The sequence below is a fragment of the Cynara cardunculus genome, unplaced genomic scaffold, assembly GCF_001531365.2.
Source record: "Cynara cardunculus var. scolymus isolate 2C unplaced genomic scaffold, CcrdV1 Un_Scaffold_1381, whole genome shotgun sequence".
NCBI lineage: Eukaryota > Viridiplantae > Streptophyta > Magnoliopsida > Asterales > Asteraceae > Cynara > Cynara cardunculus.
In genome coordinates, this window is record NW_020200752.1 from 27366 (window position 1) to 99454 (window position 72089).

The 72089-nt window shown below is 36.4% G+C and overlaps 1 protein-coding gene across 5 annotated transcripts; it reads left to right on the top strand.

Moving 5' to 3' along the window:
• Positions 1-31398: 31398 nt before the first annotated feature.
• LOC112502422 (DExH-box ATP-dependent RNA helicase DExH3) lies at positions 31399-57511 on the top strand. Of its 5 annotated transcripts, XM_025106316.1 has the most exons (20): positions 31399-31705; positions 31999-32153; positions 32266-32353; positions 32728-32764; positions 32876-32958; positions 35758-35853; positions 39505-39693; positions 39849-40008; positions 40271-40401; positions 41418-41588; positions 41702-41974; positions 44431-44625; positions 46552-46755; positions 49192-49261; positions 49422-49570; positions 50855-51163; positions 51274-51333; positions 53787-53939; positions 54017-54127; positions 56266-57511. In XM_025106316.1, the coding sequence occupies exons 1-20, from the start codon at positions 31439-31441 to the stop codon at positions 56743-56745; spliced, it is 3381 nt and encodes a 1126-aa protein (XP_024962084.1). In that variant the 5' UTR covers positions 31399-31438; the 3' UTR covers positions 56746-57511. The 5 variants fall into 5 exon arrangements, with proteins under 5 accessions (XP_024962084.1, XP_024962083.1, XP_024962085.1 ...); XM_025106315.1 differs by having other exon boundaries at positions 32728-32958; XM_025106317.1 differs by lacking the exon at positions 44431-44625 and having other exon boundaries at positions 32728-32958.
• Positions 57512-72089: the final 14578 nt, after the last annotated feature.

Consider the following 72089-nt stretch of genomic DNA (forward strand, 5'->3'; position numbering starts at 1 on the left):
TGTTATCGTTGTGGGGAGACAGAACATTTATCAAGGGACTGCACTACACCCAAAAGGTGTTTTCAGTGCAATTCACCTAACCACATCCGACCAAATTGTCCTCAATTGAGAACTCCTCGTTTGACAATGGGATAAATGCTCCCAGTAGTCGTGGAAGGCCTAGTGCACCAAGGAGAGGCCAGAATGGAGCCAGAGGTAGATCATTTCAAATGACCAAGAATGAAGCAGAAAGCAACCTCAGATGTGGTAACACGTACCTTCCTTCTGAATTCTATACGTACTAAGGTGTTGTTTGATTCTGGTGCAAATTTTTCATTTGTATCACTATCATTTGCTTAATCTGCATGTTTGAATTATGTGCTCCTTGATGACGAATTAGTAGTTGATACTGCTAATAGTCAGGAATCTGTTACTAGAGTATTCAATAATTGTGTTATTATTATTGAGGGGTGTGAGTTACCGATTCGACTGTTTCCTATGCCAATGAAAGAGTTTGATATAGTGGTGGGTATGGATTGATTGGCAGAGCATCAGGCCAGTATTATTTATAATAAAAAGATGATCAAAATCACTTTACCAGATCAATGAACAGTTATTATTTATGGTGATCGTCAGGATCATCATACTAGTTTACTATATGTGATAAAAGCCCGAAAGTCTATTCGGAAGGGATGTCAGGGGTGTTTAGGATATGTTTTGATGCAAAGAAAGAAAAAGGAAAGCATGAATTGATTCCAATCGTTAATGAATACCCAGAAGTCTTTCCAGAAGATTTGTCTGGGTTACCGCCAGATCGAGTCATTGAATTTCGGATTGATCTTATACCTGGGGCAGCACCAGTGGCCAAGGTACCGTATAGATTGGCTCCCTCAAAATTGAAAGAGTTGGTTACTCAATTGAAGGATCTGACTGATAAAGGATTCATCAGACCCAGCACTTCACCTTGGGGTGCTCCGGTCTTATTTGTCACAAAGAACGATGGATCTATGCGAATGTGTATAGACTATCGAGAATTAAATAAATTGACCATTAAGAACAAGTAATATCTGCCAAGAATTGATTACTTGTTTGATCAACTGGTAGGAGCAAGTTATTTCTCCAAAATCAATTTAAGGTCCGGGTATCATCAGCTTAAAGTCAGGGAAGAAGACGTGGCCACAACAGCTTTTAAGACTAGATACAGGCATCATGAATTTTTAGTTATGCCATCGGCTTAACTAATGCGCTCGCAGTTTTCATGGATTTGATGAATAGGGTATGTAAGAAATATCTTGATAAATTCTTTATCGTATTTATTGATGATATACTTATATACTTTAAGACTGAAGAAAAACACGCGGAACATCTTCGCCTGATACTGGAATTGTTGAAAAGAGAAAAAATGTATGCCAAGTTGTCTAAGTGTGAGTTCTGGTTAAGGGAAGTTCAATTCTTGGGTCACGTTATCTCAGAAGCAGTGGTAAAAGTAGATCCAGCAAAAATAGAAGCAGTTGAAAAATGGGAAGCTCCAAAGACTCCTTCTGAAGTTCGAAGCTTTTTGGGACTGGCAGGCTACTACCGTAAGTTCATTCAGGACTTTTCTAAGATAGTCGTGCCATTGACCAAATTGACTCGGAAAAATATAAAGTTTCAGTGGGAAAGAGAACAGCAAGAAGCTTTCCAACTATTAAAGGATCATCTTTGTAGTGCGCCGATGTTAACCCTGCCTGATGGATCCGAAAATTTTGTGGTATACAGTGATGCTTCAAAGTTAGGATTGGGATGTGTTCTAATGCAAAGGGGAAAGGTAATTTCTTATGCATCAAGACAATTAAAAGATCATGAGAAGCAGTATCCGACTCATGATATGGAATTAGCTATAGTAGTGTTTGCTCTAAAAATATGGAGGCATTATCTTTTGGGGACAAACTGCCAGATTTATACAGATCACAAGAGTCTACAGCATCTGTTCAACCAGAAAGATTTAAATATGTGACAGCGTCGATGGATTGAACTTGTTAATGATTATGATTGTGAAATCATTTACCACCCAGGAAAAGCCAACATGGTAGCTAACGCTTTAAGTAGAAAAGAAAGGAGCGGGACTATTAAAACTGTAGCAATGAGAATAAGTTTAGTCCCTGATATCCATAAAGAAATTCTGAGGTATCAGAAGGAAGTTATAAAAGAAGATCTTATCAAAACAGAAAGGTTGGGTAAGATGATTTCAACCTTGGAACCAAACGCAAAGGGATTATGTGTTTTCAAGGGCGAATTTTTGGAGATATTCGGAAAGTAATTTTGAATGAAAGCCATAAGTCCCGATACTCTATTCATCTAGGTACCAATAAGATGTATCGAGATCTAAAAAAATTTTATTGGTGGCCCGGATTGAAGAAAGATATAGCTTGATATGTGGAACAGTGTTTAACGTGTCTACAAGTTAAGATCGAGCATCAGAAACCATATGGAAGTCTTCAATCTTTAGAGATTCCTGTATGGAAATGGGATCACAATATGATGGATTTCATCATGAAGTTACCTCGAACTCCAAAGGGATATGACGCGATCTGGGTAATTGTTGATCGCCTATCTAAGTCAGCACATTTTCTAACTATAAGAGAAAATTATTCTTTAGAAAAGCTGGCTCAGGTTTATATCAGAGAAATTATCACTAGGCACGGTGTTCCACTGTCTATTGTTTCTGATAGAGATAGTCGTTTCACCTCAAAGTTCTGGGAAAGTTTGCAGAAAGCTCTGGGGTCTGAAATTCGATTAAGTACAGCCTATCATCCGCAAACAGACGGGTAAAGTGAGAGAACTATCCAGACACTCGAAGATATGTTGAGAAGCTGTATCATTGATTTCGGGGGATCGTGGGAAGATCATTTGCCACTAATAGAGTTTGCATATAACAACAGTTATCATTCCATCATCCAAGCGGCACCATATAAAGTATTGTATGGACGTAAATGTAGAACGTCGTTGTGTTGGAATGAAGTAGGTGAGAGGCAGTTAACGGATCCTGAAATTGTTCAAGAAACTTCAGACAAGATTGAACAGATCCGAGAAAGAATCAGAATAGCACAAGATCGCTAGAAAAGTTATGCTGATAATCGTCGAAAGCCGATTGAATTTTGTGTAGGTGATTTTGTGATGTTGAAAGTTTCGCCATGGAAGGGTGTCATCAGATTTGGGAAGAAAGGTAAGCTCAGTCTGAGGTATGTTGGGCCATTTAGAATAAGTAAACGAATCGGGCCAGTGGCATATCAGTTAGAGCTACCAGAAGAGCTAAGTATGATTCACAACACTTTGCATGTATCAAATTTGCGGAAGTGTTTAGCTGATCCGAGTCTCACTGTACCATTACCAGAGGTATTTATTATATAAGTTAATTGTTTATGTGAATACGTGCTTACATGGGATATATATATATATATGTGTGTGTGTGTGTGTGTGTGTGTGTGTGCATGATATAATTATACATGTGCATAAGTATGCATGAATTGTATATATATATATATATATATATATGCATGATTTTTATATTCATGCATGTGGGGGGTGGTGAGAAGTGACCGACTTTCCACTTTTGGAAAGTATAAATAGAGGGTTTTGAGAATTTAGTAAGTTTATGGCTTCATTTTAAGAATTTTGGGAGAATTAAAGTGAAGGTTGTCCGGATAAGCATTTTGGCTTGCATTCTTCTTCTACTTCAAAATCTGAGTTCATACTTAAAGGTGGGTGATTCTAAGAATACTCTTTTAAAAGCTTTGATAATTACTGTATAAAGAACTGCATATTATTCTTAAAACTGGTTTTGTGCGATTTGGGTTTAATCGGATAAGGGTTGATTGGACTAGGTATAAACCGGACAAAGCTTGTCCAGATTACTCTTAAACCGGATAAGATGTGTCCGATTAATTTATAAATCACTTAAGTGTTGTGCGATTTAGGGTGTTAGTGAGAATTTTTTAAATATGTAAATCGGACAAAGGTTTTGAACGGAGAAGTATGAATACGACCAAGCATGGTGCGATTTAGCCTTAAATCGCTTAAGGGTCGTGCGGATTAGTTATAAACCAATCACGTATTGAACGGTTTAGCCTTAATCCGATCATGTGTTGTCCGGATTTCCTTAAATCGGACATAAGTCATACGGTTTAGCCTTAATTCAATCATCGGTTGTCCGGATTAGTAAATCGGACAAAAGGGACAAGTGTTGTCCGGCTTGTGTCTGCGGATAATTGTCCAGATAACTTTTATTTGAAAAAATTTAAGTGTTAATTATTCTAGACATTTATATAGTTTAAAATGTCTATTATTTGGTTTAATTGTGGATTTATAAAAGGGGTATTTTATATCTTTTTAAATAAAAAGATATGTTCCTACCAAGCGTGGTGACGTAAGTTTGTTTTGGTATGGAACTAGATTTTTGGGAAATGTTTCTACCAAGCGTGGTGACGTAAGTCTGTTTTGGTATGAAACTATATTTTGGGAAACCTTCCTACCAAGCGTGGTGACGTATGTCTGTTTTGTTATGAAATTGGATCTTTGCAAACTGTTTCTACCAAACGTGGTGACATAAGTCTGTTTTGGTATGAAACTTATTTTAAGAGGTAGTTCCCCCAGACGTGGTGACTTTTGTTTGTTCTGGTTTGGAACTGGGAGTGGGTACTTTCAGACGTGGTGACTTTTGTCTGTTCTGATAAGTAGCCGTGTTTTAATGGAGGAATAAATGTGACATATCAAGAAGAGGTGTACTTGGAATAAGGGAGGCATTGTCATATGTGGATATTATTATAACTCTTATTATTATTACTAATTGGATTTAATAACTTTGAATCATCATTTCTTTGTGACCTGATGAATTAGAGATATTATTCYTATTAGAAATATTAATTTAGATGTTATTGAGAAGAGGAAAATGGTTTGTCATAAAGGGCAAGTATTGTCTTAAACCTTTCCGTTAATATTTATAAAGGAATGGACTAATGATTTAGAGAAGCTTTGGTTACAATATTTGTTTCATATGGGAAACGTTGGATCTTTAAGCAGATGTATTTTATCAATAGAACTGAGGTTCTTGAATTTATCTTTTTTTTTACATGTCATTAAGAACTGCATTATTTAAGGGTATTGTAAATATTTCTGGGCAAAGTTACTTTATTATATGTTGGTATTCATTACCCTACATTCGTGAAGAAGGGATTCACTCACTAGACCCTTCTGGTCTTACCCTCATTTTTTGTTTTAAAATATAAAATGCAGGAATGGCGGGGTCCGGGAATAATAAGGGGAAAGGGAAAATGTGATTATTTTCCTAACATATTATCTGCTTTTGAAGATCTGCTTTTGATGGCTTATTTTGAAGATACATGTTGTATTACATGTGWTAGTACAGGATTTATTTTGGAATTTTGCGTATGTAGATTTTGTTCATATAAGAATCCTTGTACTAGTGAGACTTTGTAATGTAAACTATATTTCTATGTAATGAAATATGTGTTATAAGCAAATGTGGTGTTTGGGAGTGTTACATCGTTCCTTAGGAATGGTCTATCATTAGGATCAGAGAGCTTGAGTTTCTTCTTCCCACCTTTCTTCAGGGATGGCTTGTCAGGGAACGCGACATACCTGAACATCCTTTTGATCAGCTCGTTGATGGTGTCCTCGATAATCGTCTTATGTCTTGACTTGGATCACTGAATGGCTTGCCTGATCTCCATCCATTCGTTGTATCCATATCGGCCAGGGTAGAAAGGGTACTCGGTGATGGCATCGAGATTGTCTATGGTGATAAGCATTGAGACCAATGTTCTACCGTCTTTAGAACGTCCGCTGATGCTGACGTTGATAATCGGGCAAGGACTGATTTTCTTCTTCATCTTTGCTTCGCTCCACCGCTTGTCTTTTTCCACCAGCTTCAGGTTCTTCTCATGCTCAGCTTCTACAATAGTAAGAAGTTTAGCCTAGGCTTGGACAGCGTTCACCTTTTTCTTGGACTTTCTCTTGGAGAGGACCTTCGCAACTAGTGACTTGGCTAGCCTTAAGCTGTGTTCAGTCTGCTTCTTCTGAAGCACTAGCTCTTCTTCAGCCTGCAATGCCTCGAGTCTTTCAGCTTTAGAAAGGAAGTCAAACTCACCACCACTAGAGGTACGAAGAGGAATTTTTACTCTAGTCTGGTCGAGTGACTCCTTAAGCTGAGTCATCTGCTGGTCTGTAGGAGCACTGGAGACAGGGTAATCAGGGACCCACTCCAGTCGACCACAGGTGGTTGATGGAATTTGAAATTGATACTTTGAAGTGATTACCACCTGAGAGGTAGAATCTTAAAAAATGGTTGTTGAGGGATATTGAACAATACCTTCAAGTTTTCTTCTTCAGCGACCGCCTTGCCGTTAGACTTGGGGTCTTGGTTCCCTGATGGAGCATATTCACTTTCCCTTTGCTCCCCCTGGGATGCAGAATCCCAGAGGGTGACTCTCTTGGTGGCGGTTGATGGCTTATAGTACTTGATGGTAAATTCATCTTCATCATCATCATCGTCGTCACCATCTAGATCACTTCTGGGGTCTGGAATCGTAGGTTCATCATCTTCATCGTCATCATCTTCATCATCATCATCTTCATCTTCATCATCATCATCATCACTACCAGCAGTGATGGAAGGAGCGTCATCCCTAGGGATGGCATCGACAACCTCAGCTGGAACAGCTTCGGTGGTCGGGATTAAAGAAGCAGCAACCACTTCAGATCTAGGAGCCTTAGCTTCAGTTTCAACTGTAGCTGATACTGGACCAACAGCCGCAGAAGGAGCAGGAGCAGCATCAGATGATCCACCAGCGTTGGACCTCATTTCCCCCTCTCTGGCTAATACTTAAGAGAATTGGCCAGAGAGTTCGTCCAAGCGATGACGCTGGAGAACCATTACCTCCTCTAGCCTTGTTAGATAGAGTTGTCGTTGCCTCACGCGTTTCATAGAGTTGCGCGCGATCATCGGTAGAGAAATAAGGTGGGATCACTGGAGCTGGTTAATAGACAACATCAAGGATCTGCTGAAGAAGTCCAGTCTGCTGAACGACGATAGCCTGAGCATCGTCAGCCCGGCTGGAGAGAGCAGCAATGACGTCGGTATTGGCTTGAACAACTTCTTGGAGATTCAAGAGGTGACTCTGAACTTCTTGAACATTCGCCTGGATAACGAGGAAGCTCACATCAAGGTCACCTTGACGGGGCATCTCCTGGTGGACTTCGGTTATCCTGCAGAGAACGGAATCAACAACGGGGAAGAGAAGTTTGATATCAGATGCCATATCATAGTCATCATCAATCTCTTCATCCCCTCCATCTTCTTTCTCGCCCCCGTCCTCTTCCTCTCCCTCAACATCAGGCTGATGCGTAGAAGAAGGACTTGCAAGAGAGAAAGTGTGAGCATACGGCTCAAGGTTAGTAGAAATGAATGGGTAGGAAAATGGAGTACCTGACGGGCCATCAATGAAATCTAAAGGATTGTCACTGGTGTGAGCAAAGATGTCGTCGAGAGGATGGACATCTGTATATTGAGGAGCATCAAGAGAAGCAACCTCAAGTCCAGTGGTGTATGTCTCAATATCAGAGAGGACAGTCGTTGATACATCATCGACATGTGTACAGACCAAAGAAGGAGGAGAAGAGAAAATGGTTGAGAAAAGACGTGGGTGTTCAGCGGTGGCGGTGCTGATATTCACACCTTCAGTGATTTGGGTCACTGAGGTGGTTGGGGTAGGTACCACTGATACGATAGTGATGGGAGAAATCAATGAAGAGCTGGGAGGGTTAGCTAAAGATGCCTCGGGTTTAAGGCTAGTTTCAATAGCTGAAACCTTTAGATAGGCTTCAGCCAGAGACATGGCTGTCCCTTTTTTAGACTTCTTGGCTCTCTGAGGAGAACCAAGAGTTGGTTGAGAGGGTCGTTTTGAAGGGGTTTTGGTGGCTTGGCTGGACTCGGGGGGGTTTTCCCTTGCCCTTGCCCTGGCCACCTGAGGAGAAGAGGTAGTGATGGACACAATAGAAGTTAACGCCACATCACTGTCCCTCAGCTTATGATCCAGAATCCTGGATCCAAGCTTGGAAACCTGGAGGTTTCCTTTCGTAGAGTAATGATCTTTAAAGATCTTTGAAAACACCGTCAAAAGGAACCTAGTGTAAGGCACCACCTCTTGTTCAGCTTGAGCACCAGGTCATCGAAAATGACTGCAGCATAATTTATATTGCAATGCTGAATCGCAGGTACGCCTATGGTTAAGGCGATCCTAGAGGCATGGTCCTGACCTCCAGTTTTTCCACCCATGCACTGGATGAAATGAGAGAACAGGTATTGCTAGATAGCTGACATCCTGTTCTTCTCAATCTTGGACAAGGACTTCATGGGAGCATTTGAGTCCTTCTTCATTTGGCATTGATAGTCAATGGCGTTGAGACACTCGATGATCTCGGCCGTTGTGGGTTCGCTGTCGTTGGGGCCTTTGGGAAGGCGAAGAGCCGTCCTCAAAGTGTTGACGCCAAACTTCACTTCCATGCGGTTGAATGTGAAGTTGATCTGCTCCACTTAGCGTCCAGGCTTGACCTCGACATCGATGACTTCAACAGTGAACCAGAACTGCTGAAGAAGTTCTTTCACCATGATAGGCTCATGGTTGAGTGCGAAGCCCAGTGACGACTGCTTGAGAAAATCAGCCGCTTCTTGGTAGTCCACCTTGGATGAGGGGATATCCAACAAGGCAATATGATTGTTGGCCTTGAAGGAGAGCTCATCGAGAGAGAGGTTGACATTCTTGGCGGCCATCTGTTTGTAATAATAAGAATAAGATAGACAGATTGTTAGTATAAACCAAGATTGTTTGGGACAAGAATATATATAAAAAAAAATTGAAACAATAAAAACTTCTTTTGAAAAATCCTTAAGGAAGATTTAGGGTTTTTCAAGTGGAATGTGTATACAGAAACAAGATTATAACCAAGAAAGAGTTGATTAAATAATCTTTGTTGTTTAATGTATTAAGAGAACAAGGTTCTTAAAACAGATTAAACGCTTCTTATAACCGAATATAAAGAAGAATAAGAAGATGTTGACCTTAGTAGTTTGGAGAGAAAAGGTCAAAAAGAGTTTGAAGATTGAGAGAGTTCTTGCTGTGGAGAAATTTTAGCAGAGGTTCGTCTAAGAATTTTGAAAGTGTAAAGAGAAAAGTGGAGAAGAAGTCTCATATATATATAGGTAGGAGAAGAGAGAAGGAATATGAGAGGGTAAAAAGACGACGATTCGGGAAAGTGATCATGATGAAAAATACCACGTTCTCATCCATGATTGGAGGGCATTAAATGAGGTAACGTAATGACAGAACCTTTTGCACGTCTCAAAGCGTTGTGCATAGTAAATAGAGAATGTCGTCATTAAGACGATTCATTAACTATTTTCTTTTAAAAACAAAGAGTTTCTAAGAAAACGAATAGTCATACATTGTTTAATTAAACACTGATAAGATCGTTTAAAACATTTTATCACTGAAGATGAAAGATTCAGTGAGGGTTTTAAGGCATCAGTGTCAGTGATAAGAGAATCACTTAAACTGGCATTTAAAAACAAACTTTTTTAATCACTGATAGAGAAAGGTTCAGTGATCATTTTTTATTTTTAAGAGAAGTATAAAGATATACTTATAGATATGCTCAGTGATAAGAGAATCACTGAAACCATCTTTTAAAACTTTAGTCACTGAAGAAGAAAAGCTTCAGTGAGGGTTTTAAGTCGAAGAAAAGAGAAGAGTAATCATACCTGAGAGAGAATAGATATATTTACTCAAAAGTTCAGTGTTAGAGATAGAGCACTGAATCATTTCACTTACTGAGTGATGCTTAATAGCTGAAGATTAATCTTCAGTGTTTAAGATCCCCAATTCACTGATCAAGATGTTAAATCTTGTCTCATCAAGAGGCTTGGTGAAAAGGTCAGCGAGTTGATACTCAGTTGGAACGAAGTGAAGTTCAATATCACCATTCATAACATGATCTCAATATGTTTGGTCTTGGAGTGAAGTACAGGGTTGTTTGCAATTTCAATAGCACTACTGCTATCGCAATAGATAGGAACCTTTGAAAACTGAAGGTCGTAGTCTAGCAGCTGCTTTTTCATCCAAAGAATTTGGCAACAGCAACAGCGAGCGGCTACGTATTCAGCTTCAGCTGTTGATGTGGACACTGAATTTTGCTTTTTGCTTGTCCAGCTCACCAACTTTCCACCTAGAAGCTGACACCCTCCAGTGGTGCTTTTCCTATCAATTTTGCAACCTGCAAAATCACTATCTGAATAACCGATTAGGTCAAAACCTGAACCTCAAGGGTACCAAAGACCCATATTAAGAGTTCCCATAAGATATCTGAATATGCGTTTGACAGCGATTAGATGGGATTCCTTTGGTTCAGCTTGATATCTTGCACATAAGCAAATGGAGTACATGATATCGGGTTGGCTAGCTATTAGATATAGCAGGGAGCCGATCATTCCTGTGTAAACGGTAACATTTACAGGCTTTCCATTTGGATCCTTGTTGAGAGAAAGTGGAGGAGCCATTGGAGTCTTCATAGATGAACTGTTGGATAGATCAAACTTCTTCAGCATGTCTCGAACATACTTACTTTGGTTGATAAAGATACCTTTATCTGATTGTTTGATCTAGAGACCTAAAAAAATGTTAGTTATCCCATCATGTTCATCTGATATTCTTTCTTCATGCATTCAGCGAAATGAAAACATAAAGAGAGATTAGTGGAACCAAAAATAATATCATCGACATAAATTTGGATGAGAATGATGTGACCCTTAACTTTCCTAAGAAATAAGGTCTGGTCAATCTTTCCACGAGAGAATTTCTCAGAGATGAGAAAAGATGAAAGGGTATCATACCAGGCACGAGGAGCCTGTTTTAACCCATAAAGAGCTTTATCCAACCTATACACATGTTTTGGATACTTAGGGTCAAGTAACCATGGAGGTTGTTCAATATAAACTTCCTCTTGAAGTTTCCCATTAAGGAAAGCGCTCTTTACATCCCTTTGAAAGACTTTGAAGTCTCTATGGGCAGCAAAGCCTAGAAAGAGTCGATTTGCTTTGAGTCTAGCAACTGGTGCGAAGGTCTCGTCATAGTCGATCCCTTCTTCTTGTCTATAACCCTGAGCAACAAGTCGACCCTTGTTACGGGTTACCACACCATCTTCATCCAACTTATTGCGTTAAACCCATTTGGTGCCTATCACTGATTTGTCATATGAACGTGGGACAAGGTACCAGACTTTGTTCCTATCAAACTCAATGAGCTCCTCTTGCATGGCAAGGACCCAACTAGGGTCAGAGATAGCATCATTGATTTTCTTGGGTTCAACTAAAGAAAGGAAGTTGACAAAGAGACAGATATTACCTAGACCACGATGTGTCTTGATACCTGCATCTGGATCATCAAGAATTTGATGAATTGGATGGTTTTTTGTCCATCGCTGAGCCGGTAAAGGAATTTCATCTGAATAAGCGAGTTCAGGAACAGAAGATGAGGCTTCAGCTGCAATATCTTCAGCAATAGGGACTATCTCCAAAGGAGCCTAAGATTTAGCGACTGAAACAGGTTTAGAAACTGAAAGCATTTCATTCATTGAATGATCAGTGTTTGAAGTAGAAGAAAGAACACAGCTAATGGGCACAGCAGCGATCTCTGAAGAAGATGCGTTGGAGTGACTAGCTGTAACTGGAATGATGAGTGGATCATCTTCAGCTTCAGGAGATTCAGTGTTGAGAGAAGCACTGTAGGAAGCTTCAGGTTGTCCATAGTGAGAGAACATCCAGTTTTCTAATTCATCCTCATCATTTAAGATGGGTTTTGAATTAGTTAATTGAGATTCGTCAAAGGTGACATAAATAGATTCCTCTATCGCCTGTCTTCGTTTGTTGAATACTCTGAAGGCTTTGGATACAGAAGAATATCCAAAAAAGATTCTTCATCGGCTTTGGGATCGAACTTTTCAAGTTGGTCGCGATTCTTGAGAATGTAACAAGTACAACCAAATATATGAAAAAAAAAACTTATAAAAGGTTTTCGTCCATGGAAGAGTTCATAGGCCGTCTTCTTGAACCTCTTTACGATCAGCGATCGATTTTGAGTGAAACAAGCGGTGTTGACAACTTCAGCCCAGAATTGAGTAGGGAGATAGGATTCACTGAGCATTGATCGAACAGCTTCATTGATTGTTTGATTTCATCTTTCAGCGAACCCATTATGCTGAGGAGTTCTCACTGAAGAGAAGTTGTGAGAGATTCCTTTGTCCTCAAAGAAGTTATCTATAGTACTGTTTTTGAATTCAGTGCCATGGTCACTTCTAATAGATCGTACTTTAACATTGTTGAGTACTTCTATTTTCTTGATGAACGAAATGATTTCTTCAGGTACTTCATCTTTGGATCTGAGAAAGAAGACCCATGTGTACCTGGCATACTCATCAACAATGACGAGTGTGAACTTCTTTCCAGCTAAGGATTGCACGTTTACTGGACCAAAGAGATCCATATGCAATAGCTGAAGAGGTGCAGTCACTGAAGAGATTTGTTTAGACTTGAAGCTAGCTCTTGTGTGTTTTCCTTTTTCACATGCTGAGCAAAGAGATTCATTTGCAAAAGAATGTTGAGGAAGACCAGTGACAAGATCATTTCTTGACAGCTCACTGAGTGTCTTGAAGTTGAGATGAGAAAGCCAATTGTGCCATAGTCAGTTAATATCTGACGAAGCTTGAGAGAAGAAACAGCCATTCTCAGTGAGGGAGAAATTCATATTGATGACATATACTTTCTCTAGACAAGAACCGGTTATGGCAACCTTATCATCTTTGTCAAGAACGTGACATGAAATCTTCGAGAATTTAACTGTATAATCTTTATCACACAGTTGACTGATGCTAAGAAGATTGTGCTTCAGTCCTTCAACATACGCAACGCGTTTGAAAGTTGTTGCCCCATTGGTTAATATACCAAAACCTTTGGTATATCCTTTTCTGTTACCACCAAAGGTTACGGAAGGTCCTCTTTCTTCCTTGAAATAAGTTAGCAGGGATTTATCTCCAGTCATATGTCTTGAACATCTGCTATCAAGATACCATATACCTTTGACGTCCTGCACAAGGAAACAAATTAAGAATGCTATTGGTACCCAATTATTCAGGTCCAGCTTTATTAGAGGCTTCATCCACTAGAATTGAAGAATCAGTATCAGTAGATGGCATCACTAAACCTGGAGAGGTTTGAGTGGAGAGAGGAACAACCTCTGACACTACTAAAGTAGTTTCAGTGGAAGTCTTCACTGAGCCTGATGAAAAGGCTTCAGTGGTAGGAACTACAACGTCTGATGCTGAAGACTTTTTAGCAGGAGTTGTCTTTGATGAGCCTGAAGAAGAGGCTCCAGCGGTTTTCTTCACCTTGGTTGCTTTTGCAGCCTTTGTGGATGATTTTACCTTGGTTGATTTCTCAGCCTTGGCTACTTTCTTGCCCTTAGCTGGTGAACCAGCCGTAGCGGCAGAATGACACTTGCTAGCAATATGTGTTTTCTCACCACAATGTTTACACTTTCTAAAGCTTGGGGTAGCTTTAGGGCCAGGAAGTATCAGATTTGAAACGGGACCAGCTCCAAGGATTCCCTTCTGTTGTCCCAATATGTTGATCAATCTTCAATAAAGCCCAAGAATCCATAACAGATCTGTATTTATTCTTCAAGAACATGAGATGGAGAAGAGAGAAAAAGTCAAGTCTTCAAATATGGTCAAACTCTCTATTACGTATTCTGGATTTTACAATTGAGCATCCACTTACAATAATTACACTAAAGCAAACTATATATAGGGTCAAACTTGAGCCCTATAATCAAAGTCAAACTTTACACACAAAGTCAAACACGGTATCTATTTTAATTATAGACAATTTTATCTTTCAAGACGAACATTGAAATTCAGTCCTAACATTCTCCCCCTTTGTATTCAGACTTGAAAGAATTTACGCAATGTTGAATCTCGTTTCAACTTTGTCTCTTTAAACACTCTATGACTTCTTCAAAATAATCTTCAATTTGAAATCTTCAGACGATCGTTAGTTGAGAAAATCTTCTAACATTCTCCTTCTCGAATGTAGAACCACGATGATCTTCTCTTTTGACAATGTAGATCATAAACAATAACAATCTTCAGAAATGATCTTCAGAAAATTTTCTCTTCAAAGGTAGTCTTCATCAGCAAATTATTGTAAAATGGATCTTCACATTCAACATCTCTCAGTCATTTTAGCATAGGAATAATCTTTTGTGATCATCTCCAGTCGCACTCCTTTTGAGTTTTTTGCCATCTTTAAAGTTACTCCTACGATCAGTTTCCCTTTATAATGTTCGGAATTGGACATTTCATTCATTATTACATACTCCCTCTTATGATGAAATGAGAATCATTATATCATACACAAGAATGAATGAAATCCTCCGCGTAAGCAATCAATTCATAAAATTATAAGTAGATCTTTGCAAATCCACTTATTTAATCTTTTCAGATTAAGGGAATGGGAAGGTAACAACCAATTTCAACGAATGAAATTGTTTTCAATCTTATAAAAAAGATTGGCATGTGAGTATAACAGATATACTTAGTACAACGAATGTACTGTATATATGAGACTTTTTATGCTTATCTCACCAGGTCTTCCATTCAATCATCGATAGCTTATAAATAGCATATCTATGAATGTTTGGCAAATTAACAAATAAAATGCAAAATCTGTGTAGTGTAGAAAGATAAAGCAACATATGCTTCTATTTAGGCTCAAAAAGATAAACCGTGTGGACTACACAAATTTATCAGACTCAATTAGTGATCAAAAAGACTTGAAGGGGGGGACATATATCCTTCTGATTCAATATCAACTTTCTCCGAATGAGAAATTGATAGATGATGAGCTGCGTGCCCCAAGTGTTACTGAAACACCTATCTATTGAGAGATAAATGAGTAGCTGGTGGGGTTGTGACAAGAATTGGCCTGGCTTTGCCTTTTTCAATATTAGTCTCGAAAGAATTGAGAACTAATAGATTGTGTGGTAAGCCCGGATTTTATAAGTTTGGAACAGGATTTTCGTATTCTTTTAATCCTGACACAACTCTCATCAATTTTTTTGGCTCACAACAACTACCCCTCTCATTTTCATTTTAGTCTCAGCACACAAACCCTTTTGTATATAAAGCTCACTCAAATATGGTTGTCCTCTTGGGTAGGTCTGTCGATTTTGACATTTCATAGAGGTATTTCTAATAAGCACTCAGTCCCTCCTAAAATACTGTAAGCTTAGTTGATCACAATGATTGATCAGAATTATTATTGCAAATAAGCATAATGATCAGATAAAAATTGATCAAGAAATTTGACTTTAAGCACAATCAATAAGGAATGATGCATCAAAAATCAGATTATTCGGTATATGAGAGAAATGAATGAAGATCTGTAAGAATGAGTTTACAGATTCTGATTAAAAAAAAATGAAGTATATATCAGTCAAGGTAAAAAAAATCAGAAAAATCAACCTTTGAATACAAACGAGTGTATTATCACCGAAATTGACTTTCTTATAAGAGACGTGATAATAACAGTTTGAAGAATAGCTGAAACAAGTATTGGAGTTATGTACGATGAGAAATTACGCAAGTAAAATCTCAGGAAATACTTGTTCAAAAAGTGTACTCGTTTCCCAAAAAAAATATTATTCACTTTCCAAAAACATTTACTTAAAACTTCTAGAGACTCCCCCTGGAAAGTTGATTTTAGTAATGTTTCAGTTTTGCTCAAAGATTATAAAAAATGAAAACATTTTAAGCACGGGCTCTAAACTGAGTGTTTAGAAACCACACTCGATAAAGCATGGGTCCTGAACTGAAATGTTCAGAAGTCTCTTGGAACAAATTACAACTCCCCCTGCATTGGTGTATCACTGATATGATATTTTGATCAGCACAAAATTGACACACCTGCAAAACCAGATTAAGTAGATTTTGGTACTCAAATGAATTTGGGTCCTATTTTGTTAGTATCGGGTTGGGGTATGTTGTAACTTCCAAACCATCTACTCCTATTAGATATATTCTTTTTAGCACTTTGAACAGGATGATCAGAAATAGAATATGACCCATACAAGTTATTGTGATCATACATGTTCTTACCTTTCCAACTGTTCTGATAGTTGTTATCTCCATGCAACCTGTTGAACCTTTTGTTATTGACAAAATCATTGGTTCTGCATGTTGAGCACATAATTCTTTTCTTGCTAAGACTGATCAGATCATTAGTGGATCTCACAATGCAAGGAAGAACAGAATTAGTAACAACAGGTGTATGAGATGAAACAAAATCAGCTTTATTAATCCAAACTTGTTTAACTTTTGAAAATTTATTGGGTGATCCAATGACATACCCTTGATAAAACTGATTAGAAGAACGAGAATAGTGCTTAGAAACAGTAGATTTAGGGCTGCTTGAATAACTGTTCGATTTGGAACAATCATAAAAGCTAGTTTTACACTGTGATGGAGAACTAACTGACTTTCTGTAAAAGCTGGTCTCTTTCAGCAGTAACTAAATCAAACTTAATTTTAGGTTCAGTTCTCATCTTCAGCTCAGTCTCAAGGTCTATCTTCAGATCAGACAATTTGCTTGTAGTGTCAAGGAGTTTACCTTCTAACTCCTTCTGAAGCATTTCAAACTTTCTCTTCTGATTTGTTAACTCTCTTTTCTCTTCATCTGAGCTGCTCTTATCATTCTCCGAAGCGATGTCAAGCCACTTTTTCTTATTAGCAAGCTCTTTAGCAATWGWTGTATAMTTCTTTGAAGTATTTYTCTTCTCAAGAGCAAATTGCTTCTTTTCTTCATCTAAAGCTTTCTGCTTTAGAGCAATGCTTTCAGATAATTTATGTATTTGGCTCTGACAATCTTCTAAGATGTCTTTCTTTTCTTTATCATTCTTGGCCCGTTCCAAGATGATTAGCTGCTCAAAATCAGATATTTGCTATAACAGCATTTTTGCATTCAACTCGAGAGAGTTAATCTTATTCTCATATGATATGCGTTCAGCTCCAAACTTTTCCTCTAAATCATATATTCTCTTTTTCTCTCTTTCAAACTTATTTCTCTCAACATCCATATTATTCTCAACTTTTATAAACTTTTATTTCTCTTCATTCAGTAATTTCCTTAATTCTACTAGATCACTCTCAGACTTATGAAAATTTTCAGTTAAATCCATTTTCTCTGTATTAACATTCTCAGAATAACTCTTTTCTTTTTGCAAATCTTGAAGTTTGTTAAATAACTTCTTATTCGCATCAACCCAAATCTTCAATTCTACATCACATTATGTTCTTACTTTATTCAACATTTTCTCAAATTCACATGTCTTATTAGATAAAATCTTTTCAGAATTTTCTCTCAAGATCTTATTCTCACTTTGTAGCTCTTTGATAAATTCTTTATCAGCACAATTTTTATCGAACATATTAAAATATTTCTCTTTATGATTCTCAATGTTCTTTTCCAGCTTTGAAATTCTTTCTTTCAGCTCTCTATTCTCCTTCTCTAGAATATTTGCCATTAAGAAAAATTAAGATTGATTTAGGATCAAATGTGTTGAAATCAGTTAAAAGAAATCAAAGATACATTTAAGCTCAAAAAAATAGAAAACACACAAAAATTGTTGAGAAAAACATAAAAATGATGAAAAACTGTATAAAATCAGTAAAAATAGTCAAAATTGTTGAAAACAGTTAAAACCTGTTAAAAATAGTCAAAAATAGTTAAAAATGATAAGAAACAGTTTATACGACGTAAAACAGTTCAAAAATTTCTCAAACAGTTAAAACAAAGACCAAAACAGATAAACGATGATCCAAAAATTAAAATCTAAACAAAAATAAAACTCAAAATCCAAAACCACAACAATTATAAGCCCAAGATGAAACAAGCCCAACATAACTGTCCAAGACCAAATCAACAGTAATATATACAATTACAGAACAGACAAAATACGATACAATATAGCTTCACTTTTATGAACTATCTTCACTGTATGCAAGGATTTGACCAAAATTGCCTGCACAAGGAACTTCTTGCAGCTTGATCACTCCACAATAGGTTTACTAATCTTCATAACCTGTTTGCATTCCCTTCACAAAGCACCTGTGCAATTTAGAATGACAAAATGACAGTTAACAAATTTCAAACAAATCAAAATAAAAAACAGAGTTCAAATAGGCTCATTGTCTGATTTATACACTTAAGCATCAAGTGACAGTAACCATTTAGTTTAAGACATGTGTCTTTATGTTCATGAAAAGGCTAAGTAATGAGTCAATTAGGCCTTCCACAACAATTCCAAGGATCTTATCAAGCAAGCAAACACGCATGGTCCTGCACCCTTTTACTGCTGGTGCTCCTCCCCATTAATCATCTTCAAACTCCCAGAGAAGTGTTCCTAGATCAGACTGCAGCCTGCTTTTTATCAGCAGTTCTGTGCAAGCACAGACTTCAATGATTCAACGGACTACTCGAGGCTCTTAATATTTATTCACTTCCTATCCAAAATCAAACTAAACATGTCTGCCTAAAATGAAATCCACCTTCTGTTTGGCGACAGGTATTTTGGCTTTAACACAGCCTAAGCACTGCAAAGTGGCTTGTTTTGATGGATGTACACTACAGATAGCAACTTTTTTATCACTTTGTATGCGATACCACTTATATCTCAAGAAATGCTTTATACAGAAGCCAATCTGATTTGTTTGCAGCTCTTACTTTCTTCAATTGGGTTAGAAATTGCTACAAGCTTTGTCCCAACTATTCGTAACTACTTTCTGATGTTACATATACTAGCTTTGTCTCACAACCTTCCACAAACGGTGAAACTTTAAATCTGTAGAAGATAGATGAAATATGCATAAAATCTTGAATATAACTAAGTCTTAACCAGCCTGTGTCTTTGTGTGATAAAGAACAAAATCAAAACCAGCTATCGTATGTGATAAAGATGAAATGATCAATCAAACAGGTCTGAGCAAATAACTCCTAAATCGCCTAAAACCTTGATCGATTTAGGGTAAAATCGGACAGGTCTGTGATCGATTTAGGATCACAATGGTGAGCGATATATAATCCACAAAATTAACCAAGTCCTAATCCGATCACAACTACAGGCGATGAACAAAAGTCCAATCAAGCTACTTGAGCGAATTAGACAAATCCGGTCATAGTGTTCATCGATTTAGTCAAGCTCGCTCACCATACTTAGCGATTTAGCAGAAAAAACCGGTCACTGACAATCAATTTAATCAAAACTGGTCACTGCTTTAAAAAGCCTGATTTACACATCTGATTGAGCGATTTACACACTCTGCGTGCGATTTAGCTTAAATAGATCACAAATGATGGTGAGTTGAGCGATGAATCGAGCAATTTAGATATCTGATTGAAGACTGAACGAAGAACAATCCGATTAAGCCTCAATCGATTTACCAACTTGTGCGATTTACAGCCTGAGGTTGAGCGATTTATGAATCCGGACAGAATTCTTTGTGCGATTTACTAAACCGAATGGAAGCTGCTGAGCGATGAACTAAATCAGATGAAGCTGTGATGATTCTTTGAGCGATTTAGAGTTGATGAAGTGTGAAACTTGAACCCTCTTGATTCTGTTTGATCGATGAAGATGAAGACTGTAATGAGAATGAAACCAGATGCACTGCTAAGCTATTAAAACTGAGATAGGCCTGAAGGATAATGGTCCTTGAGTGATTTAACACAAATTCAGTCAACCCAAAATTCAGAAACAGATCAAAATATATCAAAAACACAAAAACAGTAAAGTTTTAACAAGAAAATGGATCAAAAACACAGATTAAAAAAAAAACTTTAAGGACATGAAAAAAAATTAAAAACACACAAATTTTCACCTAAAACACGAAAAACAATGATCAAAATGTAAATATTTGTGTATAACAAAGATTCGCAATGAGATTACGCACAGATTGATCACAAATTTAACACAAAAACACACAATTTGAAAAAAAATTGGATCAAAATCAAAGAAAAATGAAAAACAAGATGAACACAATTAAGAACACAGAAAATTTTAAAAAAAATTCATCAGATTTGTTGATTTCTTCTGTTGATTTCGGGCACACACTGCTTTGATACCAATTGTTGTCCCAATATGTTGATCAATCTTCAATAAAGCTCAAGAATCATGGCAGATCTGTATTTATTCTTCAAGAACATGAGATGGAGAAGAGAGAAAAAGTCAAGTCTTCAAATATGGTCAAACTCTTTATTACGTATTCTGGATTTTACAATTGAGCATCCTCTTACAAGAATTACACTAAAGCAAACTATATATAGGGTCAAACTTGAGCCCTATAGTTAAAGTCAAACTTTACACACAAAGTCAAACACGATATCTATTTTAATAATAGACAATTTTATATTTCAAGACGAATACAATTTTACACTGAAATTCAGTCATAACACCTTCTCATTGGTTCTAGGAGGAACCTTTGAGGAATTGGATTACTTAGAAGAAAAGTTCACCTTGAACTGAGACTTGGATTTCTGAGAGGGTTCAGATTTCCTTGTCCCTGAAGAAGAAGAAGCTTTACAAGCTGAAGAAATAGACCTTGATATATTAAACTTGTTAGACTTCTTAGGAAGGGGTACTGTGACAATAGATTTACCTTTGTCTTTGCAACCAGAACTCGAAGGAGTTCCTTCAAGATGACTCTCAGTAAGAGAAGACTGAGAGGAAAAAGTGTTAGGAATAGAAGATGATTCATCTGAAGATCCTTCATCTGCATCTATGGCCATCAAGCAGATATGGGCTGTATCCTCTTCATCTGAAGATTATTCATCGGATGATTCAGCCCAGTCATGCTCTTCAGCGACAAGACCCTTAGCCTTTCGTTGGTTGTTCTTCATCTTTTTGTACTTCTCTTTCAGTTTTAAGTACTTTTCATCTTTAGTCCTGAAGGAGGAAGGAGCTTTGGAGGATGGCGTTGCAGCTTTCTTTGATCTGCATTCACCTGCAAAATGTCCTGGCCGGTGACAGTTGTAGCAGACAGCTGAAGCCTTATCTATTCTTTCAGACTTTGGCTTTTCCCTGAGGGACAGCTGAGGAGATCTACAGAAGTTGCTTTTCCTGGCGAATCTCCTGAAAGACTTAGTCAGGAGGGCCAGGGATTCATCAAAATCTGTTAAATCAGATTTTGAAATATCCTCAGAGATAGAATAGTCTATCTCTGTAATAACAACAGGAGGAAGAGAAGAGATAAAAGGGGTAGAAGGAGTTTCAGCTAAAGAAGCTTCAGAGATCAAAGCTAAAGGAGAGCTTTTCATTTCCCAGGAATCTTTTACAAGATTCCTCTTTAGTTGATGAGATTTCTCATGGTTAAGCAGAATCCCGTATAAAGTAGAAAGAGAAAGAGTGGACATATCATTTGACTTCTTGAGACATATGAAAAAGCTGTCCCAAGACTCAGGAAGGCATTCCAGAAACTTAGTTAAAGTTTCAGAGTTGGAATATTCCCTGCCGATAGCCCTAAGATCAATAAGGAGACAATTAAAACGTTGATGTACTTCGGACAGCGTTTCAGACTTTCCACCGAGAAAGCTTTCGTACAGTCTTACAAAATTGATCTTTCTGGTTTCTTGAACCTAAGTGGTTCCTTCATATTGAACACAAAGTGTGTCCCACATGGATTTAGAAGATTTGAGCTTCATCACGGAATGATAAATCTCATCAGGAACAGACATAGTTATTATAGACCAAGCACGCGTGTCTATAGCTATCTTCTTCTTGTCTTCATCGCTCCACTAATAAGGGAGCTTTGGAATCTGCCGTTCAGGAATCGCGGCAGTCGTAGCTGTTGTTGGAACAGCCGAAACAATAGCAAATGGAATATATGGTCCATTTTTCTATATAATGTGGAATTTCAGGATCCACACCTTCAAGAAAAAGGGACATCCGGTTCTTCCAGAGACTAAAGTTGTCACGGACAAACCAGGGAGGTTTGGCAAGAGAGTCATTGTCTTGTTTGTGTGTGTTTGTAATTTGTTAAGCCATTTGAAAGCAGTAAAGTTATCTAAAGAAAAGATAAACTAATACAGAAAAACAGCTAAACAGATTAGAGAAGAGAGAATACTGCTCTGATACCACTTGTTGGTCCTTTGAGGGTCTACAAGATAAGTAAAACAGTTTGTAGAAGAGGGGGGATGAATACAAACACAATACCTTCAAATTTAAATGTATATTGATAAAGAAGATCAATACAAATTTTACAAGATTGTTTGCGGAAAGATAAGGTAAGAAAACCTATCTAAACAATCTTTGATTACACACAGATTCTTAGCAAATGAGAAAAGAAATGTTGTAAGAAAAGTTCCTTTACTTAAGCTAGAAAATGCACAAAGTAAGAATTAGGTTTTAGAGAGTGAGTTGCGCGCACTCTGCATGGAGAAAAACATTTTTATTTATACCTAGTGCATTAAATGTTCATTTAATGCAAAATGGTAGGGTTAGAGTGTGTGTCAAGCCTTAAGAGGAAGACTTGTCCTTTGCTACAGTGAATAGTACAAAAAGCACTATTCATGAGCAGACATCCTTACCTAAAGTTGGTTGGCAATAGAGTCAACTTGTCGGCTCCGTACCGTACCAACGTTTAGAAGGGTATGGGTTTGTCCTTTGTGTGTATAAGGACAAGACAACAACAATCGTGCTAAGCAAGCTTCCTTTGATCGCTGAATGCTGGAATAATCTGGAGGTCTCTTCAGCATTCGCTGAGGCTTGAACAGTCTTCACACATATGTAGACAGGCTTGTAATCACTGAGTACCGCTTCAAATCACATACTCGCCAGTCCCTAATCTTCAGTTTCAGTCTTCGACATTAGCTGAAGGTTCTTTGGTGTGAGTGTTGTCTTCTTGAAGTATCGTTGTCTCTGATTGAATTACAATACAAGTTCTTCAGCGATCACTGAACAGGCTTAGTGAATCGTTGGAACTGAAAAGACAGAAACATAAATACAACGTAAGTGAAAAGGGATTATCATCAAATCGTTGAGAGAGAGGATCAACAGTTTTACAGCAATCAGATAGGATTCCTTAGGTTCAGATTGATATCATGCACATAAGCAGGTAGAGTACATGATATCTGGTCGACTAGCTGTTAGATACAGCAAGGAGCCGATCATTCCTCTATAAACAGTTACGTTTACAGGCTTTTCATTTGGATCCTTGTTAAGAGAGAGTGGAGTAGCCATTGGAGTCTTCATAGATGAACTGTTTGATAAATCAAACTTCTTCAGCATGTCACGAACATACTTACTTTTACTGATAAAGATACATTTATCTGATTGTTTGATCTGGAGACCTAAAAAGAAGGTTAGTTCTCCCATCATGCTCATHTGATATTCTTTCTTCATGCGATCAGCGAACCGAAAACACAAAGAGGGATTAGTGGAACCAAATATAACATCATCGACATAAATTAGGATTAGAATGATGTGACCCTTAACATTCCTAAGAAAYAAGGTCTGGTCAATCTTTCCACGAACAAATTTCTCAGAGATGAGAAATGAGGAAAGGGTATCATACCAGACACGATGAGCCTGTTTTAACCCATAAAGAGCTTTATCCAAACGATAAACATGGTTTGGATACTTAGGGTCAAGAAACCCTAGAGGTTGTTCAACATAAACTTCCTCTTGAAGTTTTCCATTTAGGAAAGCGCTCTTTACATCCATTTGGTAGACTTTAAAGTCTATGGGCAGCAAAGGCTAGAAAGAGTCGAATAGCTTCGAGTCTAGCCACTGGTGCGAAGGTTTCATCATAGTCGATCCCTTCTTCTTGTCTATAACCCTGAGCAATGAGTCGAGCCTTGTTGCGGGTTACCATACCTTCCTCATCCAACTTGTTGCGATAGACCCATTTGGTGCCTATCACTGTTTTGTCAGAAGGACGTGGGACAAGGTACCAGAATTTGTTCCTATCAAACTCAATGAGCTCCTCTTGCATGGCAAGGACCCAACTAGGGTATGAGATAGCATCATTGATTTTCTTGGGTTCAACTAAAGAAAGAAAGTTGATAAAGAGACAGATATTACTTAGACCATGACGAGTCTTGATACCTGCATCTGGATCCTCAAGAATTTGATGAATTAGATGGTCTTTAGTCCATCGTTGAGTCGGTAGAGGAATATCATCTGAGTAAGTAAGTTCAGGAACAGAAGATGAGGCTTCAGCTGCATTGTCTTCAGCAATAGGAACTATTGCTAAAGGAGCCTCAGCTTCCGCGATTGAAATAGGTTCAAATGTTGAAGGCATTTTATTCACTGATTGATTAGTGTTTGAAGTAGAAGGAGGAATACAGCTAATAGGCACGGCAGCGATCTTTGAAGAAGATACATTGGAGTGACTAGCTGTAACTGGAATAATAAGAGAATTGTCTTCAGCTTCAGGAGTTTCAGTATTGAGAGGAGCACTGTAGGAAGCTTCAGGTTGTCCATAGTGAGAGAACATTCAGGTTTCTAATTCATCATCATCAATTAAGATGGGTTTTGAATTAGCTGATTGAGATTCGTCAAATGTGACATGGATAGTGTCTTCTACCGTTTGTCTTTGTTTGTTGAATACTTTGAAGGCTTTGGATACTAAAGAATATCCAAGAAAGATTCCTTTATTATCTTTGGGATCGAACTTTCCAAGTTGGTCACGATTGTTAAGAATGTAACAAGTACAACAAAAAATATGTAGAAAGCTTATATAAGGCTTTCTTCCATGAAAAAGTTCATAAGTTGTCTTCTTAAACCTCTTTACGATCAGCGGCCGATTTTGAGTGAAACAAGCGGTGTTGACAACTTCAGCCCAGAATTGAGTAGGGATATGGGATTCGCTGAGCATTGATCGAGCAACCTCTATAATTGTTCGATTTCTCCTTTCAACGGCCCCATTTTGCTGAGGAGTTCTCACTGAAGAAAAGTTGTGAGAAATTCCCTTGTTCTCAAAGAAGTTATCCATAGTATTGTTTTTGAATTCAGTACCATGGTCACTTCTAATATATCGTACCTTGATGTTGTTAAGTACTTCTATTTTCTTGATGAATGAAATGATATCTTCATGAGCTTCATCGTTGGATCTGAGAAAGAAGACCCAAGTGTACCTGGAGTATTCATCAACTATGACGAGTGTAAACTTCTTTCCAGCAATGGATTACACGTTGACTGGACCAAAAAGATCCATGTGTAGTAGTTGAAGAGGCGCAGTCACTAAAGAGATTTGCTTTGACTTAAAGCTAGCTCTTGTGTGTTTTCCAATTACACATGTTGAGCAAAGAGATTCCTTTGCAAAGGATTGTTGAGGAAGACAAGTGACAAGATCATTTCTTGATAGCTCACTGAGTGTCTTGAAGTTAAGATGAGAGAGCCATTTGTGCCATAGCCAGTTGTTGTTTGACGAGGCTTTTGAGAAAAAAACACTTATTCTCAGTGGTAGTAGAATTCATATTGATGATATATACATTCTCTAGGCGAAAATCGGTCAAGGCAACCTTATCATCTTTGTCAAAGACGCAACATGAGTTCTTTGAGAATTTTACTGTGTAGTCTTTGTCACACAGTTGACTAATGCTCAGTCCTTCAACATATGCAACTCGCTTAAACGTGGTTGCACCATTGGTTAATATATCGAAACCTCTGGTATATCCTTTTCCATTTCCTCCAAAGGTCACGGAAGGTCCTCTTTCTTCCTTGTAATGAATTAGCAGGGATTTGTCTCCAGTCATATGCCTTGAGCATCCACTATCGATATACCATATGCCTTTGACATCCTGCACAAGGAAACAATTTAAAAATGCTATTGGTACCCAGCTATTGGGGTCCAGCACTGTTAGAGGCATCGTCCACTGGTGCTAAGGAACCAGCGTCAGTAGACGGCATCACTAAACCTGAAGAGGTTTGAGTGGAGAGAGGAACAACCTCTGACACTTGTAATATAGAGTCAATGGAAGTCTTCACTGAGCCTGATAAAGAGGCTTCAGTGGTTGGAGTTACAACATCTGATGTTGAAGACTTAACAACAGTTGTTGTCTTCACTGAGCCTGAGGAAGAGGCTCCAGTGGTTTGCTTCACTTTGGTTGCTTTTGCAGCCTTACTGGAGGATTTCTCCTTGGTTGATTTCTCAGCCTTGGCTAATTTCTTGCCCTTAGCTGGTGGACCAGCCTTGGCGCCAGAAGGACACTTGCTGGCAATATGTGTATTTTCACCACAATGTTTACACTTCCTAAAGCTGAAGGTAGCTTTAGGGCCAGGAAGTACCAGATTAGAAGAGGGACCAGCTCCAAGGATTCCCTTCTCATTAGTTCTTGGAGGAACCTTTGAGGATTTGGAGTCCTTAAGTGAAGCATTCACCTTGAGCTGAGACTTTGATTTCTGAGAGGATTCAGATTTCCTAGTCCCTAAAGAAGAAGGTTTACAAGCTGAAGGAATAGACTTTGATCTATTGGACTTGTTAGACTTCTTAGGAAGAGGTGTTGTGACAATGGATTTACTTTTGTCTTTGCAACCTGAACTCGAAAGAGTTCCATCAAGATGACTCTCTGTAAAGGAAGACTGAGAGGAAGAAGTGTCAGGAATGGAAGAGACAAAGGTACCAAACTTAAGCATGGACCTGTCAGTGACACGTTCTTCCTGATCATAGGAAAATCCTAGACCAGTCGTTATCTTGGCTGGGATTTGAGCATTGATGATCTCAGAGGATTTGATAGAAGCTTTGCACCATCCTTCAATGGTAGCCTTCTCAGCCTTGAGCTCAGCGATTGATCGCTCATGCTTAGCAATAGCCTTTTCGCGTTCAACAGTGATGGCTTAGTTTACAATGACCTGATCTTTTAGGTTTTCTTCAACCTTGGTCAGCTCCTTGATCTTAGAATGACAAATCTTCAACTGTTCTTGAAGATCAAGATTAAGCATTTATGCTTTTGGTTTGTCATTGAGAGCATTGTAAAGATCCACCATCAACGTGTCTAGTGCGGATAGGCTAGAAGAAGAGGAAGAGGGTTCATTCAGGATACATACCTGAGCAGTAGTAGAGGTTGATGGTTCAGTTGAAGTAGATGTCTCTGACGTTTCTTAGTTGACATCCTTGGCTATCAAGCAAAGATAGGTTGTATCTTCCCATCAGAAGATGATTCATCGGTTGAATCAGCCCAATCATGCTCTTCAGCAATAAGACCTTTGGCCTTTTGCTGGTAATTCTTCATCTTCTTATACTTCTCCTTCAGTTTCAGGTATTTGTCATCCCTGGAGCTGAAGGAGGATAGGGTTTTGGAAGATGGTGCCGCAGTCTTCTTTGATCTGCATTCACCTACAAAATGTCCAGTGCGGTGACAATTGCAGCAGATTACTGAAGCATTGTCTATCTTGTCAGACTTTGCTTTTCCTTAATGGTCAGCGAAAGAGATCTGCGGAAGTTGCTTTTGCTGGCGAATCTCCTAAAAGATTTAGTCAACCAGGGATTCATCAAAATTTGCAAGATCAGATTCTGGAATATCCTCAGAGTTAGTAGAGTCTAACTCTGTAATTACAACAATAGGAAGAGATGAAGAGAAAGAAGAAGAAAAAGGAGTTTCAGCTGAAGCATTTTCAGAGATCAAAGCTAACAGAGAGCTTTTCATTTCTTTGGAATCTTTGACTAGATTCCTTTTCAGCTGACGAGATTGCTCATGATTAAGCAAAATCCCGTAGAGAATAGAAAGAGAAAGAGAGGACATGTCACTGGACATCTTAAGACACATAGAAAAGGTGTCCCAAGATTCAGGAAGATATTCCAGAAACTTAGTTAAAGTTTCAAAGTTGGAATATTTCCTGTCTACAGTCCTAAGATCAATAAGAAGACAATTAAAACGTTAACGTACTTTAGACAATGCCTTAGTCTTTCCACAGAGAAAGCTTTCATACTGTCTTACTAAATTAATCTTCTTTGATTCTTGAACATGAGAGGTTCCTTCATATTAAACACAAAGAGTGTCCCACATGGATTTAGAAGTCCCGAGTTTCATCACTGAGTGATGAATCTCGTTAGGAAGAGACATAGCTATTATAGACCTAGCCCAAGTGTTTATAGTTATTTTCTTCTTGTCTTCATCACTCCACTGATGAGGGAGTTTTGGAATCTGCCGTTCAGGAATCGTGGCAGTCGTAGCTGTTGCAGGAACAGCCGGTGAAATAGCAAATGGTACATATGGTCTATTTTTTATATAGTGTGGAATTTCAGGATCCACACCTTCCACACTTTCTAGAAAGAGGGACATCCTATTCTTCCATAGACTAAAGTTGTCTCGAATGAATTGGGGAGGTTTGGCAAGAGAGCCATTACTTGAACGTGTGTGTTTGTGTTTTGCAAAAGCCATTTAAAAGCAGTAATATTATCTAAAGAAGAAGATAAAATAATGCAGAAAAACAACCAAACAACTAGAGAAGATTGAACACTGCTCTGATACCACTTGTTGGTCCCGTTAGGGTCTATAAGATATGCATAACAGTTTGTAGAAGGGGGGATGAATACAAACACAGTATTTTCAAATTTAAAATATATATTGATAAGAGAAGATCAATATAGATTTTACAAGACTGTTTGCGGAAAGATAAGGTAGAAAAATCTATCTAAACAATCTTAAGTTTACACACTAAATCTTAGCAAATAAGAAAAGATTTGATGTTAAAGAAATAAAAGAAAGTAAGTTCTATCTGGGAACTTGTTTAGAATACAATGAAGGGGATTCTAACTTGCTCTTGAAGATGAGCGTATTTGTTCTTAGATGTGTGTTCTTTTACTTAAGCGCAAGAAATCTCAAAGTAAGGTTTTAGGTTTAGAGTGTATCTCTGCATGGAGATAGAACACATCTATTTATACCAGTTGCATTAAATGTACATTTAATGTATCATGGTAGGGTTAGAACGCGTGTCAAGCCTTAAGAGGAAGGCTTGTCCATTGCTACAGTGAATAGTACAAAAGCCTATTCATGAACATACATCCTTTCACAAAGTTAGTGAGCAATATAGTCAACTAGTCGGCTCTGTACCGTACTAACATTTAGAAAGGGTATGGGTTTGTCCTTTGTGTATATAAGGACAAAACAACAATCGTGCTTAACAAGCTTCATTTGATCGCTGAATGCTGGAATAACCTGAAGGTCTCTTCAGCATTAACTGAAGCTTGGGCAGTCTTCACACATATGTAGACAGGCTTATAATCATTGAATCCCTCTTCAGATCACGTACTCGCCAGTCTCTAATCCTCAGTTTCAGTCTTTGACATTTGCTGAAGGTTCTTTGGTGTGAGTGTTGTCTTCTTCAAGTATCGCTATCGCTGATTGAATTTACAATACAAGTTCTTCAGCAATCACTGAACATACTCAGTGCAGATCGATGGAACTGAAAAGACAGAAACAAAAATACTTCGTATAGAATAAAAGGAATTATCATCAAATCACTAAGAGAGAGGATCAACAAAGGCCACTCCAGGCCAAGGATCATTCTTGCCATTAACCGAAAATCTGCAACTCATGGCCTATTGCGATGCTAGTTGGTTGAGTTGCCCATCCACCAGACTTTCATGCACCGGTTATTTTATCAGTCTTGGTGGCTTACCAATCTCGTGGAGACCAAAGAAGCAAAGCATTRTGTCTCRATCTTYAGCYGAAGTYGAATATCGAGCYATGGTGAACATTGTTTGCRAAGTGCTATSCTTACGTTCGCTTCTACATGTTTTRGATGCCACACAGTTAGGTGCCACCCATTGTTATGTGATAACGAAGAAGTCCGCCACATCGTCGTCAATCCCATGTACCATGAACACATAAAACATGTTGAAATGAATTGTTACATTGTGCATGAGAATGTGGACAGTGGATATATCAAACCATGCGCCATTGCTTCTCAATTTCAACTAACGAATATTTTCACCAAGTCACTCAGGCTCTGAGCATTTTCAGTTCTTACGTGGCAAGTTGGGTGTTCGAGACCTTCACACTCCAACTTGACGGGGAGTGTTGAGACTGGAGATTATCCACCTTCGTTTCATATTGAAATTCTTGTCATTGATAGTTTTCCATCAATATTGCTTCCTTTTTTTATAGGATCCTTTCATTTCTTTTGATCCCTAGTTCTACTATAAATATTGATGTACCCAAAAAGAATGTCACACAGTAATAAAATTTGATTACCCATATACAAATTTAAGAATATTATCATAAATTTATCTCAATTATATTATGAAATATTTGTAATTGACTATTTTCCTAAGATGTCATTTTGGTCATTTTACATGCTTATAAGATAATCTTTGCCAAACATAATTCTATTCGTCAACTAGCTTATAAGCTTCGAACCAACTTCTGTGTTAGTTTGGAGGTGTTTCTATGTAGCAAAGATAACTCAAATCTATCCCATTATTTTTTGTTTTTTTTACTATAGACAATTTGTATGAAAAAATAATGTACTTTAACTTGATTCCTATTTTGGGTAAGTACTTTCAAAACTTTTATTTTGGTACCTAAGATGTAAAGTATCAAACATTTAAGAACCCGGGTAACTAATTGAAGCATTAACCGGTTACCATGCTGATGTCGTGAGTGATGTGGTATCCAAGTCAATATTATTTGCTGATATTGATATATTAATCTAAAATTAGTTTTTATGTATTGTGGCTTATTAAAAGAAAGAATTAATACTTCAATCGATTATTTAAATATTTAAAAGTTTATATCTTAGATATCAAAAATGCAAATTCTAAAATTACATTGTCTAAAAAAAGGAAACAAGTTAGAAATACTTTACATGCAATTTGCCCTCTTAGGGCATCTCGAATCAACCGGCAATTTTAGGGATTTGCCGTTTGTGACTTCTCCAATCGACCGGCAAATGAATTTAGGTTTTGCCGGATCCCTTATTTGAACGGCAAATATGCCGTGGGTTTCTTGAACGACAAAACCAGTGGGACCCATTAATTTGTATTAAAAACCATTTTTTATTTAATAATTTAGGGGTTGATTGAGTTATTTTAATGTGTGGTCCACAAATTTGGTGATGATTTTTTTGGAGTATGATTGGAGTTGAATTTTTTTTTAGTGTTTATGGGCCCATCATATTTGGTGTTTTTGATGTTTTTTTTGGTTTGAAGTTGGAGTTGCCCTTAGGCCCTCTTAGTTTTGGCTGCTTGTTTATGGAACCCCCTTCGTTGCAATAGTTTTTGGGTTTCTTTGTTACAATTCCTCCCGCCTACGCTCCACTGGAAGTAACCAGGGAGCTATGCCCCAATCTTCTTCGACATTATGCATTCCAGGTTAGGGTTTCTATTGGCATGCAATTCCAGAAGAAAACCTCCGCTCCTTGCTACTTTCTTCAGAATCTTCACACACAATACTCTAAGCAATCCCTCAACAAGTGCGGTACTTAGTTCTTCAAAAATCAACCATGGAGGTCCCTTCTTCCGGTTCCTTTCATCGATTATGCACTGCGGCGGAAGACGTTATATTAGTGGCCATGCAGTTGATCAGTTCTCAGACGATGAGTACGAATGCGATTACGAGAACCATCCGGTACTTGTTCTACTCTTTCGTGTTGAATCATATGGTACTTATTAATATTAAAGTCGTTCCATTTGAAGTACTTGTGTATAAATTTGGTGTCGTTTTCTATTCAAATGTTGCGTTCAAATCCATCTTGAAGTTGAATTTAACATGTTTGACATCCAAAGTCCAAGTGTAGCTCATTTGATTAGGTTTCCAGATAATGATTATTAAAATTCAAGTGTAGCTCCTTTGATGCAGTAATATTACGAGTTATTCCAGTGTACAAATTAAAGATGGAATTTCAAAACTTGGTGTTGTAGGCATCATCATCGGTGGCAAATATTGATGAGTGGAAGTGGAAACTTAGCATGCTGTTAAATAGCGGAACGGACCAAGAGATTGTGACCAGAGATAAGAGAGACAAGAGAGACTTTGAGCAAATATCTAATCTTGCCAAGAGAATGGGCCTTTACTGGTAGCTGACTTCATAGCTACGGCCTTTTATTTCTTTCGCGATTCAGATTGTATTCATGACTATGTATGTATTTGGTGTTTTTCACCTCTCACACTAACCATCGGGTGTTCAGTGAAATGTATGGAAAAGTGGTGGTTGCGAGCAAGGTGCCTCTTCCCAACTACAGGCCAGATCTTGACGATAAGCGGCCCCAACGGGAGGTATAGATTATTTGTTGTTTTTAGGGTGGTTCTCATAGGGTGTGTTTGGTACGCAGGACAAGATAATTCAAAACCTTGATGTCCCACAATTGGTGCGATATCAAGAATGGGACTGGACAACATTTTTATCCCACCAAAATAGGTGGAACAAAAATAAAAAACAATCCAGGGAGATGGGACTAGATTGGTAAATTACTAAACTACTCATGTCAAATTATAACCCTAAAACCTTGCACAATTCTTTTATCTGCCTATCTCAATCTCGCTCGTTCGGTCCTGTCTAGTACCGTCTAGGTACCAAATGCACTCATATGGAATCTTTTATCGAGGAATTATGGAATTAATGACAGGTACTTTATGGTCCATTTGTGTAGGTAGTTATCCCATTAAGCTTGCAAAGAAGAGTCGAAGGTTTGCTCCAAGAGCATCTTGATCGAATGCAATTGTATTCCGGAGATGTTGCTTCTAGTAAGAGTGAAACTAGTCATCAGGCTGAGCTTGTTAACAATGGTGGTCATCCAGATTCTTTGGTAGATGGGTCTCTTATGGAAAAGGTTCTTCAGAGGCGGAGTTTGCAAATGCGAAATATGCAACGAGCATGGGAGGTGCATCAAGTTTTAGATTATCTACGTATTTTCAAGTTATTTTTGTACTCTTGATAAGTTAGCATCTTTAATTATGGCTGGCAATGGGTAGGGTAAGGGTTAATTCGTTCCCCATTTTATTTAAAATAACAGGTAATGAAACCGGTATTGTCCATGTCATAATTTTTTTTATCCATATCCATACCCTACCCACTAAGATAGGGGGTAAAGAAACGGGTAAAGGATAAATGGTAAAAAAAATCATTTTGAACTACAATAATATTGTTAAACATCAACATACAAATAAAATATAAGTTCATAAATATAATTTTTATTTTATATCTAATTTGTTCCAATAAACATTGTGATATTGTTTTTAAATATGTTATAATGTGATATTTTACACAACAATATAAAAATCTAAAGACAACATTTATGTTTGTTATATTTATTTTAGCGACCCCATATTGCTTCTCATAAGATTATCCTAATTAATTCTTTTAGCGGATGAATATAGTTATACAACACATAAGATTACATTCTAAAAAATATATTAATATTTAACTTTATATAATTTATATCTTGGTTTAAAAATGCGCGCATAATGCGCTGTGATGCGCGATGCGCTGAAGAAAACGCATCAAAGGGTCTGATGCGTTGCGATTCCATGATGCGCTCGCATCACCTACGCATCACACGATGCGTGCATCACTTATGCATCAGCGCATCATGTATGCTGCATTTTTGGGCTCCCTTTTTCAGTTTTTAGTTGGGCTTCTTAGTTAAGTAAAATAGAACGTGAGACTGTGAGAGACCTAATAGAAGAAGCCGACATCGAAGAAGTAGAAGTCGCACTGTGAGAGACCTAGCATCGCATATCAATTAAAACGTGACGTGAGTTGTTGTCGATACTCGACAACCAGCAAAGAAGTAGAAAATGAACTTTTTAAGATTCTAATGCCACTTTTTTAACTACTTTATGTTATAAATGAAGTATTTTGATAGGTAAGTATTTTTAAGGTAGAAATTGATATGTAGAATTAATTTATGAATATTTTGTGAATATCGGGCGCATCACGTGCGTGATGCGAGCGCATCAGCATCACGCATCGGCTTCTGGGACCCTTAACGCATCGGACCGCATCGCGCTTTTTAAAACCAAGATTTATATGCATGTATATGTATGTGTGTGTAAGTAATGAAAAACAGTTTATCCATACCCTACCCATTAAAATCTCGGATAAATGGGTAATAGATAAGTGGATAAATGGATAAAATTTTCCTTATCTATACCCTTATCCAACGGGTTGAAACATAATAGGTAACGGGTTTACCCTTACCTATTGCCAGCCCTATCTTTAATGTTGTGGATACTTTCCAGTGTTGAGTGCTTGAACAATATGGTCTTGATCTTCATTGCCATCTATTTGTTGGTAAGAAATATTTGAGTACTATAATGTACAAACGACAACGTGGGAACACGTCTCTAGTATCAGCATCTCAAACATAAATGGAAGCAGCGGGTTGATTTGCTATCTAAATACATACACATCTGATAGGCACCAAAAAAGAGAAGCTACCATAATACATTGATTATAACCTAGTGCCCCATCTGAACACCAAAAACAGCAGAGAAAGCTTTTACGATACGAATTATTGCATTCTTGTGCGTGGATTGTTTATTTTTTTATTGTTATATGCTAAATTGGTGTTATTCTGCACTTGCCACTTCATTTTGCTTGCATAACTCTCACTCTTTGCTGCTCTGTGAAGGTTCCTCCTTAAGTCTGAATATGTCAAAATAAGTGGAGGTTGGTCTCATATAATAATTTAATATCGTCTTAATGATTGAATGACTACAATTAGAAGAGATTGAATCAATTTGGAAGTGGTGAAGTCTATAATATGGGCAGGTTGATGATGACAATATTTGGCTATGCGTTGTTACACTAAGCTGATGCATTATTGTATTTCTAATGTTCAAACGCATGATAAAATGTCAATAAGTATATATGAATGTATGTACCATAAGTTTTTGGTCTTCTTTTCTTTGTTAGTTTCTTAATAATTTTTGCTTCACTACTGCTTGATATAACCCTAAACCCTAAACTTTATAAATGCAGTATACGATGGAATGAGGAGATTCATGCCTCTTCATAGATTTTCCATGTGATAATGTCACTTTTGGATTTTTTTGGCATAATCCTTTTCCCAACTTGATCTGTTTTTTCCAGGAAAACATTAGTAAAGATATTCACTCTCACACAAAGAACCCAGTTAATCTACGAAGACAAGATTTATTAAACATGTTGTTGAAGTTCAATCTGCAAGTTGCCAGTTGGGAAGTAGGATAAACTACGATTGGATTATCTACCACTTCAATTTATTATGTGTATCTTTCATAAAAGTCTTTTTCATAACAAATGAGTTGCTGTTGAGCATTTTGAACAAAAGTTTGAAGTTGGCACTATCTTGGAATTTATTTTAGTTTGAAATTGTTGTAAGCAGAGGTACATTGTCTTTTTTCTCCACCATTTATTCATTGATCCTTACTTAGTTTCCATGACTAGTTCACATATAACATTTCCTCAATGTACTTAAAATTATTATTTTCATATTCTGACTCTGACACTATCTTTTCATACAAATGGCCAAATCAGCAGCTTTTCAGCATATCCATTGTCAAGGCAGGATGATCTTATGTAGTTGGTTTTGTGATGCTAGCTTCTTGTTGAGTTGTTGATACTTTAGAGAATCTAAAGATGAATTTTGCTCTTGGCAATTGTTCTAGCATTTTAAAGATTCCCATTGTATCTGCAGGAATCACCAGAAGGCAAGAAGATGTTACTGGCACGTATGTCTCTTCCTGCATTCAGAGAGAAGGAAAGACTGCTTCAAGCAATTGCACAGAATCAGGTTTGTCTTCAGGATCATACTTTCTTGTACTAGGAATTATCTTCAATAATATTAGATATGCTATAGATGGATTTATCTTTGATTCTTTTTTTGATATTCATTTTGTGTGGCTGAGCATTCCATATTGATCATTTTCTTAGTTTGTATTGTCTTTTCTGTTTGATGGTGAACCCTCTGACTGCTGTAACATTCATTCTACCAAGGACATTGGTCATCTTTCTTTCTACTTCAATTTTGAGGTTGATAGGTTGTGGTCAAAAGCTAAACTGGCTTAACTACCTAGCAAGATACATAACTATGCTCAGTGTTTGAAATGTTATTATATGTATGAAAAACACATTAATATGTAGATTCTGGTTGAATGTTTGAAGAAAATGAAGGTTTGAGACCAACAGAGTATAATTGAACAATCGAAAAAACAAGATTGTTTAGATTAACTAGTGTAATTAAGAACAAGCTGAAATACATCATGATTGTACTAGTAAGAAGCTGAAAGGGAAAAGCAAGAAATTCAGAAAAGAATACTGGTCTTGTCAGAGCCTCAGAAAGAATGGTATTTACTGAGAGAAGTAGTACGAGGAGCTAGATTGTTGCCGTCTTCTTTTTGGCAGTGGGATAGGGAACCAACAACATAGAGGCTCCACAACAACAGGAGCCACAAAGACGATTGACCGAAGGGGACCATGGCCTCTCCTCCTCTACTGAGGAGCCATTGTAATCTTCCTTCCTTTACCAAAAGCAGATTGGGTGGGGTAATGCTCTTTTAGAAGCTTGCCTGAAAAAAAAAGAAGGGTACTCAACTTCTCAGCTAGAGTTGGGAGTTGAACTGGCTAAAACTTCTGAGAATTTAGCCAAGTATCTACGAAAATAAACTTTATCAAATCAATGAGACAAAAAGAACATACTGATTGCCTTGTAAATATCAAGGTAAAAGTGGCTTGGATATGTGTTCGGGTCAGTGAGAAGCCCTTACTCCAAAAATTTCTGTCACAAACTGCTAATGATTATCAAGAAAACTATGGTAATAGCTGCTTATTCACTCATAACCGAATGGCTTTGGCTTTCGAGAGGCCAAGAACTCTCCCAAGGGTTGCACCCAATCAATTACAGAACTCATAGGACTCGATTAAATGTGAGTTTTGTAATCGATTGGGTGCAACCTTTGGGAGAGTTCTTGGCCTGTTGAAAGCCAGAGTCATTCGGTTATGAGTGAATAATCAGACCTTACCGTAGTTTTCTTGATAATCATTGGCAGTTTGTAACAATTGGTAAGAGCAGTCGATTCTGGAATCGACCAGGAGCATGCTTGTCATGGCGCAAAAGATGGAGGATATTACTTCGATGAAGTCCACAAAGGATGCGGGTCAAGAAGAGTGGAAAATCAGAATAGAATCAGTTCAAAGAGACTTGAATTCTGTCCAAGAACAATCAATTGATCATGAAGATTGCAAACTTAGGGTCTTGGCAGAAACGAGAAAGAAAAAACAAGATGAGAGAGAGAAGGAAGGAGAAAGGGCGAATCTGAAGCCAAAATCAGACCGAGAACCAAAAACGTTGGAGAGACTTGTTCTGGCCAGGAGATGTAGGAGATATATACAACGGAGACGTTCAATTTCTGGTGACTCGGCTGCTGTCGTATAGAAGTCCAAGAAGGAGCATGTGAAGAAGAAAAGGAAGGCCGTAAATCAGGGAAATGAACTTTTTAGTGATACCGTGGTTGCTGAATTGGGGGCCGAGGCCTTTGTTTTTAGGATCTCAAGTTTGGGCCAATAATACAGGTCTAGTTTGGCCCAACCAAAAAAATCGAGACTCGCCAAATCAACCCGATGGAGAAAACGGAAGTAATTGCCGATCAATCAGGTTAGTAATCTTGAACGATTTTTGAAGAACAAACTTCCGTTGCTTATGCTTGGACCGAATGAGGAGTGGGATACAGGAATGCAAAAGGACGGAGAATTTGATGGAACCTGTTGAAGATGGTGTGCTTGTTGTCTATCTACGACAATAAAGAGAAAGATCATCTAATTACTATGGCGGTTTTCAACATCCAAGAGGTACTTATGTGGAAAGAAAACAATAAGGGGTTACAAGAGTAAAATTCCAGAAAGCAAGGTGGCTGTCCAGAGGAATAACAGGTGGATCTGGGAAAATAAAGTGGGTGGTAAGGGAGTTAGCCAATGGACATGCACTTAATAGAAAGGGAGAGTTCGGGAATTTTTTGGAGAGCACCATCAAAATGGTGCAGGTTGTGACCAAGTCAATAAAAGGAATTTTTTCTTATCTTGAAGAAACGAATGGAAGTGTTGATCAATTAGCAAGAAGATACGTCGGAGATGAGAGCTACGAGCTGAAAAGAGGATGAACATGTCAATTTGGGCATGGAGAAACCAAAAGAAGACGGTATAAATTCCGATTGTGGAGAAGTTTCAGAATTTCGAGGCAAAAGACATTGATACTCAATGGAACAAATCTGAACGGGTGGATCGTGACGGCTGAAAGTGTCACGCGTAGGCATTTGATGCAATTTTGGAAGAAAAGGCTAAAGGTATTCTGCAAGAAACAATCCAGTAGAAGTTTGGTGCATTTGGGTATAAAGATCATTGAGCCATAGAGGAGTTGGATGAAAGAGGAACGGATCAATTTCTTTATTTTTTCTTTTCACTTTAAGGACAAGGTGGATATTTGGGGGGCGGGTATTGTTACACATATAGATAATAGTGGGCCGGTCAATAAGTCAATTGTGGGGGGTTGGTCAATTAGTCAATGAGTGAGGTTTGTCGGTTGTTAGAAGAGAAGTATAAATAGAAAGAAAGTGGAATCAATTAGGTGTGAGTTTTGTAATCGATTGCGTGCAACCCTTGGGAGAGTTCTTGGCCTCGAAAGCCAGATTCATTCGGTTATGAGTGAATAATCAGATCTTACCATATTTTTCTTGATAATTGTGATCAGAGGGACAGAGAGAAGAAGTATTCTTATTTTCTGAATGAATAATTACAAAGGAGAGGCGTGCATATATATAGACACAAATAAGAAACCCAAACCCAAATAAGCAAAGGCCCGTACGGCCCAACAGAAACCCTAAACAGACATAATATTTACAATATATTCTAACAATAATTATTAGCAGTTTGTAACAGTTTCTTGCATTTTGTAACCAAATAAAATCGGAAGATAGTTTTTAAGAAGACGGTTAATTTTAGATTCTGTTTCATCTACTCTTATTCATCCACAGGGGTTGGTATTTGCTTAAAATGCACAAAACTAAAGTAAATGGAGAATTTTGGTAAAGAAGCAAAATATGAATGAACATCTCGTGATCAGTGGAGTTACTTGATGACTGTCATTGCCAGACGATACCTTAATAACTATGTTCACCATTGAACTTTTGTTGGAAATTTTTGGATGATATACACTGTGGAGGTTTAGCCTGAATGAGGGCAGCCTGAGATGATAAAAGTTAGATGTTCTCGTGGATAATTGGTTGTTTTTGTTGTCACATGCTAAAGTATCAAATTTTACATTATCTTTATTTATCAATATTAAGCCTCATGCATATAGAAAAACGTTTGTTTTCAGTTTTTGGAGCATTAAGAGACCATGTATATATGCATAAATATAATACTATCTTACAGGATTACTTTATGATGATAGGTTATTATCATCTCTGGAGAGACCGGATGTGGCAAGACTACTCAACTTCCACAATACATATTGGAGTCTGAGATAGAATCTGGTCGTGGTGCATTCTGTAATATAATTTGTACACAGCCTCGGAGAATATCTGCCATGGCCGTTGCAGAAAGAGTTTCTACTGAAAGGGGAGAGCCTCTTGGTGAATCGGTGAGGCTTCTTTACTCATAACCTAGTTGCAATGACAAAAGTCTTGTGCATCGCCTTTACCAGTTAATGTCTGGCATTATTCTCTTGTTTTTAAAGAAAGATCTCTATTCTAGATCCCAATCTCCCATTTACTTATCAGTGGTGATCTTTGACAGGTTGGTTACAAAGTTCGATTAGAGGGGATGAAAGGGAAAAACACCCACCTGCTTTTCTGTACAAGTGGTATTTTGCTTCGGAGGCTGTTGAGTGACCACAACTTGCATGGTGTAACCCATGTCTTTGTTGACGAAATTCATGAGCGAGGCATGAATGAAGGTGCAGTTTCTAATATACTAAAAATAGCAGCTATTTGAGGTCCATTTCGCTATCAAATAGTGGTAAATAGCTTCCGTAATCACTGGACTGTTATTATGGACCACTCTTTGATCACCATTATTTCCTCGATCACTACCAACTGTTATAGCATTGCTAGACGGCTGCTATTAACTGCCTAGCAGTAAAATGTTTGCTTCACTGTTTGAGCATTTATGATTGATTTTGTTTCAGGATCTTTTAATTGTTTGCTCTTAATTTTCAGACTTCCTATTGATTGTATTAAAGGATCTTCTTCCACGCCGAAGAGACCTGAGATTGATACTGATGAGTGCTACACTGAATGCCGAGCTATTTTCCAATTACTTTGAAGGTGCACCAATGATTCACATTCCTGTAAGAGATTCTCTTATCTTGTTATATTACCATATTTCAGGCTTGTTAGAAATTTGAATTAATATTTATTTCCGATAAAGATATTTGGTTTCATAGATTTGAATTAATTTGTGGGTCAAGATAACTACATTTGATCTTTAAAGGTTTTGGAAAAAATTAATTATTAAAATAAATATAAAATTAATTAGTTGTTTTTAATTTTTGACATGTTTGACAACTATGAGCTAGCTTATTTTTTGAGTTTATTGAATTTTTTTTGTTTGATTAGCTATAAGCTAGCTTTTTAACTTCTTCACATTTTCCAGAACGATGTCTGACGGTCTTGAGGCTAAATTTTTAATTTGGTCAATGTTGAGCCAGTGCATAGGGGTTGCTTTTTCTTCAGGCTTGGTTTCATCCTGAGCACATTGGTGGCAACCGATTGATAATAAGACAAATACACAAAAAGTAAAAAGAAAACGAAGAAGCAATTAAATACACGATCTGATCGTTTGATGAAACAAGATTGCCAAAGTTCACTCCCTTGAAGTTGACATGTGGCAGCCATTTCTTTGTTGGAAAATTTGTATTTTTGGATAAACCTTATTTAACTATAAAAATGACATTAGCTTTATCAAAAAACGATACCAAAATCCCTAAATTTCAATTCTCTACATATAGAGATCAATATTTAAATATTTTTTAAAAATATTTTTATAATCTAAAATAATACAAAAATATATTAGAGATGATAAAACATTAAATTGTTAATTTTTATAAAAAATATTTCAGGTTGGTTTGGGTCACTAATGAATCTAAAAAACATTAGGTTGGATTTGGGTGAATTATTATGTATGTGGATGGGAGAGAGTACCTTTTTAATGAAAGGTTGGCTTGGGTTGCTGATAAGTCTTAATACTCCCTAATGAAGTCCATTGTCCTAGTTTCATCAAGAACATATTATTATGAGATAAACATTCATCTTGTTGTAGGATGTTGTCGGATCTGATATTTTATGTGGTGCTTTCTAAATACAGGGCTTCACTCACCCAGTGAGGGCACATTTTTTAGAAGACATAATAGAAATCACTGGGTATAAGTTGACTCCTTTCAACCAAGTTGATGATTACGGCCAAGAAAAATTGTGGAAAACACAAAGACAGCTAGTTCCACGCAAAAGGAAAAACCAGATAACTGTTCTTGTTGAGGTAAGCTCTTCTTGTGTAAATCTAGGCTCAACCCTAATATAACTTCTGACATTGAAACGGTCTTCTATTTATGGAAAGTGTGTTTGGTGTCTAATCGTGTCACTATTCCACAGGATGCCTTGAGTCAATCAAGTCTTGAAAATTATAGTTCCAAGGCACGCGAATCTCTGTCTTGCTGGACACCGGATGTTATTGGGTTTAATCTTATTGAGGCAGTTTTATGCCATATTTGCCGTAAGGAAAGACCAGGTGCCGTCCTTGTATTTATGACCGGCTGGGATGATATAAATTGTTTGAAAAGTCAACTTAGATCCCATCCTTTACTTGGGGATCCTAACAGGGTTCATTTGCTAACATGCCATGGTTCCATGGCAACGTCTGAACAGGTACTATTTTGATTGTTTTACTACCACTACTGTAACAGTACTATAATATCATTATCTTGACAGTTGTTCCTGCAAAATCAATCTATAGATGACAGAAACATGGGAAGTTGAGTCAGCATATTTTCCGGATATCATAGTATTTAAAGATCTCGGCCTCTTTATCCGAGAAATTTAAAATCAGGAATTGTTTGGGCTTTCCTGTCGATACTAAGATGAAAATGGTTAAATCCCTGCATCCTTGGAGGTTTGACTCACTAACCGTTAGTATAAACTGAAGTCACTTAGAAGGTTTATATGTTGGTTGCTGGATGGTGACGCTCTCATTGCTTTTTACATGAGGATTAGACAGCTAGCTCAGCCAGCTTGCTATAAGAAGCGGACCATAGCTCAGATCTAAAATCTGAATGTACAATACTTGAATAGCAGGACTGTCATTGCCATTCTCTCTTTCGAATTTAAACTCTCCTTTTGCTCTCACTGATACTACTTCTCCCTCACCTTGCTCTTGAATTTCTAGCATGTCCAATACCCATGGTTGTAAAAATCGGTTGAGGCGTACACCTCGAGGCGAGGAGGTGGTAAAACGAACCTGATGCTCGTCAATGAGGCGGGGCTGAGGCGCATGAGGCGGAGATGAGGCAATGCTCAGGTATTATGGATTTAGGGTTTAAAATACATAGGTTTCTCTCTGCTCCCTCATGCTCGTCTCCTCCAGTCCTTTGAAGTTCTTCTGCAGTTCTCCATACACCTCATCTCCTCCATTTAACTTTTACGAGCTCTTATCCGGTTCTGGAGTCTCCCACATAGAATATTCAAAGTGGGAGAGGAGATATAATATATATATATATATATATATATATATATATATATTAAAATAGAGAATGAGTAAGGAAATATAATATATTTACAGCATTGTCTATTGACAATATTATGTGGGTTAAATATATTATTACATTTTGTGTCCATGGTCCACCGTCCCAATAGGTTTTCTTTGTTTGTATACATACATTATGTATTTTTAATAAGTGATACAACTAAAATCTTATAATATCAACTACATCTATTAATATATTTTGAGATTTTAATACTATTATTAGATGTGTATTAATATACATAAAATATTTTATTTATTTTATTTTCCGCCTTGGGGCTTACGCCTCGGACTGCTTTGAGGCTTACGCTTGCCTCGCCACGCCAAGGGAAAACGCCTCGCCTCATGTTTACGCACTTTAAAACCTTGCCAATACCAATTCAGCACTTTAAAACAATCTCTTCATATTTTTCTAATCTGTATATTTGTATTTTTGCATCATGGTGGAGAACGCCACCATTTAGATGGCTCTCTCTGTTTCCTCGGTTAGTTATCCCTTATATCCGCTCTCTTTTTACTTATTGGCATTATCATTCTAAAATAGTCTTCAAGTCTTAATACTTTTACTATTTTCATCACATTGTAGGAGAACACTGATTTGCTTCTTGTTTTGTCTTGTTATACCTTTTTTCTTATGTTTTTTTTACTTGTACCGTTCCTGTATTTGCAGAATTGTGCATGAAGAGCTACATTAGTTCTTACTGTATTTAGTATAACAAAATTTTCCAACTTGAAAGGATAATATGGCTGCTGCCTCTTTCTAACACCGATTCCTTCACACTACTAGAAACCAGTACCACTCATGAGTTACATTCTGAGAAGTGACATGATACACATTTCATGTAACAAATAAGGAAAAAAGAAAAAATCATATTTGTGCAGAGTAGAGCTAAAAATCATCACTGTATTTCATTAGTTTCTGTCTTTCCATTGTTGCTATCTGTGTTCATTTATGTACTTGTGTGTTATCATAAAAATATATTGTAGAATTGCTACCATTTTGCTGTACTGATCACTAACTATGGAGCCTGTGCTAAAATTTATTTTAAGCCAGTGTATCCAGTCCACAGTGCTTTATAGTATACCATCAAAGGGAAAATTTATTGCACCAAGGCTCCTTGGCTTTGCGAAGATTAAGACATTCTTTTGCAAAAAGGATGTTCCCATGACTCAAATCAGAACTTTCTGATCATAAAAGAAGTTACCTTACTAGTTGTTCATCCACTTTCTAACATACTGCTGTTTAATCAAATTAGGGTTGTTTTTGTGTCTTTAACTAGATTAGAAAGACACTTTTGTTTTGTTATTTCAGAAGCTCGGCATAAGAGAATGTTTTTGGCTGAAACCACATTAGAGAGCAAAGATTTGATAAGCAATAGTCAAAAGTTGGGGACATGTGGAAAACTGCCAAGCTGTTTTTGTCTCCGTAATCATCCATGTGCCACTGGGCTGAGACGATGCTCTACTGTTCATTTGAATTTTGTGGCTATTCTCTTATCTCTTGTATTATATTCGCATGCGTTGTTCCACTCATTTTGCTGTTTTACTTGCTACCTTCAGTCGTTATATCTTTGACAACATGCAGAACCTCATATTTGAGAAGCCATCTCCAAATGTGCGTAAAATAGTACTCGCCACAAATATGGCAGAAGCAAGTATCACAATAAATGACGTAGTTTTTGTGGTTGACTGTGGAAAAGCTAAAGAGACTACTTATGATGCCCTGAATAATACTCCTTGTCTACTACCTTCATGGATATCACAAGCATCTGCGCGGCAAGTAAGTTATCTTTTAGTGTTCTTATAGGGAATAAGGTCTTGCAACTTTTTGATCAAATGAATTGCTGGATTTTGTACCCTCTACTTTTAGATGTTTGGACTTGCAGAAAAATGGCCATGAAACAAGTCTTCCATCCTGAAGTTATTGGTGGTAGGCTAAATCTTAGTAATGCTTAGGAAAATACGTTACATGACCAAATCAATTTTATCACTAAAAGCAAGTAAAAGAGGAAATAAATGACACATGATTCAAAACAACTATAAAATGTTATAGCTTTTCTGTCCGTGAGTTAGAACATTGGTGCATATATAAAACGACGTTTATTAGCTTTTACCTGTTGATGTTACTAAGGTTGTAACATGACACAGATCCTTGCTGATACTTTGGAAGTCGAATCTGAAATTCGCATTTCTGATGGAAAGGAAAAAATGCTACTGACCGATTTCTAGTTGGCGGCTGCAGATCATTTTTAATTATTAAGGTCAATGTCAGAGCTTGGTTAGTTCTTAAAGGAAATATCAATTTCATTGCTAGGATGATATTTTTCTGATGGTTCAACTTGGACTTGGTGCAAAAAGAGCTATAGGCCTGAATACAAAAAAATAGATTGGTAGGTAATTTTAATAATGTTTCCGTACTTGTTTGTAGGTCTAAGATTTTGTTCTGTATGAATGTACTATCTGTTCTGCAAATAATGAATTGATAATTAGTTGCTTATGATGTGTTTTGATCTAAGCAGTGAGAAAAGTTGGAAGAGTGTTTGAGCAAGTTGTTACCAGAAATACTATGTAGTTTCTTGAATCCTGTTAAGTTGCCACCTTAGCTATAAGTTGAAGTTAGGATTATGTTAAGTTGCCAAAACTTGAGTGTCTGGCTTCAGAAGTAGAATGATGATGTTGAACTGCATGCTACCTATAGTTTGACTTGTCGTGGATGCCACGTTGAAGTGTGCCAGTTCAAGATGACTCATAATTGTACTTGCTCCCTTTGTTTTCCACAAAATGTAACAGCCTTTTGGGATCCCATGAGAAATACATCATCTTTTCTGGAAAATTTTAATTTTTTTCCCAATAGCAATTATTAAAGAAGTTTTTGCTAATCATTTTGGTTGACTAGATTTTCTTTGATTCAAGTGTAGGAGGTAAATTTAAAGAGATTTTGTTTTTTTGTTAATAATTAGCTGCTTCAATTAATATGCATTTAAGTTGAAGAATTGCATTCCTTGTAGACGGTGCTGGTTGTGGCAAATTCAAGCAGGGAAGATTTAACCCATAACTTTGTAAAAGGAGAGTTTTGATACCATGCTTAAGCTGGCAACTCAATCAAAAATATGAAGCTAGTAGTTGCTCAGCTGCGATATTAAGATTTGGCAAATTCCATGCATAATGCCTAATGCCTATGCAAATGCTATTTATCTAAGCATTATTTATAATTTTCTACTCCCACAGTGTTGATGATTGCCCTTTCCCTTGAAAGGCATGGAGTTTAAGATTATTTACACTTATGATGGCTTGTCTTTTTTGTTTAGAGGTGGAATATTTGGTATTTTGTTCAATATTTCAATTATAAGAAGTGAAGTAGGCCTAAATTTCTTGTTTAAGGGTCCTTTAGAGTCGGTTACTCAATTTGTTCATCTTAATACAACATAATACCAAGATTAAGGGTACGAATGTTCCAAATGAGCAGTTGATGGGTTTATGGAAAGATCTTGGATTAATCACTGATGCAAAACAATATAGTGACTTCTATTTTTATGACCGTGGGTGGTCTTTACTTTTTAACTGTTTACCTAATGGGTCTGCGCATGAGAATCTGTTTCACTATTTACCTATGCTATTCTTTTAAGTATATATAATATATACGGAATACACTCACACACCCTCCTCGCCTTTGCTCTTTTGTTGTTTCTGTTGTTTTGTGTATCAGAGAAGAGGTAGGGCTGGCCGTGTACAACCAGGAGAATGCTTCCACCTCTATCCCCGATGTGTTTTTGAAGCTTTCTCTGAATATCAGCTACCTGAGCTTTTAAGAACTCCCTTAAATTCTCTTTGCTTGCAAATTAAAAGTTTGCAGGTTGGTAGTATTGGAGAATTTCTGTCAGCTGCACTACAGCCACCAGCACCATTAGCTGTAAGTATTAACCTCTCTTAATATCTATGCCCTAATATCTCATGCATCAGGATCAGGTTCATATGTTAAGTGATATTACATCGAGCTTCTAAATCTGTCTGCATTTGAAGCTTAGCTACATGCTTTTTACCAATGTTAAGATGATTAACATTGGCTGGTAGCTTGTCTCTTTTCTGGTCCACGTCTCTTCCTCCATCAAAACTCCCAATTTTCGAGTGATCAAGTGAGGTTGGCGGGGTAATCTACCTGCTGGCAAGAAGGCCTTTTGACCAACTGCTCGCTGACAACCCTGTAGATCTTGTAGTGGTAGTACCTGTAGCTGTTGTAAAAGCTGATATAAGGTTGCAACTGAGCTGTATATTTTGTGGTTGTACTTATGCAACATCCTATTCAACTTCTCTCAGGCCAAGACTGGGAATAAAAGATCATTTCTCATTCATCATATATGTTTGAATTTGTCTGTGGAATTTGGTTGCTAGTTAATTTATGGCATGCACAACTTGTGAACCAATGTATATTTGTTGTCTGGTGTGGGTCAATGCTGAATTTGATGGATAAGCACTACTGATACAATTATGCAGATCTCCAAGGACGAGGCATATATTAATATACCAAATTAGACCTCCTGTTCTAACTTAAAAACATTGGTGATGGTGTAACACCCTAGTTTCTTTATTTGCCAAATCTCAATGTTTTTAAGCCTTAAATACAAGATTTTATAAGTAAATTAAGTACTCTTAAAAGAGTCCAGCAGCTGTAGCATTTATTAAACTATCATATTTATAAGGCAAGTAGCTTCCAAATCAAAGCATGAGAAATCAAACATGAAGTGATGAGTTGTAAGGGCTAGAAGTATGTGTTTGCAAGCTATTTGATGACTAAGCAAGTCTAAGCATGGCAAAGCAAGCTAGTTATAAGTTGTCAAGGCTAGACGCATGTGTTGGTAAAATCCATGATGACAAGCAAGAGATAGAAGCATGACAAATTAAAGCTAGAAGCATGATGTGTCAAGATTCCTTTACATTAAGCATGATGTGTCAAGATTCTCTTATCCTAAAAAATGAGGTGTTAAGCTCTCATAAGAGTACAATTTTGGGAGCAAGAAGAACAAGTAGCTAATGCAATGAATTTACCTATAAATAGGGGTTGAAGCGTTACTATTAGCTCCATCCAAAAGTAAGAAATCTCTCTCGTTATACATAATCAAGCTTGAAGAAAGGAATTAAGGGGAAAGCTAGGCATAATCAGGGTGAGTACTTATGAGATTTATGAGGTACATACATGCTATATAAAAGTATTTTATGCATTACTAATATCTTGGCATGTTTGCTTTATATGAAAATGTTATACAAGATATGCATGGTGACATGTTTTGCTACAAGTATCTGTTTTACACCAAGGCATGAAAGTGTTTACATGTTATGATACAAATATGTGTTACATGTTAATATCCAACGTACGAGATATTACAAGAAGGGACATTGCAATCAGACCTTAGGGGGCAACCTTTATGGACCCGGGGGTTAGCAAACCTCAGGACAAGTATGGCATACTTACATGTTTCAAGTGGGATCTCAAAAGAATGTTTATGCATGATAAAAAGATTAATTTGTGCATAATCAAGAGTTTCATTCACAAAATGTTAAGCAAGAGCTTCACCGAATTACTATTCACAAAATGTTAAGCATCATGAAAATTGTTTATTCATGAAACCATAACTACTCACTAAGCTGTTAGTTTACATATCTCACGTATGTATCTCAAGGAAGGAGTAAAGAATGATAGCATAAAGAAGTTTGTTCTAATCAATAGCAAAATTTTATTGCACTATTAGCTATTGAGTTACGTTTCCGCTAGTATTTGAACTTTGTTGTAATTATAAGCTAAGTTATAAATGAAGTTAAATTTCAAGTTCATATTCAAGACTTAGTAGTATCAATAAGAAGGTAACAAGACTCGAAGTAGGAATTGGGGCGTTACAGTTGGATGGTGCCTGGTAACATGTATATTGATTACATAAGTTGTACTTCTTTAATGTGGGCTCACTAGTGTCACTATGTTAACTATAGAGGACAAAAGGTATTCTTGATATGGTAGTTTTTAACAAATTATGTTCTAGTTTGAAATGAACGGCTTACTATTTTATCCTTTCCTTTTTGTAATTTATGCTATTGGGGCGTTACAGTTGGATGGTGCCTGGTAACATGTATATTGATTACATAAGTTGTACTTCTTTAATGTGGGCTCACTAGTGTCACTATGYTAACTATAGAGGACAAAAGATATTCTTGATATGGTAGTTTTTAACAAATTATGTTCTAGTTTGAAATGAACGGCTTACTATTTTATCCTTTCCTTTTTGTAATTTATGCTGTGTTTAATATAAATCCATGTTCCTATGGATGATTTGAGTTGCTAACTTGTTATTGGTTTTAGGTCCAAAATGCTGTGGATTTTTTGAAGATGATTGGAGCATTAGATGAGAATGAGAATCTTACGCATCTTGGTTAGTTTACATTTTATTAATATGATGTGAGAGCAGATTTGTCGCTACACATACAAATTTCTGAAGTTGTATTCAAAGGGAATCACACACACACACACACCCCTGCTCGCTTTTATCAACTTGCCTTGTTGAGGGCTCTAATTAGTTTGTTTTTGTACAGGTGAATATTTGGCAATGCTTCCATTGGATCCCAAGCTTGGGAAAATGCTAATAATGGGTGCTTTCTTTCGTTGCTTTGATCCTATTCTTACAATTGTTGCTGGACTTAGTGTCAGAGACCCTTTCCTTTTGCCTCCAGAGAAGAAAGAGGTGAGTAATAGAATCACCTGTAAATTCAGTGTCACATGATGATGGTGGAAATATGATATAATAGAAAGTCAATTACCTTATTGAGAGTGCTTAGTATATAGCTTAATATTCTTAGGCAAGTACAATTACTTTAGTGGTTGCCTTAAATATGGAAGGATTAGGTTTCGTGTTTCTTGTCGATCTAGACTTGTAGAAATCGTCTTCTATCCCTTGATATTTTCTATCATATTGAGATGTTGTTTTGACCATCCCAAAAAATTACTCATGCCCCGTCTTCACATTGTATCATGAACAGGGTCAGAAGGATCAAAAACTACTAATTCATACAATAAGCTTCAGTTAACACCAAGTTCATGTTAGGGTTTATTTCTCAGAACTACCTTATAGAAAGGCTCAACAGCACTTGCAATTTCTTATTCTCCAATATTTCAAGATATAAGGTTGAATTTTTCAAACGAGGGAACAATGATGGGGTTTCAACATTCATCACAAGCAACTACAAGCATCTTATGCCAAACTAATTGGGATAGGCTTAAGCACGAAACCATCAGGGAAGTTTATTTAACACCTCATTTGGTATTAATTTGATTGTCTGTAACTGGGGATTACGTTACCATTATATTACATTTAGTACTTGCAGATTTACAGTAGTTTACTGTATTTCATGATATGTTATGCCACATTGTGACTGTTTGGTAATTGCTGAATGGTTTGATGCCAAATGATTAAGTGGTCAGAATGATTAAGAGGCTCTTATAATATAGTGCAAAATGAAATATAATTGTTTGGTAATTATTTAGAATGAAATTAGGGTGCTCAATGGTTAAGGCCTTAAGGGAGACCCAAAGTACAAAATCATTCAGAGGGTTTTAGAACCATTAAGAGACAAATTTTTTTTTGCCAAACAAGATTCACCTCTTAGTGATTCATAGAACATTTGTTGATTTGAGTGATATTGTCAGCCCTTAGTTGCGAGGCCCTTGAATCTTCTTGGGTGAGTTCTGTAGAGATCCTTGGTGGATTTTTCTAGCCTCTGTTGTACAAACTCTTCTTCCCCCTTCTTTAAGCTTTCTTTCTGATTGTTTTAGTCGTGCACAATACTGAATGTTTCATGTCGCAGCACCTCTCACTGTGTAACATCTATAGGTCTAGACGTCTAGTGACAGATGGTGAGATGTGATGTTCACTTTGTATGCCAGAAAACAGTTTCCAAGATTTTGGTTTGCTCATTATGCTTTAATACATGATTTGTAATAGATGATATTTTCTGTACATCTGTTTCAGAAAGCTAGTACTGCAAAATCTAGATTTTCTGCAAAGGATTACAGTGATCATATGGCTCTTGTCCGTGCATATGAAGGATGGAAACAAGCTGAAAGAGAAGGATCCGCTTATGAGTATTGCTGGAAAAATTTCCTTTCTGCCCAAACGCTTCAGGCTATACATTCTCTTCGGAATCAGTTTAACTACATCTTGAAAGATGCTCTATTGCTTGAGGCTGATGCAGGCGTTAACAACAGATTGAGTCATAATCAATCATTGGTTAGAGCCATTATATGTTCAGGACTCTTTCCTGGCATTGCATCTGTAGTGGTATGTTTACTCAATTTAGAATACAATTGGTAGATGGATTTATATGTTACACATTCTTTCTCATGTTTGAAAACCAAATATCAATCTTCTACCTTTTTCTCTATCTGCAGCACAGGGAGGCATCGATGTCTTTCAAAACTATGGATGATGGCCAGGTCTGGCTCTATACAGTAAGTATTAAAGGGAGCCTTGGCACTTCCATCCCCAATTCTATTTATTTAATGCACATATTAGTTTCACTTATATAAGGCTTGCTGGCAGTACGGCATTGCATATTCCAGATTGGGCCCTAGTCTGTAGAATCATAACATGATAGGATTTATCATACTTGAAGTCCTCAAAGGATTGCCAGTTGTGCCGAAAAGTAAATTATATTTGCATCTCAAATATCCTTTAATCATTAATCTTGACAACCGTTGTCAGTTTTATCACTGGCAGCTAAGAGCATCTCCAACCCACTCCCTACATCCACTTTTTAACTATTGCAGGGAGCCAAAACCAAAAAACTATCACTCCAATCACTCCCTACCCTAATTTACATTATCTCACTGCTCACATGTGGGGAGTTCCCTAATATATATTTACATTAGGTTATTATTATTTGTTTTATTAATTAGAAAAAGGTAAATTGCATTTATTAAAGTAAACAAATATTAAAGTAATGCATAGTCATTAATGTAGAGAGCATGGCTGGAGTGACAATCTTAAAAAATAATTAACACACCACTAGACATTAATTTAAATGTAGGGAATGTGATTGGACATGCTCTAAGCCGGTCATTTTTCTTGCACATACTCAATGGTTTCTTGAACCGGAGGAGGATGCATTCTTATTCCAGTTCTCCCAGGGTGCAACTATTAGTTCCTTGCAAAGAAAAATAATATTTTTATTTATGCTAAAAAACAGCTAATAATGGGTGTCTGAATAATTTAGACGGATTGGTCTCAAGTCTTGTGATAACGTGTTGTATCTAGTACCCATATCCACACTCCAATTTTCAAAGCGTTTGTGGCTGAAATATAAGGAATCTTTCTCTTTTGAGGATGATCTTTTTGTCACCCACTATTTTTCTGGTTTACATACTGTTGCAAGTTGGATGGTTCTAACCAAAGGGCCTTTGGCCTAGCGGTATCATAGCCCTTGGCTTTCTAGGAGGTCAGGGGTTCAAACCTCACCATAGGTGAGGAGGGYGTGTGAGTTTATTTGTTGCATTTGCCGTATATAAATATTATATACTTCGGAAAAAAAAAAAGTTGGATGGTTCTAGAGCCAGTTACCTAAATTATAGCCTTTTGTCTCTCCTTGCCACCGCTTCTTATGGTAAAAGATTGCCAGTATTTCTCTCTCTGTCTCTCTCTTCCTCCCATATACCTACTCAAACAAGCTCAATGGAACTCCAATAGAATCTATTTATTTGGTTTTATCTAGCAGAAGTGAATCAGCTGTCGTAATAAACTAATAATTAATAACTAGATTATATAATCACTTGGATTCTTATAGTTTCAAGTAATGTAACCGCTGAGATACTTTTTAATATTTTCTTTTTATTGGTCAAGGATCATTGCTTGTAGTTGAACTATATTTCCCCTATTGTCCTGAAATATCTGGGAGATCCCTGCTATTAATCGCACTTGAGCTAATTTTAGTTGGCACTAGAGTGCCTTTTATCTATTTAATGTAAGGTTAGCATTGCTCTTTCCTTTCAATTGCTTCGTGTAGAAAAAATCTATGTTCTTTGCTCTATATTTTAAGATAATACCTAAGTATCCTATGATTTATATAATTACATACATGTCTGATCTCTGTAAGTCTAAGCATGGAGTAGATATCTTTCTCTTCAATCTGTTGCATTTATGGTTTGAGGTCTTCATTCAATGCGGACATAAAATCTGACAACTAAGAGAACCCCTTTTGTTTTGTCTTGCTTACATTATTGTGCATTTGAACAATTTTTTGCTGCTGCCAAAGTTGGTGATACTGTAATTCCTATGAATTCCATATTCGATGATGCTAATTAGTTCTATTCCTTAAAAGAGCATCTCCACAAATTCTCCAACACAGAGAATCAAAGGTCAAAATCTCCAACTCTTAACAGTTTCTTCATTTTGGAGATTCCAGCGAAATTATATTATTAAATATTTAATACCTTAAATAGTGTTTTTCTCTCTCCTAACATTTAATTCCAAAGAGTCTTATTGGTGGGATTTGGGAATGATAAAAAAATATTTCTCACTCTTGAACATTTAACTTTAGGGAGTTCTCTAAATTTGGAGAATTTTACCATCTCTCTCCTACTTTCTCCAAAATGGAGAAAGTTGATATGTTGGAGCAAGAAAGTATCATAAAATCCCCAAACTCTCCATTTTTGGAGAATAGGTTGGAGATGCTCTAACAATGTCTGTATTACGGGTACACCTGGTTATTTACTGGTTTTCTGTTTATTATCTGGCAAGTATTATTATTATCATCAACTTTAGCTTGTATTTCTGTTTTCATTTTGTGAAGTCCAATATGCTTTTGCTCATTGATATCAGAAGTTCTTTTTGACGTTCGATTTCTTCATCTTATGTCCTGAATCTTACAAACTAACCATTTAACACTGCTATTTTGATACTTGTCCAGAATTCTGTTAACAAACAATACCAGACAATTCCATATCCCTGGCTTGTCTTTGGGGAAAAGGTGAAGGTCAACAATGTATTCATACGTGATTCTACTGGTGTGTCTGATTCGATTCTAATCCTCTTTGGTGGTGGTCTAGTCAATGGAGTTTTGGTAATTTCAATTGTGGCAGATATTATTAGCCGTGTCTTGCTGTTGCAGGTTCTAATTTATGCCTTTCCCCTTGATAGCCTGGACATTTGAAAATGCTAGGAGGATATATTGATTTCTTCATGGATCCTACATTGGCGGAGTCCTATGTGAGCCTAAAGCAGGAACTTGATCAGCTTTTGCAAAAGAAGGTCAGAGACCTCAACCTTTACATTCATTATAACAAATGTTCACACATGCTATTCAGGGTGCGTTTATTACGCAGACAGTACTGGACAGACGAGAGCGAGGTTGGCTGGTAAAAGAATTGTGGAAGGTTTTAGGCTATAAATTTGACATGGGCAGTTTAGTAATTTATCATATTTTCCCATCTATCTGGTTTTTGTTCCACCTATTTTGGTGGGATGAAAAATGCTCAGTCCCATCCTGTCCCAGTCTAATGTCATTCCAAACATGGTACAACAAGTTTTTGTTCTGTCCAGTCTGATTCTGGCCCACGTACCAAAGGCACCACTATACAAAATGCTTCGCTTTTCAACAGGCCTCTTGATTGGATCCAAGTACGAAGGGCCCTCTCTTTGTCAGTAGAATGACTAAGTATCGGAATTTCACCAGTCAAGTCAGTTCCTCCCACCTAGAAAAGCCTATGTGACTGACTTGCCATTGCCAACCGTACGCACCGCGTCCTGATCTTCACGTAGCCGTAGGGGAATGAAAGCACTCTAGCGCTATCAAAGTAGGGATATTAGTTAGAGCTATGGGCAGGCCATCTATCATCTATTCCTGCAATAATTTTTCTGTGGACTTCCGGAAATCTCTTTCATACTGATTCTGTTCCAAGCTAGATTTAAAGTTTAAAAAATCCAAAATAAGAATCTCATCTACTGTATAAAAGACCAACCCCCCCCCCCCCATTTACCTCTTACAACAACTCATTTTCTATATTGAAAATTTCAGGAAGTGGATTCTAATTATAGAATGAGGGGTTATGTTACCATTGTTGGTTGGATATTTTCTTCTTAATCTTGGAAAGATATTTTAAGACCTTGATTTGCTGGTTTTGATTTACCTTTTAAAAACTTGAACCGTCTCCTAATGCATTGTTTAGCAAGAAGTTTCTTGCTCCAGCACAGAGCTGGAATTTTGAGCCATAGTAAACATCTAATATGGGATGATACAGACTAGGATGTTCCTGCCTGAGATAACCAAACAAAACGAGCCCGATATATCCTACCTGGAGGTCGGTTGCCTGGGGGGAGGGTTGAATGTTGAAGGGGTTAAAAATTTAAGCAGACCTGTCCTTTAGCCCAAAGAATAGAGTTTGTTTCCATGCAGACCCCCAAACTTCTGAAAAGTGTGAAATAGAGAGAGGCAGATATGATAAATATTTGTAAAACAAGTTAAGAGTAAGCCATGACATACAAAATGCAACAGTTTTACAAGAAAAAAACATAACCAAGTTAAGGAAATTACACACCCTAGTCTAAGGGGCTGTTTGGTTGATTTTTTATTGACTCCTGCATATAAAGTTGTCTGTGTGGATTAATCTGTTTGTACAGATTGGGAGGGTTTTCTCATAGATGGAAGGAGCATGTTTTTTTCGGAAGGGGCAGGTTTAGAAAAAAACTTGGCTTTCTGCTCTGCATAAAGCCTCCCCTCCTAAAAAGCTTACTGAATAAGTCACTTTCTATATCATTAAGCCACTACTAGAGGTCATGTATAGCTGATCGAATAAGCTGCGAGTCCCATAAAGCTCATTAAGCTGCCAACAAACAGACCCTAACTCACTAATCCTATATATGACCCTCTACCTCTCCAGCTCCCTTCCACCCGTCCAAGATAGCTCTACAGATCTCCACCCCTAGTCTGATACCCTAGTTTTGCGTACTAGTTCTCACAGATAATAAAGCATCTACGCTTTCTCAACTTAACTTGCTTTTTTCTAGCCGCTTATAGTAAAATGTTTATTCCAATTCCTACCCTAAGATGATATCGTTTTCTACTTGGCAGAAAGGCTAGTATTCTTCAAATGTTAATCTTTATTGAACAAGATGCTACTAAGACAGAGGTCAGGTCTACATACATCCTACCCTCCTCATACCCCAACTCAGGGTGGGATATACTAGGCTTATTTGTTTTGGTTTATGTGGACCCAATAGCTTCAATTTCTTTGTGATGGTGATATTGGGTAAATAGGTAATATTTTGACATGAGAATTTCTGAACCTGACAATTTGAACCGCTTCTCTTTCTCTCTCTCTTCGATATTATGGCTTCTTTTGTTCTAGTTGAAATAATAAATCTTTTTTTTTTGTATTAAATCATGGCAGCTTAAAGATCCAAATGTTGACATCCACAAAGAAGGCAAGTATCTGATGCTTGCTATTCAGGAGCTTGTGTCGGGAGATCTATGCGAAGGGAGGTTTGTATTTGGCCGTGAAAGCAAAAAGCCCAAAGAATCACCTGAAAACGATAGTTTCACAAGAGATGGAGCAAACCCAAAAAGTTTGTTGCAAACTCTGCTGATGAGGGCAGGCCACTCTCCTCCAAAATACAAATCAAAACATTTAAAAACAAATGAATTCAGGGCGTTGGTAGAATTCAAAGGAATGCAGTTTGTAGGAAAACCGAAAAGAAACAAACAGCTTGCAGAACGGGATGCTGCTGTTGAGGCAATGGCCTGGTTGACTCACACTTCTGGTGCAAAGAAAGATGAAGGTTATCCAAATTCCCCTCCTGATCTCACCGATAACATGCTGAAGATTCTGAGTAAGCCCCGAAAACCCAACTCTCGTTCTGGTCGAACTTGAAATACATCTTCTGGTAGGATATGATAGAAGGGGCATCAAGTTTTGGTGGTTTTGATATGCGAAAATCCGATTGCCATCGCTCCTATGAGGACCCATTTTGGAACTGTATTTGCTTTACTCTTTGGGGTGGGAGAGGCAAAAGGTTCTAAATGGCGTTAAGTGTCGCGGGGCGGCGAAGTCAAGCATCAAGCTTTTGGAGCCACTGTGAGGCTACGACGTTTTTCAAGGTGTGATTTATAGTGGCAAATTTGTATGTATATATATAATTATAGAGGACAAATCAAATAGAAACCATGTAAATGTTGCACACCTTACAAACCAATCTCAGCGCTAGATTTTGTGTATTTTGAAAATTTTAGGCCGTTATCAAATTAGTTGCAGATAAGGTTGAGAGGAAATTTCGGAACCGATTTAATCCACATCATTGACATTGATTTGATAATCTTCACGGACGGTTGAGATTGGTCCGTAAGATACGTAACATTTACATGGTTTGTATTTGAAACAACCTCTATAATTATATATATACACATGTTATTTACTATTATAAGTTGGGTCAATGATATTAAACAATTTAAATTATGTTGTATACTAAAAACAAAAAGCAAGACACAAAAATGGTAAGAAAAATCAAATATTGTATTACAAAAACCGCACATTGAGTCAAGAAGTACCACATGCTTAACATGGTGCGAGACATGAGAGGTAGAAGTAAGACATGTAATATACTTGTTTGGTTGCTTTACTCTTAGAGATAGAGATAGAGATAGAGATAGATGTGGTAGCTTTTAGAAGAAGAAAGAAGGAAGAGCAATGTTTGTTTGAAGAAGATATGATGAGAAGATAGATTTGGTTGAGATGAAGAAAAGGTTAAAGAAAGAAAGAGTTTCTATTTCTATCTCTCCAACTCATAAAAACCATGTTATCTTAATTTTTTCATATCCATGCACAACAATGGCAATCCAAGTTGGAACCTGAACCTCCACCAAAACCAAAACCAAACTTTAAAATTAGTCCCCAGACTATTAAAAGAGGAATAAACATAATACATTTTCATATTTAAATTTTAAATTAAAAAAAAAAAAACAAAAAACAAAAGGTGGTAGTTATCCTTTTTTATTTTACAATTTATAAAATAAAAATATAATGTCTTCTTAATTTTAGTGTAAAATTAAAAAAATATTAATGAAAAAAGTTAACATACGTGAGGGATGAAAATTGCAATGTTACGGATGGAAATTAAACTCTTACCTTTTTTTATATAGGGCTAACGATGGTTTCTCTCTAATTTGTAAAAAATCTTTTTATTTCTTTATAATTTAAGCTCACAACCTTAGACAAAGATTTAGTCCAATAAATATATGAACAAGTTCCGATTGATTGTTTATGTAGTTAAACATATTTCCTTTTATTCTTTTTATAATTTAGAGTTTACGATCGTCACAAAAATTCAATCAAAGATACATTACATTCAATAATTCAACAACAAATAAGGTTAAGTTCATTTAATTAAAAAAAGAATCTATATGAGTTTATATATAGAGATAGGCACTTTTGTATAAATAAATAAATGTGATTATTTTTTTATTAATCATTTCTTTTAGGTAACACATTACTTGTAAAAATATGAGCATGTATTTAACCACATAACAATACCTTGCAAACTTAAAATTATTTTAGCTGTGGTTTTTAATTATTTAAACAAAAGAAAATTATTCATTGGCCTTGTTTTTTTCTTTGCCTAAGGCTTTCGAAATATCATGGCCAACACTAATGCCTACATCAAATTCGATGACGTATAGGTTGGTTGTATCCATAGGTTGATAAAAAAACGTTAGCCTATGATAATCTAAAGTGTGGTTCCCTTAGTCCTTCGCCCCTTCGACCATCAAGGTATCGCTTATTGATTCACGATTTTGCTCTTTTCGAGCAACGACTAGTAAGTGTTGGGTCACCAATTGATTTGGTAATGACTCTCTGATCTGTTCAACTATCCTATCAACATTTTGTAGTTATTAGTTTCTTGGTACAAACTTTATGCCCTTGGCAAAATCAAAGACTAGCCAATGTAAAGATAGAAGGTCATCGATTTGAAACTGTGGATCAAATGTTAAAAATACATACCAAGACTCCAAAGTAGCTGATTTGAAGATTGAAGATGATTTGAAGCTACTAGGCAATTGAAAGAAGATCTTCATGCACCAAGACTCTAAGTAGCTGATTGAAGCTACTAATCTATCCAAAGAAGATCTCCTTACAAACTGTCCATATCTCTGCAACACTTGTACCTGATAAATACATTCCTTATCAATTGGTTTGTCTCTACATACTTTCAGAGGTAAAGGTACAAGTGTGGAACAGTACTGTGTGCATGCAGAGTACTACGAAAATGATATATCAATAGCGGTCAAGTCAGGCCCGTTTCTGACATTTTTTATACCATGGGCGAGATGTAAAAAAGGGCACTCGATAAGTACAATATTTTTTCAATATATTGTTTTTATCATCAGAATTAACATTGAATTCATATAAAACCATTTTTCCGAGTATTTCTGAACGCTGAATCAATCAATACTCATTTCTAATTTGTTTCATCATCAAAAACATCCTATGATATACTTTTGGTACATAGAATGATATCATTTGGAGTCACAAAGTCGATTCTTCTGATTTCCGAGTGACACTATGTAAATCAATGTAAAAAGGTTGATTTTCCATGTCATCTCATGTTAATGTTTTTTAACATCTTTTTGAACTTTTATATTATGTTTTCGAATTTGGGAAGATTAACACCATTTTAAACTTTTATATTATGTTTTCGAATTTGGGAAGATTAACATCATTTTAAACTTTTATATTATGTTTTCGAATTTGGGAAAATTAACACAATTTTAAACTTTTATACTATATTTTCGAATTTGAGAAGATTAACACCATTTTAAATTTTTATATTATGTTTTCGAATTTTGGAAGGAAAGAAAGAATGAGAAAGGAAAAGAAAATAAAAGGAAAGAAGAAAAATAAAGTTTTTTTTGTGTGTTTTTAATAGAGAAGAGAGATGAAGGAAAAATAATGAAATAAAAATAAATTTTTATATAATTTTTTTTCCTTTTCTTTTCCTTTCCCTAAAAAAATCTCGAGAACAGAATATTTTTCTTCTCCCATTACTTTCCTCTCTTTCTTACGTAAAAGAAGACTCAATAACATAGAGTTAGGGTTAAAACAAACTTTTATGGAATCATCGATTATATAAATTAAAAAAACTTATATTGGTGATAGTTTGAGATCTTATTCTTCTTTTAGAGATAGAATAGTACATAAGATTTATACACTAAATATTAGATAATAAAGAACAACTATGAAAAAACAATTATAGTTTTATTATTCTAAATATAAATATAAGTTGTACCGTCTTATATGGTTGGTAATTTTTTTTTCCAAAAATGGGGGTTTTGTTACCTAATAACAAAAAAATCTATCATATTCTAATATAAAAATAGAATTCACGTGAGAATGGAACAATCAAAAGATCGATGTGAGATAAATTATGGAGAATATATCAAAGTTTTCTAAACAAGTAGTTTTAGACGTCGGTTTTAGATTAAAAAACTTAGAAAAACATTAAATGATATTATATAAAGAACGACATATTAATATCTTTATGTGTTTTCTTCTTCAATATATTTAATTCATACATGTTTGGATCTTTAATAGTTAATGTAGTACAAAAATATTTTCTTGTCATATTAGATACTAATTTTTTATGTGTTTTCTATTTACTAATTTTTTTGAACTACTATTATATATATTAAAAAAATTTGGGCCTATAACTGGACGTACACCCGACCCGCCCTCCTCCAGGGACGGCCCTGGGTCAAGTCAACACCATGCCTTTTTAGGTGACAAGTGTCCTCATGCATTTAATGCATGAGGGTAGTAATAAAAGGTATAGTGCATCTTCCATGCAAATTATGCTTTATAGACAGAATTTCTAAGTGCATTCTCAAGACAATCAACTCTTCTTTTCTACTCTCCTACTCTCATATGTATAAATTAAACTTTAGTGTTCTTCATTTTCTTGCAAGTACTCTTTGTGTGGTTCTTGTAAGTTCTTCCATGTGTAAGATTGTTTAGGCTAGGTTTATTCTTTCCTTTTTTTGCAACAATCTGTATTTTTGTGTGTTAATTCGTTATATATATATATATATATATATATATATATATCAATAAGAATTAAAATTTTGATAAAATCTATGCAATTGTATTCAACCCCATCCTTTTACAATACATTATGTTTATTGCTATTCCATTCAAGACCAACAAACTCAAAACAATTAGCTTAATCTTAGAAGCCAGATCTGCAATGGTCTCTTCTTCTACTAACCACTCTCCTTCTTCGTACCATCACAATGACACTATTTCCAGCCTCCAAAGTTTAAGAAGAATGACTTTCCTCTGTAAAAAAGTCGCATGACAGTCTTCCTTGAGGTGTTGATGGTCAATATATCTCTATCCTTAAAAATGGCCATATTGTTCCAAAAGTGTAGTTTCGTCATGTAAAGAACAAAGATGAAGGTGACTCTTCAAATTATTTTGATGATGAAGCTGAGTTGTGTATATTTCAATACATATAAAAGATCCGGGTATGTTATTAGTTTAGATCTAACCAATTTAATGAATTAAATCTAACTCTACTGGAAGATTCATCAAACAATACAATGAAAATGACAAAAGGAAAGTTTCCTTGGATATCAAGGTAAGATCTATCATTGCCTTTTCTCCGCCTGATGATGTTTACCACTCCTTGGTGAACCTCATTACTGCAAGGGACATGTGGAACACCCTCTGTGTTCTATATGAAGTAAAAAAAAGCAAGATTGACCTCGTCAGGCAATATGAACTCTTTATGCATGGGAAAGGTGAATCTCTCACTAAGTACAATAACAGGTTTTAACAACATCCTAAATGATCTAAAGCTTCATGGTAGAGTCTATGCTAGTGAGGAAGTTTTGTCCAAATTCATGGATTGTTTACCAGATTTCTAGTAAAACATCCGCACTCACATCAAGATAATCAAAGATCTAGATTACATGCCTCTTACCGCTCTTTATGGAACTTTCCATAATTATGAGCAAACTAAGATTCGGAAAAAAGCATTCTTAAAGGATCCTAAGAGTAATCTTGTTGCTCTTCTCTGCAATGACACGAGGAAATATGTGAGTGAATCTTGTATCATTTATCTGATTGGCTCTGATGAAGAAGTTGACAAGGAAATTGCTGAAAGCTATGTGGGTGACGCAGATGATGAAGGTGAAGGACCCACAGTTGATAACTTAGCTGATAACATGCCATGATGGCTACCAACTTCAAGAGGTATGCCAAAAAGGGTTTTTCTAAGTTCTCTCCCAAATCTAAGGTCATTGACCGAAGGACCTTGAACCAACCTAATTCAGCTCCTCTTGACAAGTCCAATGGGGATTGTTTCAACTATGGCAAGAAAGGTCATTTTGTTGCTGAGTGTGGAAGCAAGAAGATCTCCAAGCATCGAATTTTTCAACCTACTAACCGATCATCACATGACAAGCAAAGACAAAGTACAAGAGAGAAAAGACAAAGAACCAGAGTTTCCAGAGAAAAGGTAAGGTGATAAGGATCTCATTGAGTCTTTTTGTTCTTTATTTTACTTTTTACTAGTTTTTAGTGTTTGGTACAAGAATTGGTTTAGAATAAATTTTGTGCATTAAATTGATCAAAATCCATAAGTTTATGCTATTAATATATGTTCCTACAAGATGGTTGTTGTGAGGAATCCTACATGAAGTTGTAAGATCCGAGTTCGACAGAAGGCTTGGACTCATTTTTTGGGCTTGCATGTTGGGGTGAAATTTGAAGACTTTTGTGGGCTTGGACTTGGACTCTTGGGCTTCCCTTTTAATTATTTTTGGGCTTAGTTTTGTTAGCCATGGGCCAATGAGCCTACTTTTTCTACTATAAATATTTGGCTTATGTAATGTAACCATTAAACATACAACCATTACATTATTCTCTCTTTATATCTTAGTTTAGGGGTTGACTTTAGAGAGAAGTTTTGCAAGTATTCTCTCGCTAGTTTTCTTCTTAACTATCTTTCTAAATACGGTTGTTTAGTTCTCATATTCAGCTGAATATTTGTAATTTCCTTTCTCAATTTGAAGCTAATATTAGTTAATCGTTGTTTATCTTTCTTTTATTTTACGGCTACTTGAAATATTTATTTTTCGGTTTGATTTCTAGAGAAAGCTTTGATCGTGGCTTTACATTGGAATCTATTTCTATTATGTGTAACACCCCCAATCCTTACATTGCATATAACACATATATTATACATAGAATACATGTCTTCTCCCACATAGGTCCATAATACAAAAGTCTTTAATGTAAAATACGCAACCCAAAAATTTCAAAAGTACATGTTCTTGCATCCTAGCATCTATGCTTCAAAAAATAGCTAAGCACATAGGAAAGTAATTCACATATTGCTCTTTCCCTTATTATCTTTACCTGCACACATATTTTGAAAACACGAAATGAGGGTTAGACATGAATGTCTAGTGAGGTTCCCTTTTATGTAATGCATGGTGAAGATCACCAAAACATTTATCAAATAATCATTTCACAACATGCGGAATAAAAATCAGATTCTGTTTTGGTCCATCGAGCCTCTGGTTCCAAACCACACCTGGAATATATTTCAATAACTAGGACCAGAACCCCTCTGGTCTCTCTTCCAGAGCTTCTGGTTCCTCGACCAGAGCCCCTCTAGTCTCTCTTCCAGAGCTTCTGGTTCCTCGACCAGAACCCCTCTGGTCTCCCTTCCAGAGCTTCTGGTTCCTCGACCAGAGCCTCTGGTTGTACTAACCAGAGGTTTTGGTTCAACGTGTAAGCCAACCAGAGCCTCTCTTGTCTGTTTTTCATAAAAATATTCTAAGTATAAAATCCTTTTCTTAAAACTTTTAAAAATATGATTTTGACATAGAAGCTCCTATTAATAGATACAGAGCCTCTGATCAAATTAATACATTTAGTAAAACTTGCTCATTCTCCAAATCAATAACCAGAATCCTCTGGTCCAATAATGAGGACCAACCAGAGCCCCTCTGGTTCCTTACAAGGAACAACCAGAGCCCTTCTGATTCCTCATAAAAATAACCATTCTGCTCCAAAACACTTTTAACCAATATCAATGGCCATAGGCCAAGTTTTCCCCTTCTCAATAACATCAATACTATTATTTCTAATAAGAACAATATCTTTAAGTTCTCAAATAACAAAGAAGTAAGAACTCAAATCTATTGTAGTCTTAAAAGACATAACAATAAGAGCTATAATATTCACACACAATTGCCACCCTTATATCCAAAGGTACACCTCTCCTTGATATGCCACCCTTATTCCAAAAGACATCTCTCCTTGATATGTCACCCTTATTCCAAAAGACACCTCTCCTTGATATGCCACCCTTATTTCTTCTTCAAAATCTATGAACTAGTTCGGATGAAGGACCGCAGTCACAACCATCTTATCGAATCCTCATTCATAGTTTTATCCATAACATCTATAGATTAATTCCAAATGAAGACATATCAAGATCACAATCATCTCAAAAGAATATTCTCTATAGTTTTCAACCAACAGTTTTATCATAAAAACCTTTCAAACTCAAGAACAATCTATTCTTTTGTTGGACCGATACTAGGGAACCGCCCACATGATATTGTCCGCTTTGGGCTGCCCCTCTCGGCAACAACCCCTCACGGCTTTAAAATGCGTCACTGATAGGAGTAAGATTCCCCCTTCCTTATAAGGAAGACGAATCCCCTTAGCCTCACCGATGTGGGATGCTCCTGCATTGCTACAGGAGCGTTGGGTTTAAGAATCGAGGATTTGACCGGCTCGAGGGAACGATGAGGCGGAAGTCCCAACATTCCCCCCCCACATTGGTGCGGCCCTAGCTCTGATACCAATTGTTGGACCGATACTAGGGAACCGCCCACATGATATTGTCCGCTTTGGGCTGGCCCTCCCGGCAACAATCCCTCACGGCTTTAAAACGCATCACTGGTAGGAGTAAGATCCCCCCTTCCTTATAAGGAAGACGAATCCCCCTAGCCTCACCGATGTGGGATGCTCCTGCATTGCTACATGAGCGTTGGGTTTAAGAATCGCGGATTTGACCGGCTCGAGGGAACGATGAGGCGGAAGTCCCAACATCTTTCAATGACTTCCAAAAACATCATGTCCCTTTAAAACCCTCAAAACAGGATATCATTTTCCAAACTGTTTTAAAGAAGCAATCTCTTCTTTATCTTTTGCAAAACAGTTTTTAATACTCAAATATATAACAATAATACCTTTAAACTATCAAAATAGTTTTATCATCTTTTCTTCAAAACCAACATAAAGACCCAGTAGTTTATATAACAATATATATAAAAGTTTTAGTCATCAAAAACTCAGTGTATAATCAACAGTATTTTTAAAACTCACAGTTTATAATCAACGGTAGTTTAAAAACTCACCTTAATAATCAGAGTTTCTGCAGTTTTAAAACACACAGCAAATCACAAGCTCTTCAAACAGCTTTGAACAAAAGATTTGTTCAAGAACACTTCTCACCGTCACAACACTCTTTTTCTCTTTCAACAGATTTTTCTTCAAATGAAATGATAAGATATAATCTTATCTTTTTATTTCTTTAAATACTCCTACCATGGCGGTGAAGATTATTTTAATTATAAAACTCATAGGCGGTGAAAGCTTTAGCCAATAGGAATAATCTTGGGTGGTGGGTTTTTCATTATAAAATTCATGATTTCTTAACCATGAAGGTATAAGTTTTTGAATATAATAATGTTTCCACCAGAATAACTTATCACAAATATGCACCACCTCATATATGCTTCACACCACATGCATACATGTATAAATCATACATGTCATGCCATCTTTTCACATATATGCATGCACAATATCATGTTCACATATATAGTTCATGCATTTCTACTTAGATATGCATATTTCACGTAATCCACATAATAAACATGTATAAATTACCTTAACCCAGGTTGTCTCAAACCTGGTTATAACATTATGGCTCGTGGTTATTATCTAAAAGGCCGAGATATGAGTTTCTCAAGGAAACCATGCAATTGCTTTGAGTTTGGAACTAAACTTTCTTCTCAAGTCTTTAATTACTACTGTTATTTTTAGAGCCTTGCATTTCTTTCTTTAATTCATCGTCATTTACATTTCAGTCCTTTAATTTATTATCATTTACATTCAAGTCTTTTAATTTATGCAATCTACTTTCCACACTTTATTTATTGTCATTTACATCCTCGCACAATTTATTTCCCGTAAACTTTTTAATAATTAATTAATTGCAACAAGTTTTCTTTTTTAGACTTTAACACTTGCAACTTATTTTCCGTATTTTCTATGTCCGTTATTTACATTAAAGTCTTTACATCTTTTTATAAATCCTAGCAATGATACGCTGACAGTCTTAGCTTAGGGTGCAAAGTAAAGTTAAGACTTAGACCAGCGACAAGGTAAAAATGTGTCTCAAATATAACATTTAGTCTAACATTATTTAAATCAGAATATTAATATTTCATTGAAGATTATATTTAATTAATTGACAACTAATTATTTGTATAAAAATGTGTTAGCTTTCAAGAAGTTACTTAAATATTAATTCTGAGATAACGTTAATCTGCTATAATATCTTTCTCGTGGATCACTTGTTTTTATCTTAACGAGTCTTTACACCTTTTGCCTTTTTTTTATAGTTGATTTTTCTATTGTTGACAATTCACCAACCAACCAAAAGATTTCTTCGAATTCGCCATCTGATATCAGTTTTTGAAGACTGAAATTTTTGAAAGACTTTACAAGCCATCTTTGTGAAAGCGATATTCGGTACTTGTACCATTATTACTTGTTATAATATGACAGTAAATTAAGGTGTATACTTGCGCCAATGTCTGTTTTTGCATTGAATTTTGAGGATTTAAACCAGACAACATAAGGGTCTTTTGGCTGAGACTCATGATTTGATTGATGAGCTGACCTCTTCCTTTAGTGATGAGGATGTGCCACAATTGTATCTCATGGCTAAAATCCCGGAGATAGAAGACTAACAAAAAATCTACCTCTACTACTGCTAATGTACCTTCTACCTCCAAGAAAGTCAAAGATCCAGCCTAACCAAATAACGTAAAACAACTTCTCTTCTCTTTTTGAATTAGAAAAAGTTAAAAGTTTTTGATTCTTTATCTGTTGATTTGTATAATGCTATAACTGCTAAAAAGAAAGCTGACCTTCAACTTAAAAGTCTAACTAGTCAGTTACAGAAATGCATGAATCAACTAAAAGACTTTGATAAATTGAAAAATTATCTAAAAAGATAAAAGTTAATTAAAAACGTTCTTAACAAAGAAAGAACCAAGACATACCAAAAGCTTGATAAAGAAAAAACTATTCTTCATAAATAGGCTAGATCATCCAATAACTTAGAAAAAGTTTTAAATTGTCAAATCCCAAATAAAGTAAAGACTGGTCTAAGTTATGATAATATGAATCTTTGTGCTCCTGATAATTATTTGTGCATTTCTTCTCGCATCTACTCTTCCTCCTCTTCTTGACATTTATATGATTCAAACGTATCCCTCTCTCCTATATCTTCTAATAATGGTGAATCTCTCAAGTTTAGAGTCTTTGTCAAAGCCAACAACCCAAATTCTGAATCTGATAGCATTCCTGTTGAATGTAAGTTCAAATCTCTTACTCTTCTTGAACCCCTTGATACATGCTCATCTAGACCTAAAAATCCTGAGCATTTGAAGCAACCCATGAATCATCGTTTTACCACTACTGAGAAAGTAAAGTCTGTGGACCAGCCGATCAAAGTGCAAAAACCGGATGCCTGTGAAAAAGACAAGTCAATTGACAATCCTATCAAGAACAAGAAGCCAAAATCCAAAATAAAGATGAAACACAAGCCTTCGAATACTTCATCTCAATCGGCTACCTTAGTGCCATTAGTTTCTGAGTTAATTTTCTAATCGTTATTTTTGAAGAAGACTCACAAGGTTTATACTTCTTCTGAGAAACCAATCCCTGAGTCTGAAAAGGGGATTCTTGGTTTAAAACCCTCTTCGTCCACAATCTCATCTTCCTCTTTCAAAAGATCTAAGAAGCATGTTAATATAGTTAAGCACACATCAATGATATCTATTAAATGTGTGTTCATCTATCGTAAATGTTATGACTATGGTAACACTTTTTATCTGGCTAAGGACTGTCTGAAAGAAAGAATCACTAAGCTAGTTAGAAAAGTGAAAGAAGAAAAGTCTTGTAACTTAATGGACCCATTTTAAAATGAGTACCTAAAAAAACTGATTTTTCTGTGATTGCAGGGCTTAAGACACCACCAGGTATGGTACTTGGAACTGGATGTTCAAAAACATATGACTGGAAACAAGTCACTGCTGATGAATTATGTGTCTGAGCCTGGTCCTTCTGTAACCTTTGGAGATAATGCCAGAGGTAATATTAAAGGATACATTGTACTGTTTAATGAATCGGTAACCTTCAACCAAGTGGCCTATGTGATCTAAGCTTTATTTTAAAATTTGAAGAAGACCAGTGTACTATTCTTGATTCTTCTGGAAAGAAGGTACTTGTGGTATCTAAAAGAATAATGTCTATGTGATTGATATGGAATCAACAAGCACTACTGACGTCAACATCTGTTTATACTCCGCGGTTACTGCCGACAAAAGATGGCTACGGCATAAAAGGGTGTCTCCTCTTTACTTCAAGACCATCAACAATCTTTGTAGTAAAGGGTTTGATCATCAGACTTCCTAAGATGTCATATGTCAAAGAGAAGATGTGTGCTGCTTGTAGAAAATGCAAGCAAACCAAAGAAAGTTTCAAGTCCAATATGTGTTCCTCTATTTTTACTCCTTTGCACATGCTTCACATGGATCTCTATGGTTTGATGAGTGTTCAAAGTATAGGTGAAAAATGCTAAACTCTCGTTATTGTAGATAAGTAATCAAGATATATTTGGTTCTTCTTTCTTCAACAGAAGAGTGATGCAACCGAATATATTATCAACTTTGTGAATCGGACAGAAGTCTTAAATGGTCAACTTGTCAGATTAATTTGAGTGATAACAATACTAAATTTAAACACAATGGTCTTGAAATCTTCTTTTACTACAAGGGTATTTCTCAAAATTTCTCAGCAATTCAGACTCCACAGGAAAATGAAGTTGTTGAAAGGAGAAATCAAACACTATGTGAAGTTGTATGTGTAATGCCAAGTAAAGCAAATCTTCTAACCTATTTTTATGCTGAAGCTATCAATTCTGCCTGCTTTACTCAAAATAGGTCCATAATTGTGAAAAGACATAATAAGACTGCTTATGAAGTGATCCATGGTAGAAAGCCAAATATCAGCTTTCTTCATATGTTCGGAGGTGCATGTTATATTCTCAATGATCGAGATCATTTGGGAAAGTTTGACCCTAAATTTGATGAAGGCATCGTTGTCTGATACTCTCTTTTCTCTAAAGCCTATCGGGTGTACAATATGCGTCGTCAGTGCATAGATGAATCTAAGCTTAACTAGTGGTTGGAATCTAACTCTTCTGAGAACTCAACTCCACTCGCTGGCCCTCCACAATCTAATGGAAATGATTTTCCACTTATTGAGGAAGATGAAACTAGAGATATATCATTCAATATGAATATACCATCAGTCAATCTTGTACAAGTACCAGCCTATTCGACACCTCTCTCATGTGTGGAATCTTCAACTGGTTCAATGTTCCTATTTCTTCTAATAAGGAAATTGGTGATCGGACTCAGTAATAGTCTATTCTAACCCTTCGGATAATACTGAAGGTGCATCTACCTCTCTTCCTCCTCCTCTTCCTTCTGCTACTGAGTGGACTAGAGATCACCCAATAGAGCAAATTATTGGTGATCAGCAAGCAGGTGTCCAGACATGTTGCGGTGTTGGTAATATCTGTTTGTATGTCAATTTTCTATCTCTCATCAAGACTAAAAGACAATTGAAGAAGAACTTGATGATCCTAGTTGGATTAGTGCCATGCAAGTATAATTTTTATAATTTGAGTGTAATAAATTTTGAAGACTGGTCCCTCAACCGGCCGACAAAACAATTATTGGCACAAAGTGGGTCTTCGGGAACAAAATGGATGAGAATTTCCTCGAAACAATGCCTGATTCATTGTCCAAGGATACATGCAAGAGGAAGGCATTGATTATGATGAGACATTTGCTCCGGTAAGAGATTTGGGAAGAAGAAATTTATGAAACATGACAAGAGCAAAGGCAAGGATGTAAGGCAAGATATGTTCTCAAAATCCAGAGACCAGAAAGACGCTTCAACTGTGGGAAGCCTGGTCACTTCATCAAGGATTGTCGTTTTAAGAAATTTAAAGATTCCAATTATTATCAACATAAGGCTAATCTGGGAAAAATTTGTGAAGACGATGAAGCCTTGGTAGCTGATGAAGAGAGTTGGCTTATAGATTCGTCAGATGATGAAGCAGCATACTTTACACAAGTCAACATGTGCTTAATGGCAAAGAATGAAGAAGGAAGCTCTTCATCTGACAATGAATTTGAGGTACAAAGTTCTTTCAATGTTGACTTAATCAAAGAAATTGAATCCATGAATGTTGAATTTAAATCTTTGAAAAAAAGACTAAGAAATGGGAGGACTTCAATGTTGCATTTTCAATCTGAGAGTGCAAATTATAAAGCTTTTTGTGAAGATTTAAAAAAAGAGAAAGAGATTCTAAAATCTCAAAAAGTTGATCTTCAAAAGAATATACTTTCACCTGAAAAGATATTGAAGATAGTAGAAGGTGAGAAAATGAACTTTTAATTAAAGTTTGATATGCTATACAAAGAAAGAGATGATTTATAGTCAAATATCAATCAGTTGGAGGATATTATTTACAAAAGAAGGCAATCTGTACAGACTTTGAAAAATTTAACAAACAAACCCAAAGATATAAGATTGTATAATCCTCAAACGGGTTTGGGTTTTTAGGAAACTGATATTTTAAAGAAATCCCCAAAATCTCTTTATGATTTCATGAAAGGGGGTCCGCTAAATTTGACATTCCGTCTGTTTGTGAAATATTCGTTAAATCGGAATCTGAATCGCCTATTCTTAATAAAAGTGATAAAGATAAATTTGATGAAGAAATTTAAAAAAAAAAACAAGTTTTAAACTAGTTGGTCTAAAATACGATGATCTAAATTCAAGCTATAAAACTAGAGAGATTTCTTTTTCACATACAGAGCTTGAATCATTGTATCCATCTGAATCTTCAAAATCAAAATCTTCATCCATTTTTGAATCACTGTCCGAGAAGTCTGACAAACTTTCTAAGTTTGTTGAAATTATGACTCCATAAGTGTTTGAAAATATTTTAAATGAGTCAGACTCGGATTCTGAAGTTGAGGAGGTTCATGATACTGATAAGAATGAAGATGACACTGAACATAATTGGACTGTCCATTCTGATCCTGAATATGATTCAACTGCTAAAATATATGCTTTAAAGAAATAAATCTATGAGCTTGAAGAAGAACTTAAGATTGAAAAATATTTACATCTTCGTTCTCAAGATGATTTTCTGATTAAATCTTGTGATTTTGAAAAACAAATTTTAGAGTTAACCATGCACCTAGTTTGCAAAGACAAACTGCATGTGTCTAACTTAGAAAAGATTTCAGATCTTCAAAGTGCATTGAGTTCTTGTTTTGATGACCGAACTCAACTAATGAGTAAAATCATCAAGCTTGAGGAGGAGATCACAACTTTTTCAAGCTCATTAGATAAAATTTCAGATAATGTTCAGATTGTTTCTAAATCAGAATCCTCTTATATTGATATTTTAAATCTTTCAAATAACATTTTTGAAAAAGGAGAATCTTCAGGCATTAAATCAAAAATTGATTCTAAGATATCTCCTAATTCTGAGCAAAAAGTTAAAACTTAGTGTTTATCTGTCAAGCCTTCTACTAATACAAAATCTCTTTCTGTGACAAATTTAAAAAAGCCTGGCCAAGATTGCAAGAAGAGATCTTCATAGAAGAAAATCATAAATGTTTCCAATATTTCTTCTTCTGTAAAGAATTTGATTATCAATGAAGATAGTTGCAATTGTACTTCTATAAAATCAAAGTGTAATATGGATTCAGATATGAAGAATGTTAAAAATTTCTCTCATCCGGATCTTTTATCTGTGG

What these genes read in the sequence shown, in the direction of transcription:
- LOC112502422 (XM_025106315.1), top strand. Translation starts at nt 31,439, where the DNA reads ATGCATTCCAGGTTAGGGTTTCTATTGGCATGCAATTCCAGAAGAAAA. An exon ending in TGAGAATCTTACGCATCTTG is followed by an intron (nt 49,262 to 49,421) that starts GTTAGTTTACAT and finishes GTTTTTGTACAG; the next exon opens with GTGAATATTTGGCAATGCTT. An exon ending in GTCTAGTCAATGGAGTTTTG is followed by an intron (nt 53,940 to 54,016) that starts GTAATTTCAATT and finishes TCCCCTTGATAG; the next exon opens with CCTGGACATTTGAAAATGCT.